The sequence below is a fragment of the Nyctereutes procyonoides genome, unplaced genomic scaffold (assembly GCF_905146905.1).
Source record: "Nyctereutes procyonoides isolate TBG_1078 unplaced genomic scaffold, NYPRO_anot_genome, whole genome shotgun sequence".
NCBI lineage: Eukaryota > Metazoa > Chordata > Mammalia > Carnivora > Canidae > Nyctereutes > Nyctereutes procyonoides.
In genome coordinates this window covers 964712-1026351 of record NW_026575123.1, presented here as the reverse complement: position 1 = coordinate 1026351, position 61640 = coordinate 964712, and the positions used below count along the sequence as shown (strand labels likewise).

Here is a 61640-nt window from a genome sequence, read left to right as displayed (position 1 = left end):
CTGTCACTCCCACCACAAGCCTAGAACATACGTCAAGAGGAGAAAGTGGGGAATGGAGAGGGACAAGGCCGTTTCCTCCTCAATTTCAGAGTGTGGAGCAACTTCCTCAATTTCAGATAGTCCCTACTCAGGGCCTCAGGGACAAGGCTGCCACTCAACTGAGAAACATAGGGCCCTGGGGATTACATTGCTCATCAGTGGGCCCACAGAGCAGGGTGTTCAGCCAAAGAGGATTGATTACTCTTGAGCCCTACTCGTAGTGGGAAATTTCCTATGTTTTGGACTTGCTTGGAGCCTGTCACTACTCTATTCTTTCCAAGTTCTCCCTTTTGGAATAAGAATAAGCCAATCCCACTATTGTATCTTATAAGTACATGTCTTACCTGTTTTCAGTTTCACAACTACAGAGGAATTTTGCCTCAAGATGAATCACACTGGTTAAGACTTGAGGCTACTGGGATGGTGTGAATGTATTTAACATGAAGAAGGATATGTTATTTGAAAGGCCAGAGGATGGAATATGATAGACTAACTTTTGTCTCTCCAGATTCATCTTATTGATGCTCTAACCTTCATTGTACTGTATTTGGAGATAGGGCCTTTCAGGAGATAATTAAGGGTAAATGAGGACATACGGGTTGAGGCTTAATCTGATATGACTGATGTCCTTATAAGAATGGATGAGATACCAGTAAGCACTCTGTCAGTCCATGCCTGCAGAAAATAAGTAATATGAGGAAATGGTGAAAAGATAGCCATCTGCAAGCACGGTTTCACCAGACATCAGTTCTCTGGTACTTTGATCCTGGGCTTCCAGACTCCAAAACTGTGAGAAAATTAATTTCTGTTATTTAAGTCACCCAGCCAGTTATAGTTTGAAATGGAAGTCTGAGAAGACTAATATAAGTCCCTTTAGGATTGGATTGAGTGAATCATTATGATTTATGCTAGCCATGGTATTGAACGGGATCTTCTTTCTGAGGATCTGTCTTTTCCTTTAATAATTGGGCCCTGAGTCAGAAAACCAGCTCAGGAGGAGTAGAATTCTAGGAATAGAATGAAGTAATAGTTTATAACTTTGAGGTTATGGTTTCCCTTAGCCTAGTGATCATCCATTTTTGGTTTATTTATTTCTATTGCAGGTGTTGAGCAAAACCCAGTGGTATGCTTGCAAGGTCTGACTATTAAATTTTCAGGACTTTGTGAGACAATCATTAAATATAGTTATAATTAAAAGTTACATTATCTAAAGCTAAAATTAAATAAACTGTATTAAAAACAAAGATAAATACTTAGCATCACTCATTTCTGGTTATTGAGCTGTGCCATTTGACCTTCTCTACTCCAAGATCCTATCAGTTTCAATGCTATCCATAAATCCAATTCTGTGAAAACATCTCCTATTGCAATCCTTGGTCTAGAGAATAAAGCTGCAGAAAGTTTCTCAGTGATGTGTATGTTCTTCTGCCAGTGTATATCTTATTGCTTTGTTAATAGGGTGCCCATCATACCATCCCATACTACGCTTGGTGGATTTTCAGTCCAGAGTATGTCCATTACGGAATCCCAACTGGTGTAAGGATTTTTGTATGTTTATCTTCTCTTTTACTATCTCCCATAGCTATTCTGGCATTTTACTCTGCTTAGGATGAGCTATTACTTTCTTCATCTTCTTGGAGATAACAGTTTATCAGCCCCATCACATTTTGCCAGTTTATTAAATCTTATTTCTTAAGAGTACTCCATTGTTGATAAAATCTCTCTCATCCAGCTTTGTGTTTCTCTCTTTATCTATAGCCCTTGGAATCCAATCACATTGTGGGTGCTCTAGATTGTCATTGCATATTGGTCAGGTCTTGAATTTCTCCTGAGTATCAAGGCTAACAGTTAATCTGAGTTATTGTCCTTATGATCAGGAGGGGAAGGAAGGGATGATTGTAAGGAGGGTGTGCACTTTCTTTGATGGCATAAGACTCAGTATCGTCTTTAAGCAAGGATAAACTTTAGACTTTAACAACGGAGATTATGCCACTTTCAGGTTTATTAGATTTAGAGAGTTCTAGATTTTTAAGACAAATATAAATCTATATCTTACAACTCATTAAAAAGAAGACAAATCATCCTATAAAAATTGGCAAAATATCTGAGTAGAGAGCTCACAAAAAAAGATATATTAATTGCCCTAAGCAGATGAGAAAATGTTCAGCAGATTATCAGAGATATGCAGCTTAAAACTTAAAACTACATTTGGATACCATCACATACCTCCTGGAATGGTGAAAATTAAAAAGATATATCAGATGTTGCTGTTGATCTGGAAGAAAGAACTGCAACTGTTCTACATTAATGGAGGGAATGGTACAAATCCTTTAGAAGATATTTTGTGTTTACAAAATTAAACACATATTTTTGTTTTTAAAAACAGCTTTACTGAAGTGTAATTAATATGCAAAAAACTGCACATATTTAATGAGTACAATTTGATGAGTTTAGACATATGCAAACACCCATGGTACCATTATCACAATCAAGATAATAGACATATCCATCACCTCTCAGATCACATGTTGAGTATTCTTATCACAAAAAATACATATTTTTTATATGACCTAGCAAATGCACTACTAGGTATTTCCTCAAAAGATTAGAAAAGAAATGTTCACAGAAAGACTAACAGAAATACTGATGCTGGTTTTATTTATGAGAGTCAAAAAGTGCAAACAACCAAATAGAGTCATGGATAAGCAAATTATTATACATTCACACACTTAGATTCTACTCCATAATGTAAAGGAACTGCTGGTCTATGCCACAATCTGGATGAAACTCAAAAACATTTTACTGTGCAAAAGATAACAGACTCACAAGGGTGCATGCATAGCATTCTATTTATATAAAATTCTAAAACCAGCAAAATTCATCTCTGTTAATAGCTTAGTGACTGCCTGGTTTGTGGGATGAACTGTAAAGGTACATTAGGAAACACTTTGAAGTAAGTGATGGAAATGTTTTATATTTTGAGTGAAATTTCATAACTTAATTGCTTTTCCTTAGGAACAAAACTAAATTTCACTCAACCATGATAGTGCAATCCCTATATTCTCCTATATGTGAATTTCTAATAGTCCTCTGGATAGAATATTTTGGTGATGACATAGGTAGAAACGTTTATTCCTCCCTAATTTTGTAGTCTTTTTTTCTGTCTCAAAATTGAAGGAACGATCTTGTTATCTGCATTTTTATCATGAATAATTTTGTTTTGAGTGATGATAGAAGTGACCAGAGCTGTATATTTAAGGCCATCTGGAAGAGTTCAATCCTGTATAAAATGGGATTATTCTTTTCACATTTTTTTTCTTTTCATTTTTTTTGTCTACTCTCCTCTCCATTCTCATTTCCTTTTCCCTTCAGTGTCCCTGTCAGAACAAATGCAGTGTTAATCCTGAAGCAGCTTGTATGACATCACCTGCCTCTCTGTAGATTTTTTTTAATGTATTTATTGAAAGGATATGAAACATTTGAAAATTCTTATGAGGACAGATTGGAAAAGGAACCTATTTCCTGACAACCTAACACTAGCCTGATAGCATTACCATCTTGAATATTGATGGTAATGTTCTGAGTATCTTTTATTTTCCTTTTTCTCTTTCTTTTTTTTTTCCTGTTTGTGTAGAGGTGTGTGGGTGTGCGTGCAGCCATGATTGTGTCTGAGAAAGAGAGAAAATTGTTTTTGTTCTTGCTTCAGCAGCCAGCTTGAAACATAGCTTTCTTCTCTTTGATTTCGTCACCTTTAAGATTGTCTTTCTAAACATATGATTATTGTGTCTGAGCAAATGTCTAAACACAAGTCTTAAATCATGCCTTTTAATTAATTAGTATCCTTATCTCCTATGGCCCTGGAAGTACCCCGGTTATGTACTATTCTTGAAACAATTGAAAAAATAGCCTCTTGAATATATTTTTGTTCAATAAGAATCCTCTGCTGAAAAAAATAGGAAAATATGAGCCTGTTAGTTCTTTACTTTTAAGTAAGTTCCGTCTTTAGTAAATGGTGTTTGTTTTGTGTGTGTGGTTTCCTTTTTTTTTTTTTTTTCATTTTACAGAAGAAATTGTGGTTAGGTAATAGACTCAATCAGACACATTTTTACTTTCATTTTAAGAAATATTGCTTAAAATTGTTTTGCTTTTCTAAAATAGAGTAACTCGAGTTTGGAACTGCTATAAAAAAGACTAATAACATTTTTGCATTAAATTTAAAGCTTTGCAGAGAGGTTTTGGAAAGGATGACAGAAAGCCTGGTAGTTTCCCTCATTGATAACAGCAATCAAGGAACCGATGCAGAGAAGCAAGGTAAGACATTTACAGTTGTTCAGAATGAATGTTATTGACGGAAATTATCACACATAATGCACATGTCAAAAGCTTTCCAAGGTATGGAACAGATTTGGTTATTTTTTTCCATTGAGGACGAAAAATCCTTTTTTGAGTTAATATCTCCATAAAATGAAATTTGTAACAATAAAATTCAGATTTGTAATAGGCTATTTTGTCTTTTTTTTTGGCTATTTTGTCTTATAAATGGAGATTCACTGTATCTTATTTTAACTGGTAGTGGAGAGGGATTAACTACAGCTCAAAACTGTTCAAGATTTAATTTCATTTTTACTAAGTATTTAATAAAACCAATACTGGAGAAAATGTTAAATATGATACACATACTCATTCAAGGCCCAGAATGCAGACACAATATGAAAACTTCGGCCAAGATTTCTAATGTTGTAAAAGATTGTTTATGGATAGTGAGTTGAGTCAAGCTAAACTAGGCTTTAGGGTTTCTTAATAGCAGAAAGATGATCTCCCTATCGGGCTCTTATATAATCACTAGTATTCTGATATCCTTGAAGTTGTCTCTGGCAATCTTAAGAAAGATAAGCAAAGAAAATGCACTTTACAACTAGAAAGGAGAAAACAATTTGGTAGCTTTGGACATACTAACTAGCAAGTTCAGAATATGTACGATCTAAACTCTAAATCTAGCAGAAACAATCTTTCAAAGTTATTTTAACAGCAGTATTTCTAGTCAAAATATGGTGAAGAAGAGAGGTAATAAAGCTAAAATGCATTAAATCAATTTAGAGGCTCTGGTGGGTTCTAAATATTTGCTGTTTAATTTATTTTCAAATACCAGGACATGCAACCATCAAGAGTTACTGTTACTGCAGTTCATATAGGATGTATAAATACTTATTCCTCATTTTTTTGACAATTTAATAATTTTGTTTAAGATTAGATCAAAGAGGGCTGGGGACAATGGGATTAAATATTAGACGATAACATGAAAATATTGGAATCAAAGTTTTGAGAATGCTCTTTAGTCACTCATAAAATCTGTTAGTCTCTATATCAGAGATCAATCAACAATATGAATTTATATATTTCAGGTATAAATAAATGATATATAGTATATAAATATAGTCTGTGGTTTACTAAATAATATTATATATATGTATAATATTATACATAGCATTTATAGATATATAATTTGAACTTAAACACCATTGTAATAGTTAATGATTTTTATAGTAACTTATAATTTATTTTTTAATATTTTATTTTCTTAATATTTTCTTTTATATTTGGTTATATTTCTTTTATATTCTTAATATTTTCTTTTATAATGTTCTTTCTGCTTCTTGGTAACTTATGATTTTTTTTCCATAGCTGTCAGCTAGGAAAAAGTGTATTTTTTTAGTTTTAAATTCATTGGTCACCCTGGAATTTACCTCTTAACCTCTCCTTGGAAACGATCATTGTCAATTTTAGTACATATGCTGCCAAAGCCAGCGCACAGGAGATCAGATTCAGAAATGAAAAGAAATTACTTGAGTCTGATGCTTTTCGATGGGGAAAATAACTGGAATCCTTAGTTGTTTAGATTATGTTTAGATTATGATAGGGATGAGTTTAGAACTATTTTAGTTACATTGTTAATTAAATAGGCTTTTACTGTTATCTATTTTTTACATCCCTTGTTAACACATTATGAGGGTGAGCAACTTGTTTGAAATTCATCTCTCACTACTAAATTCATAGTGGGAAACCAGTACTTTCTGTTCTTCTTGTTTTTTGGATAATTTGTGCAGTGTACAGGTATTGATCACTGAGCCTAAGGGTATAGAGAAGGAGCTTATAAAATAAAAGCTATTTATGCTGAATGTAAAAACGTAGATTTCAGGGCTCCAGAAGTGGACAGATTAAATAGAGAACAAACATGTAGCATGTTTGTTTAAATATGTACCTGCATATTAGGAAGTGCAATAAATGCTCAGTTCATCAGTGTCCTAAATCAAACTAAAGGTCACTCCAAATTGGCACCCCCCCCGAGAGTGTTATATGATATTTTTTAGCTTTTATGTGGCATCAAAGTACCGAGAGAGTCTTCAGTCATTTCTTTTCTCTTATTATTTATGAGAAGATATATGCCAACATCAAATTAGCCTTTTGGTTCTAGTCCCACTGTTTCTGTGCTACACTTATAACAAAGGCCACACTGTTTCTTTGCTACGTCCATGGCATGTGCATCTTATTGAGGCTGGTGTCATCTACATGCAGGATCTAGCATTCTCACCGCACCACAAAATTATAAGATCTGATATCTTGCCAACTTTGCCATGGAAAGGACTCTTACTGTTTTTGTAATGCAAATTAGCATTTCTCATACTAATAGAAAGTGCGTACCCTTCTTTCTTCTTTCTTTTTTTTATAAATTTATTTTTTATTGGTGTTCAATTTGCCAACATATAGAATAACACCCAGTGCTCATCCTGTCAAGTGCCCACCTCAGTGCCCGTCACCCAGTCACCCCCACCCCCCCACCCACCTCCCCTTCCACCACCCCTAGTTCGTTTCCCAGAGTTAGGAGTCTTTCATGTTCTGTTTTCCTTTCTGATATTTCCCACTCATTTTTTCTCCTTTCCCCTTTATTCCCTTTCACTATTTTTTATATTCCCCAAATGAAAGAGACCATATAATATTTGTCCTTCTCTGGTTGACTTATTTCACTCAGCATAATACCCTCCAGTTCTATCCACGTTGAAGCAAATGGTGGGTATTTGTCATTTCTAATGGCTGAGTAATATACAATGGAATATTACCCTTCTTTCTTCTTGTTGGCTTCAGAGGCATTTCTTCTTTTAAAATCCCTCCTTAGTTTTTAGAATCATCCTTTTAATAAGATATATATGAATGTGTGTGTGTGTGTGTGTGTGTGTACAGTTTAAATGAAGGATCGTTGATTGGAGCAGTTTTGGGTTTTCTTTCAGCAATAATTCTGGAGAAAAGTATTCCAAAGAGCCTGACTACCTACTTAAAATAATAAATAAATAAATATATAAATACATTCAAAAAATTCCACCTGATATTACAGTAATCTTCACCTCCCCCCCCCACAGATACACACATACACAGTAATTAAAATATGGAAAATTGGAGAGCTATAACAGAAGAAAAAATAATACAGCTTCCTTTTATGTAATTACTATTATAAGCCAGACCTTCTGAAAACATAGCATATATGTATTCTCTAATTTAAAAAAAGAGAGAGAGAAGGGAAGGGCACCTAGGTGGCCAGTAAAGTGTCTAACTCTACCTCAGGTCATGATCTTGGGGTCCTGGGATGAGCTCTGAGTCAGACTTCACACTCAGCGAGGAGTCAGCTTGAGATTCTCTCCCTCTTGTCCCTCCCCTTGCTTGCATACCCCCTCTTTCTCTCTCTCTCAAAAAAAAATACAAAAAATTAAAAAGAGATAGTATTATTTAATGGATGAAGAGATAATAGGATTATAAGAGGTAAGAAAATAAAGATATACACTCTAAAATTTTAATCAAGATTTTGAACATGTAATATTTATAACAATAATACTCCTTCATCCACTCTGCCAATTCATGGGCAAATAAAATGTCATAAGGACAAACTGACTTGACTCAACATAGAAAAAGGAGAAAGGCACTTGTTTTCTTGATACTTATAGAAAACTAATAGGAATTAGAGAGATTAATAAGGTGACACTTGAAAGGTAATTAAAATCCCATTAGAAAGAGCCTGGACTAAAGTTTGGAACCGAGGCATACAGAGAACCACAGAGGCTGAAAAGACAGGTTGTATGTTTTGTTTCTCCTCTTTTTGACTTTTATGACTTTGGAGGGAGGCTCTTTTCTCTTACCTAGGAATACTCCTTCCATTTGTACTTCAGACTGCAACCCCTGTAGCCTGTGCAGGGATTCTTCTTCTTTTTTTGTGGGGGGGGGGGGATTCTTCTTCTTAATCTAGTTATTCCCTTCCTCTCTCTCTCTTGCCTACACCAACAATCTATCCCTTCCATATTAAATCATCCCTAAATGCACAGAAAAAACATTATGTGTTAAACCCTTTTTTTTAAAAAAACCCTATAATAACCATTCATCTCATTCTAACAACCTCTTTGCTTGTTCTCCTTCACATGACACAGGCTCTCTGAGTTTACTTGCTATTTTCACTTCCTTACTTGCAGCAATCTACCGTTACTCTGTATGACTCTGAAACCATTTTATCAAGGATACCAGTGGTCTCCAAGTGCTCCATTTGATTTTTTTTTTTTTTTTGGTCTCCACTGCTACCACCCTTGTTTAGCTCCCTAAATAGTCTCTCCACTCACTAGGCAGAGAGAACTTAAAAAAAAAAAAGATTTTATTTATTTTTTTTTATTTTATTTATTTTTGAGACACACACACACACACACACACACAGAGAGAGAGAGAGAGAGAGAGAGAGAGAGAGAGAGGCAGAGACACGGGCAGAGGGAGAAGCAGGCTCCATGCAGGGAGTCCTACGGGGAATCAATCCCAGGTCTCCAGGATCACGCTGGGCTGAAGGCGGCACTAAACCGCTGAGCCACCTAGGCTGCCCCAGAGAGCACTTTGAAAAGCACAAATCTGGCAATGCCAAACACCCACCTAAAACAATTCAGTGGCTCCTCATTATACATTGAAGAAAGCCAAGTTACTTTCCCAGGGCCTTCGAAGTTGAGCATCATTTTGCTCCTAACTAGTCACTATTCTGGGCTATTCTGACCCTATCAAAGGTGTTCTGCTTTGCCACATTCTTTTCAATTCTTTCCTGATTCAAGACACTTGCACTTGCTGTTCTTGTCTTGATTTTAATGTCACTTCCACAGAATGTCCACCACTCTTTTCTGCTCATTTTCCCTTTATCAGTCAGAGCACCCTCATAGTGCCTTCCAGAACCTGTTGCAATCTGTAATTTTAAAGTTTTTTTTTTTAAGTTGACTGTGTCTTTTCCACCAATCTGATTGGGAATAGATTATGTCTTTTTTTGTTTAGGGTTAAATTTGTAGAAACTAGCACTGAGTAGGTGATCAGTAAATATTTGTAAAGGATGAACAAACAGGGCAGCCCGGGTGGCTCAGCAGTTTGGCGCTGCCTTCAGCCCAGGGTGTAATCCTGGAGACCTGGGATCGAGTTCCACGTTGGGCTCCCTGCATGGGGCCTGCTTCTCCCTATGCCTGTGTCTCTGACTCTCTCTCTCTCTCTCTCTCAAGAATAAATAAATAAAATCTTTTTTTAAAAAAAAAAGAATGAACAAACAAACACAATGCTGGTTCACAAGTGAAGCATTGCAGTTCATGTTCATTGTGTAGCTTCGAAATTCCAGATGGTCAGAAGAAATGCTCAACTAATGACAGGACTTTTCACAAATTTGATAGAAACACATAGGTCAAACATAGTTCTTAATTCTGTTTCTCACATAGTTGAAATAACAGTTTGGTGGCTAAGAAACAATGCTAGTTTTCTCTTTGTGGCATTCCCTCTCCCTTCTTTTGGTACTTATAAAAATTACTTTATTATGAATTTTTATGAGTATTAATATTTTCATACATTATGCTTGATAGTGTAGATTGTCACCATACTTTTAGAAGAACATCTAATCAATATATGCCAATTTGTTTCTTTTTGAAATTTTTTTCTTAAGAGTAAAATTAGGGAACCATGCAAGATATTTAAACTATACTCATTCTAATTTTAGTTCAAACTAAAATGGCTAGAACAGCCTATAAATAAATAATAAATAATATAATATAATAAATACTCATCAGAAGAGGACTTTTTAAAAATCAGTATAGCTACCTAAAAGTATTATCATTCATTAAAATTGTGTCAAATTATTTTTTACATGATGCATAAGTTCAGTAGTTGCTCTGAATGAACAACCATTCCTAAATTTTAGTGACTTAAAATACCAATGGTTGTATTTTGCTTTTGCTTTGCATTGCTTGTGGTTTTTACAGTATAAGGATAAGGTGAGATTCAGTAGGAATGGCTCATTTCTCCTGAACTGTGTAAGTAGGAATTACAAGGTGTCTTAAGGCTTGGCTATAAAGTTTCAGGGTCACTTCTACCACAGTGTGTTGGTTAAAGCAAGGCATAAGGTGATGTGTATTCAAGTGTTGGGGAATTCAACAATTCATCATATCTCTTGATGGGAGAAATAGCAGGATCATGTGTCAAAGGGTTGGTGGACACAGAGGGGTATGATTCATTGGAGGCCATTCTTAAGAACCACACATGAGAAGAAAAATTGCTGATATCATCAGAATATAAAAGAGTGGGTATCTGATGACTGTACTCATTTAAAATCATGTGTCTTTGTGAGAGAAGGTTAGATGTGTGAAAATAGGATTAGAGAGATAAAGGATGTTGACCCAAATGGTAAGGCTGGTTATGTCCATGTAGTATAAATTTAGATGTGTTTTAAATTTAATGTCTTCTCATACATCCACAAAGGAAAAAATTTCATCCAACAAAAGAATAGCTCTTCACTAGGGAAAAGATAGGAGTGATAAATGCCCTCAATCAGTGTACCATCCATCTTAAAGTAACTGCTGCAACTTTTAAAATTTCATAATATATTACAATAAAGGTGAATACTTTAGAATCATATAAACAATAAGTGTTTTATTTCAAAAATCTTATGAACCATTTTTCCCAAAATAGACACCAATAAAAAAAATTCCTCATCAAAAACTTATTCTATTCTGCCTCAAACATGATCTTTTCTCTTCTTTTCTACTGACTTTGCAGATGAGAAAATACCAGCCCCCACCCCCAAATCTCATTCAAGTTCCCTTTGTTTGTTTGTAGCATAAATCTCAATTCCAAATCTTTGGATAGATTATTCATGAACTTCTAAAAATGCTATACTATCTTTCCTTTGAAGTAAACTTTTCATTAGTTAGAAAGTAGATTTTCTTAGAAATATTCAAGGAGTGTTAGGATGTGCTGATATTGTACCAGAGGAGAAGGATATTAAAGGCCTGGGGGTGGCTCCAGGTCTTAAGAAATTCTATCCTAAAGAATTATACATATTCGATTCCTTGCGCTATGGCAATAAAATCCATGATAACACTTAGATTGAATGTAAGGATGTCCTGAGAAATTTCAAAAAAGCAGGGTTGTTGTTGTTGTTTTTCCATATAACAAACAGAAACAGTATGTTTGTATCATCTCTTGAAATATGAATAAATTTCCTGAATTTTGTTGGTTATGGTTATAAATGTAAACTTAGTCTCTCTTTAACTTGTTTCTAAATGTAAATTTTTTTTCAGATGTTAAGGACAAGAGTAAGATGACAATTTTAATGCGTGTTTTATGTGTAATATTCTTCATTTTAAATATTCTTCTAATTATTGTCCTAGGTGAGTAAATTACATTTATATTTTTTACTTATTGTTTTCTTTTCTGGGACTTCTTATCAAATGATCATTTTCTTTTCTGCCTCAAACATGATCTTTTTCATTATTCACACTCTCTTCTCATTATTTGCACTTTTTTCTCATTCATGGGTATCCATGGGTATTCATTTCTCATTTAATGGGTATCAATGAATGAATAGTTATGAATTACTTGACCTGTATAAAGCATGAGGAGATGCAAAAATGAGTAAGACAAAATCATTCACCCTGATACTCTCACATTCTACCCAACATTCCCATCACTATTTTGATATCTGTTGCATAGGTTAGTTTTGCCCATTTAAAAATTTTTTCAGGGCAGCCCGGGTGGCTCAGCAGTTGAGCGCCGCCTTGGGCCCAGGGTATGGTCCTGGAGACCCGGATCGAGTCCCACGTCAGGCTCCCTGCAGCCTGTGCTCCCCCTGCCTGTGTCCCTGCCTCTCTCTGGGTCTCTCATGAATAAATAAATAAGATCTTAAAAAATAAAAATAAATAAATAAGATCTTAAAAAATAAAAATAAAAAATAAAAATATTTCCATAAATAAGATCATACATTTTTTTTTGTATTCTTTGCATCTTATTTTCTTTTCACATCAGGTTTGTATGATTCTTCCATACATAACATGTAGCAAAAGTTCATTGATTCATTGTTGAAGGGGGTTGAAATAATTTTTATGCAAAGAGAAAGATAGTAAATAAATTTGGCTTTGTTAGCCATACAATCTGTGTTACAATGTTCCATTCTGTATTGTAGTGTAAAACAGCCACATATGATATGTAAACAATTGAGCTTGTCTGCATTTCACTAAAATTAAACATGGAAATTTGAATATTGTATACTTTCCATGGTCACAAAATATTATTCTTCTCATAACTATTTTTGCTTTTCTATTTATTATTGTTTTGATTATTTTAAAATGTGAAAACACTTTTAGCTCTGATTTTGGCCTCAGGTTGTAGTTTTCAGATCTTCGCTATGGAGTATTTCACACTATTTATTAATTTATTAATCATTCTACTTTTGATAGACATTCAGGTAGTGCCACATTTTGACTACTGCAAATTATGGTGCTTTTAACATCCTTATACTTTTAGACTTTTAGTGAGTAGCGGATATTGTTTGGGATATACTTATGAGAAAAAATTTTAAACCATGCAGTATGTACAGGTCAGCATTAGCAAATAAGTCCATAGATTGTAGATAATCCAACCAAAAGTACATGACATACTGGTTGTTTAGCATACTGGTCAACACTTTGTTGTCAGTTTTACCCATTTTTGTCATTCTGATGAGTGTGTGTTAATACTTCATTGTGATTTTAATTGACATTTTCCTGATGACCAATACTGTTAAGTTCCTTGACATATTTATTGCTCAGTTAGTCATAGTATTTTGTGCTGGGTGTATTTTAATACTTGATCTCTATTTTTATTGAGTTAGCTCCTTGTTTTTTGGTTGATTCACAGATGTTCTTTAACATAATAGATAAAAGTATTTTGTATTTCTATTGTAAATATCTACCTTGTAAATTTGTAAGTATTGTAAAAATCTTCTTTATGAAGCTTAAATTTGTTTTCTGTATGATGTCTTTAAGTGAAGGGAAGTTCTTAATTTTTAGGTATTTTTAATTTTAAAAATTTTTCTCTACCATTACTTTTACATCCTCTTTCAGAAATTTACTGTACTCCAAATGCATGAGGATATTACTCTAGAATTTCCATTGTAACATTTATTATATATTTTTTTATTAATTTCACATCCAAAACTATAATGCTTTTAAAATTGATTGTTATTAGTGTTTGGGTATCATGTCAAAATGTATTTTCCTTCATTCATGTAGTCTTCTGATCTGGAGCAATTTATTAAAATCAATAGTTTACAGTTCAGTCCTGATATTGTGAATCCTGAATTAGGAAAATTGTATAATGGCATGTATCCTTCATTATGGTATCCTACAGAGCATCTTCAGTGCCCCCAAATCTTCTTTGCCGCATGTATTCCTCTCTCCTCAAACCACAACCACTGAAAGCACTAACCTTTTTACTGTCTCCATTGTTTGGCCATTTCCAGAATGTTGTACAATTGGAATACAGTATGTAGTATTTTCAGACTGACTTTTTTTCACTCAGTAATATGTACCTAAGGATCCCCTGTGTCTTTTCATGGTTTTGTTTTATTTTTTTGTTTGTTTCAACTGAATAATATTCCATTGTCTGGTGCATCACAGTTTATTGATCTGTTCACTTACCAAAGAGCATCTCGGTTGCTTCCAAGTTTTGGCAATCCTGAATAAAGCTGCATTACCAATGAAATGTATGGTTTTCATGTGAACATAAGTTTTCAACTCCTTAGGATAAATACCAAAAAGTGCAATTGCTGAATTGTATGATAAGAGTTTTTAATTTCATGAAAAATCTCCGAACTGTATTTTAAAATGCCTATACCATTCATTGTGCATTCTCACTGACAATGAATGGAAGTTCCTGTTGCTCCATATCCTCACCAGCACTTGGTGTTGTCAGTGTCCTGGATTTCAGCCATTCTAAGTAAGTAGTATCCCATTGAGGTTTACATTTGCCTTTTCCTCATGGCACATGATGTGGAGCATATTTTCTTCTTTTTATTTGCCATCTATCTATCTTCTTTGCTGAGGTGCCTGTTTAGGCTTTTTGACCATGTTGTTAGGTTGTTTCTTTTCTCATGGTTGAGATTGAAGTGTTCTTTATATATTTGGGTAATAGTCCTTCATCAGACAGGTCTTTTGTAAATATTTTCTCCCAGCCTGTGGTTCTTCTTCTCATTCTCTTGACATTGTTTTTCACAGAGAAAAAGTGGTATTTTAATGATGTCCAAGTCCAGCTTATCCATTATTGATTTCATACACTGTGCCTTTGGTGTTTATCTAAAAAACCATCACCATGTCCATGGTCATTAAGGCTTGCCCCTATGAAATCTTCTAGAAGCTTTTCAGTTTTGTATTTACATTTAGGTCTTTGATATGTTCTGAGTTCATTTTTGTGAAGGATGTAAGGTCTATGTTTAGGTTCATTTTTTTGCATGTGAATGTCCAGTTGTTCCTGCACCTTAGTTGAAAAGACTATCTTAGCTCAATTATATTGCTTTTGCTCCTTAGTCCAAGTTCAGGTGACTACATTTATGTGAGTCTATTTCTGGTCTTTCTACTCTGTTCCACTGACTTGTCTATTCTTTCATCGATACTACACTGTCTTAGGGATTACTGTAGCTTTATAGCAAGTTTCGATGTTGGTAATATCAGTCCTCTCCAATTTTTATCTTCTCCCAAATTGAGTTGGATATTCTGTACGTTTTGCTTTTCAATAAAAACCTTAAATTTAGTTTGTTGGTATTCATAAAATAAGCTGCCTAGCTTTTAATTGGGATTTCATCAAAACTATAGGTCAAGTGGGTAAAGAACTAACATGTTGACAAGATTGCATCTTCCTAATTATTAGCATAGAATGTCTCTCTTAAAACTGTTTAGTTCTTCTTTGATTTTGTTCATCAAAGTTTTGTACTTTTCCTCATATAGATAATATAGTACATATTTTATTAGAAATACTTAAATATTTAATTTTGGAGGGTTCTCATGTAAATAATACTTTGTTTTTAATTTCAAGTTACACTTCTTTATTGCTGGTATGTGGGAAAACAATTGACTTTTGCATGTCAACTTGTATACTCCAACCTTTCCATGATTACTTATTAGTTTTCAGTTTTTAGTTCTTTCAGATTTTCTATAGAATGATCATGTCATCTCTGAACAAAGAAAGTTTATTTTTTCCTTTTCAATGTGTAGGCCTATGATTTTCCTTTTCTTGCGTTATCATATTACACAGAACTTCTAGTATGATTATTGAAAAGTAATGGTGAGAAGGGAAAGCTTATTCCAGTGGGAAAGCCACCAGTTTCTCACCATTAAGTATTACATTAACCGTAGTTTTTTTTTCTTTCTTTTTTTTTTTATAAATAGTCTTTATTGAGTTGAGGAAGTTCCCTTCTATTCCTAGATTACTGGGAGTTTGTGTCATAAGTGTTATATTTTTGTCATATATTTTATTCATATGTGATAGATTTTATTCATTTGATCATGAATCATGTGATTTTTCCTTCTGAGCTGTTGATATGATGGATTACACTAATTGTTTTTCAAATGCTCAACCAGCCTTGCAGATCTGAGATAAATCCCATTTTGTATAAAATTATTTTAAAATATTTTTGGATTCTAAATAAATAAATAAGTAAATAAATGAATAAATAAATATTGTTGGATTCAATTTGCTAATATTCTGTGAGGATTTTTGCATCTACGTTCATGAGTGATATTGGTCTGTAGTTTCCTTTTCTTGTAATATCTTTGGTTTTGATATTAGGGCAATGCTTGCCTCATAGATTGAGTTGAGAAGTATCTCATCTGCTTTTATCCTCTGAAAGAGATTGTACAGAATTTGTATAATTTCTTCTTTAATTGTTTGGTAGCATTCACCAGTGAAATCATCTGGGCCTAGTCCTTTCTGTTTGAGGACATTACTAATTAGTCATTCAATTTCTTTAATAGATACAGGACTATTCAGATTGCCTGTTTTTTCTCATTTGAGTTTTGGAAGATTGTGTTATTCGAGAAATTGGTTCATTTTGTCTAGGTTATCAAATTTTGGGTCATTGAGTTATTCATAGTATTCTTTTATTATCCTTCAAATTTCCATAAGACCTGTAGTGATGTCCCCTCTTTCATTTTTCATAGTTAGCCTGGGTAGAAGCTGGCAGGTCCTATTGTTCTTTGCAAAAAACAAGCTTGTGATTTTGTTGATTTTTCTCTGTTAATTTCCTTTCAATTTCATTGATTTTTACTATAATTATTATTTCTTCCCCTGTTTACTTCTTCTGTTTACTGTTCTCTTTTTATTATTTTTTTAAGATGAAAAGTTAGATGATTGATTTTAGATACTTCTTTTTTAAAGTATGCTTTCAATGCTATGTATTTTCCTTTAAGCATTGCCTTTGCTGCTTCCCAGAAGTTTTGATAAGTTGTGTTTTTATTTTTCTTTAGTTCAAAACATTTTGAAATTTCTCTTGAGATTTCTTCTTTGGTCCATGTGCCATTTAGAGTAGTGTTCTTTCATCTACATGTTTTGGGGAATTTTTCAGCTTTCTGTTATTGACTTCTAGTCTAATTCCATTGTGATCTGAAGGCAGATATCATGTGATTTCCTTCCTTCTAAATTTGTTAATGTGTGTTTTATGCTTAATTATTAATTTAAGCAACTTATCTTAATCTTCATTTGGAAGTTTATGTAAGCATTCAGATTATTTGCAAATAGAAATGCTTTTATTTAATATGTTGAAATCTTTATACCTTTTAGTATATTGCCTTGTTTTATTGGCTTGAAATTCCAGTACAAGGTTAACGAGAAGTAGTTAGGGTTGCATCCTTATCTCATTCTTAATTCCATGAGAAAGTTTTTAAAATATTTCTCCATTAAGAATGGTTACTTGTAGAGGCACTTGGGTGGCTCAGTCAGTTGAACAGCCAAATCTTCGTTTCAACTCAGGCTGTAATCTCAGGTCTTGAGATGGAGCCCCACTAATGGGGCTCCACACTCAGCATGGAGTCTGCTTCTTTTTCTTCCTCCTCCCCACCCCTCCCTCAGCTGAGGAACACACACATTCTCTGTCTCAAATAAATAAATAAATAAAATATTTTTTTAAAAAAAGGTTACTTGTAGATATTTTTATTCAAATTAAAGGAGTTCCCTTTAACTCTTAGCTATCAAAGAGGTTTTACTCTGAAAGAGTATGAAATGTTATCAAATATTTTATTTCCATCTTCTATGGTACTTAGTTTATCTCTTTTTTTCTGTTACTGTGTTGCATTATATAGAATTTTTTAAGTGTTAAACTTACTACATTTTAGGAATAAATTCAATCTGATCATAAGATAATAACCTTTTAACACTCTTGAATTAAACTGGCTAATATTTTGGGATGCCTGGATGGCTCAGTGCTTGAGCATCTGCCTTCGGCTCAGGGTATGATCCTGGGTCTGGGGATTGAGTCCCACATCTGGCTCCCAGCAAGGAGCCTGCTTCTCCCTCTGCCTATCTCTCTGCCTCTCTCTGTGTCTCTCATGAATAAATAAAAATCTTTTTAAAAATTGGCTAATATTTTTGTTTATATATGTACATGTGTTCATGAAAGACTGAATTGTAATTTCCCTTTCCTATAATACTGTTGTTAGATGTTCAAATTAAAATAATGCTGGCTTCTAAAAATTGAGTTGAATAGTATTTCTTCCTATTACGTCTTCTGAAAGAGGTTGTGCAATATTGTTGTTATATCTTCCCAAATGATCAGACATGTTCATAACTGAAGCCATCTGGACTGGGAGATTTCTTTCTGTAGAATTTTTTGTATAATTTTTAAACTTAAATATTTAATTTTTACTAGAGAGTTTTCATAATTGTTACTTTTCCTTGGTCAGTTGTGCTAAGTTGTATTTTTTTAAAAATTCTCTAATTCCTGGTTTTACTAACATGTTTCTTTATGCCTCTCTTTTAATTTTTTTTTACCAGTTTATCTTGTGTTCCATCCTCTTTCAGATTATTTAAGAAGCCAAATTATGAGTTTGTTGACTTTTTAAATTTTACATTAATTTTCTATCCAATTGATTTATGCTCTAATTTTTTAATATGTGTCTTTCTTTCTGCTTTGTTTTTAATTCACCACTCCCTTTGATTCATGCACTATTTAGCATGATAGTATAGTATCCAATAGGTAGTATCCAATCAATAGGTAGTATCCAAAATATATAAAGAACTTATAAATCTCAATACCTAATAAAGCAAATCATTCAATTAAAAATTAGCGGAAGACATGAACAGATATTTCTTCAAAAAAAGACATACAGATGGCCAACACACATATGAAAAGATGCTCATTATCACTTATTAAGGAAATACAAATCAAAACTACAATGAGTTATTCCCTCACACCTTTCAGAATGGCTAAAATCCACAACACAAGAAACAATAGGTGTTGGTGAGGATGTGGAGAAAAAGGAATATTCATGCACTTTGGGTTTGGAAAACAATATAGAGTTTCCTCAAAAAGTTAAAAATAGAGCTACCTTGTGCTCCAGCAATCACAATCCTGGGTATTTACCCAAAGAATACAAGAACATTAATTCAAAGGAATACACTTACCCGCATGTTTATAGAAGCATTATTTGCAGTAGCCAAGGTAAAGAAGCAGCCCATGTGTCCATCAATAGCTGAATGGATAAAGGAGATGTGATATATGCACACAATGGAATATAATTCTGCCATGAAAAAGAATGAAGTCTTGCCATTTGCAATGACATGGATGGAGCTAGAGAGTATAACGCTAAGTGAAATAAATTAGTCAGAGAAGAAAGATACCATATGATTTCACTTATATGTGGAATTTAAGAAACAAAACAAAGAAGCAAAGGGGGAAAAAATAAGAGAGAGGGACAACCAAGAAACAAATTATTGGGGCTCCTGGGTAGCTCAGTTGGTTAAGTGTCTGCCTTCAGCTTAGGCTCAGGTCATGATCCTGGGGTACTGGGCTTGGGCCTCTTGGTGGGCTCTCTGCTTGATGGGGAGCTTTCTTCTCCCTCTCCCTCTGCAGCTCCCCCTGCTTGTGCTCTCTCACTTGCTCTTATAATCAATCCCTTGCTCAAATAAATAAATAAAATCTTTTTTTTAAAAAAGAAAAAACCTCTTAATTATACAGAACAAGCTGATAATTATCAGAAGGGAGGCAGGTAGGGGATGGTTGAAATAGGGATGAGGATTAAGGTGTACACTTGTGATGAACACAGGGAGATGTATGGAAGTGTTGAATCACTATATTGTACATTTGTATATCGTAACATAACACTGTATGTTAACTAACTGGAATTTAAAAAAGAAAAAGGTGTAAAAGTTTTACATTCTATAGGTACTTGGCATCATGTGACTATAGGTGATAATTTAACTGTTTTACCTTCGCATACTATAGATCACCAGCATCCCATTTATGGTTGGTGTTTGAATCAATGCCTTCAAAGTGAATCACGTGGACAACCAATACCATAGCTCATCATTAAGGTTTTGTGCCTTTATATTTTTTAAAGATTTTATTTCTTTATTCATGAGAGACAGAGAGAGAGAGAAAGATTGAGAGAGACAGGCAGAGGGAGAAGCAGGCTCCATGCGGGGAGCCCAATGTGGGATTTGATCCAGTGTCTCCAGGATCACACCGTGGGCTGAAGGTGGCGCCAAACCGCTGAGCCACCGGGCTGCCGGTTTTGTGCGCTTAGATTCACTTTTGGTACCCAAAATAAAATAGACACTGAAAAAGTTACAAAAATAAGACTTTAATATGGGAATTAGGAATAGCATGACTCTGGAAGGAGTTGAGGAGCAACGGTCTGGAAAGCTGTGTAGCTGGAGGAGAAATAGTCACTAGTGATTTTGGCTGAAAGCACTAGTGAGTTTGGAGAACCTAGAGATTAGAGGAAGATGAATACATCTAGATGCTGAGACTACTAAAGGCAAATTCCTTAAAAGGCCTGCGAAGTTCATTTTACCTAATTCCCCAAGGATAAAGGTTCTGTTTTACCTCCACCTTCAAAATCTCATCTGGGTTATTTTCAGTGGTTAGCTCAGAGCCATACAGTGATGGTCCTTCTAGTGAACAATAAGCAATCAAACACACATATTGTTAATTACATATTCTATTTTATTATTTTCATTGCTTTCTTATACATTAAAACATATGACAGTCTAACATAAATTAGTGATTAGTATTTTTATTACCCCTAGATAATGCTAGGATTTCATTATATTTCACTTACCCAAAAGTGGTAAAGGTGATTTAACACAAGTAAAATCCCATGAAATGGATGTTGTATCACCGGGGTTGGAGTTGAAAGGAATATCAGTGTCCTGTCAAATCCTGAACTGTTGTCATTTAATCTAACATGAAATTTGTCTTTAAACTTGTTACATGATATGCAATTCTGGTCATGATCATAATTTTTTACAACATAATCTCGTCTTTCCCCATTGATCTCAAAATACTGTAGCACATTATTTCATCTGGCCCTTAATATATGTGTTTGTCTCATCTCATTTCTAGTTTTAAAACATAAGAGTACTCAGTATTCCTGCCCAGATGATTGGATTGGTTTCCAGAACAAATGCTATTATTTTTCTAAAGAAGAAGGGGATTGGACTTCAAGTAGACACAACTGTGTAACTCAACAGGCTGACCTAACTATGATTGATACCATGGAAGAAATGGTAATTAAAACACAATTCTTACATTTCTTAAATAGGGGCTTTGGAAATATTCAAATGGTATTATGATTTCTAAAATTTTTCACACATGCCTGTCTATGCAGAAGATTTTTAGAACATGCCATGTGAGATACAACTGAAAAACCTGATGATGTTTGGTTTGAATAGTGTAAGACTTGTATCAAGTAGTGCACTGGATAGCTATCTTTGTATTTTAAGGAGTATAAAAAGAAGAACTTGAAAATATTTGGAATCCTTTTTAAAGGACTTTTAAAAGTCAGTACGCCAGTCCAGGGACTTTTAAAAGTCAGTACGCCACAAAGACAGAATTGTTTCGGGAAGGATGGGATTCTTAAGTCTACACCCTTTGAGGAAAGTACCTCTGACTTCTCAGTCTTCCTTTGCTTTCTCCAAGGTCCCATATCAACTTCCATCAGAGCACTAACTACCAGTAATAGAATAGATATGTAACTGAAAGTCTTTTTAGACTGAAGTATGAGCTTCATACTTCACTAAAAGGCCTGTGAACACACTATGTTTTATTTGAAATTGCCGCATTTCTATACCATAAAGGCAGGTACAAATTAAAAGCTTAATGGACATTTTTAAAATAAATGTTGATTACATGCAAAAATTCTATGAGTAAAGGAAATCTAGAAATTTAACAAAGGTTTGTGAAGCTAAATACTTCTGGACTTGGACTAAAAATACTAATAAATACTTCCTTGAGTCATTTATGTGCTAAGCATATGTTTTTACTCTTGGTTAGTCTTTTTAAAAGTTAAAGTCAAAATATAATTTCACTCATGTGTGGGATCTAATAAAAAACAAATGAATAAATAAACAAATTCTTGAATTGTCCTTTACAGTTCCTCTTGGGAGAAAATGCCTAAACTAGCAGCAAGATGGAAAAATGATGAGTACTAATAACATTTTTGAGAGATAAAGAAATAACAAGGCAAAATAGTTTTAAAATCTTCATTTATAGGAATCTTGTCAGCAAAGGCTAACAAAAATAGTGCATATCATGGAACACAAAGATATAAGCACACCAAAATAATCAGTTTTGAATTTGAGACATCATTAAATATATCAGTTAATAATGACTATACCCTTGGGATCAAGAAAAGAGACTTTGATCCTACAATTTTCTAATATAGCTTGAAGATCATCTACCTATATGTACTACTACATAACTTGGGCCAAATTTAAGTGAATGACAAAATGATGTAAAGCTATCTGTAAAGGAGTGATAAAAATAATATATAGAAGAATTTTAAAGGACTGTTTATTTAAAACCTCTTAATTAAATGTTATATATGTTTACTTAGATTACAAAATGTTTTACTTAGTTAAAATGAGATATAGCTTCTGTCATGAAATATTTTTCATATATATTTCCCCTTACATAAAGTTATCTTATATATTTAACAAGAAGCCACATGAGTGTTTTTTTAGTGAGCAAATAATAGTTAATATTTTTCAAAGAACAGGCTTTAGGAAGCTCACCTCCTGGTTCCCTGATACTAAGACCACAACTACTTAAACTAATCCAATTTTCCCAATTATCCAATAACATATAGAGTGCTGATGGTCAATACATTTATCCTTTCTCACATTTTTTTTTCTGTCTTCAAGCAAGCTCTTTCCAAAGCCTAAAATTTGAATTGACCTCTTATTCCTTCTTCTTTGTCCTCTGTATTTATCATGGAATATTCTACTCTTCCTTTCCAGATATACCTCTTGGAGCACATCCAATAAGCAAGTGCCCTATAAAGATTCAGATATTTCTTTCTTGTAAACTAAAATTTCACTTTGTATTTATTTCATTCATAATCTTCTACTCGTCCAGAAGGATATTTTCTAACTCTATGTTTACATAAATTTCTTCACTATAAATGAAGCCCTGTAAATCCAGGGAAAGTGTTTGATTAATGTGTTCTTTTATAAACTCAAAACTTAGTTCAATAAGTTAAATATTTTTTTCAAATACATTTATAAAATGATGGAGAAAATAGTATATTAAAATGCCAAAGGTTATTAGTGTCACTGTTAATAAAAATGGACCATAGTGTTGTGAACTGTATCCCTTATATCTATCATAAAATTGAAACATGGAGTGGTACAATGTCAAACTTGTGGTTTACCAGGTATTTAGTGGCATAATAGACTCAGTGACTTTCTGTGTCTAATTCTATGGCTAAAAAGACTCCAAGGCAACAAGAAATTTCCACGTTGAATGAAAAGTGTGAACTATGAGGATAAAATCATATTTTTCTCCTGAATGATCTCTTTAGAAATAGAAATTTTGGGAAGAAAAACAAAATTTGAGAATTAAATTCTAAAGGAATTGGACAGATGAAGGGTGTCTGTGTGCATGTGGGCGCATCAATGCACCTCCATGTGCACAAGCAATCTTACTGGGAGAGTATCTGAAGTAAAACATAATATTAAAAATCAATATACTAGTATTTACTGGGAAGTGAGAAAGCATTATAGTACATATCTGATGATTAGAAAGGCTGTGCAAGAAGTCAATTGCAAACTCTGGCTTTCCAGGAGTTTACAGTGTTAAGATCCTGAAGGAATAGATTTCCATATTGAAGATTTATCAATTTGGAATCAAAAAGTATCTTAAGGAAAATTTATCTCACATATTTGCTTACAAGTAGGAAAGCTAAGGGTCAGAGGATAAAATATTTTTTCAAAATCCTATAGCTATTTTCTGGTGAAGCAGCAGTTGAACATTTGTTGCCTTGCTTTTCACAACCTCCAAAGCAAGGGAGACACAAAAGGTTGTAGCAAAAGCTAAAAAAATAAAACAAAATTTATTTTGTCCCTAAAGAATTTTCTTGTGCGATACAAATGCACTTCTGATCACTGGATTGGACTGGAAATGACAGAAAATAAATCAGGACAATGGGTAAATGGAACCATATTTAACAAATGGTGAGTTTCTTTCTTTTGGAGATTATTAAAATTTGGATAACATAACCTTCTCCAGAACCTTTGGGTGTATGTTGGAAAAAGTGAGGGAGGGAAAACTGTATTATGTATTGAGATTAGTTCCAAGAAATCAACCAGGGACTTTGGAAATCAGGAGATAAGAGGGAGATCTTAGTTCAGTATTTTGAAAATAAAGATCTGAGATTTATAAACACAGACCAAAAAAAAAAAAATCCAAAAAAACATTTGCCTGATTTTAACCTGTCTTCTCAAATTTATATCTATTCTTCAAAGTTCATGCTGCATTTTTGCTGACATCTTTAACAGTTCAAGTTAAACTTAACTGTTGATTTTAACCTGATTTTATTTGAGCTTCATATCTTCCATTTTATACTTCCATTATATCTTCCACATATGATCTCAGCATAACTACCCCAATGGTGACTGCCAGCCACTTACTATTTAGTTTATATTAGAATTCCTCAACAGCAACACTACTGACATTTTGGACTGAATAATTCTTTGTTGTGGAGAAGGGGTGCTGTTTCATGCATTTTTGGATGTTAGCAACATCTCTGTTTTTTTCTATTAGGCAATCCCTCTACCTGCTTTGTGACAACCCAAAATGTCTCCAGATGTTGCCAATTGTGACTTGTGTATGTGTGTGTTGGGAAGCGAAGTGGAGAGCAGAAAGCAAAATCGCCTTGTGCTAAGAATTATTGGTTTATATAAATTGGTAGTTCCACTGATTACACATCACTATCTTAACATCAGTTTAACAGTTATAAAAATTCTTGGATGAGAGACTCTTTCGGTCTAATTTGGTACAGATATATTCCTCTTTGCAAGAGAGGACTGTGCCACAGCACACTTTTTCAGGACTCTGTACAGATTCTTTAAAAAATTGGGTCACTGGGCAAGTGAGAAATCAGAGCATTTTTTTTAGTACGTGATGTTTAATCCCTTGTAGGTTTCTTGTGAGAGGAAATGAAAAATGTGCTTACCTCGATGATGATGGTGTAGCAACAGCTAGGTGCTATGCAGAAAGAAAATGGATCTGCAGGAAGAAAATGCACTAATGTGTCAATAGTGGAATTACAACATGGGTACCCATGATTTTTGTAATATTTTTTCTTTCTCTCTACATAAGTTAATTTTTCACTGCTTTAATGTTCTAACCTGGTAATACATCTTAATAATTATTCATATAATTTCCTTCAACTTACTTTATTTTTCAGATGACCTGGATCTTTACTTTTTTACATCAATTTTAGAAGACTCCCGTAATTACATAGGCTCTATAGACCAATTTAAGAAGTGTTGTATTGGGACATCTGGGTGGCTCAGTGGTTGAGCATCTGCCTTCAGCTCAGAGCATGAACCCAAGTCCAGGAATCAAATCTCTCATTGGTTTCCCTGTGAGGAGCCTGCTTCTCCCTCTGCCTGTGTCTCTGTCTCTCTCTGTGTCTCTCATGAATAAATAAATAAAATACTTTAAGAAAAAGTGTTATATTTATATTATTTCTTTACTTATTTGTAATATGTAACTGACATTGGTGTTTTTCTTCTTATATGATTTATAGTTTTTCTAGCCAATCATTGCATGTTATTTATTATGTGTGTCCTCATCAAATGTATCTGGCTTTTACAATTATGCAATTTTATTATTTTTTAAAATAGTTACTTTTTTGTGGAAATGTAACTGCATTATTCTTCTCCTGTTTAACATACTTTCTGAAAACTCATAATTTCTAATAATTTGTGGATTCTTTTAAAATGATAAAAATAGCATCTAATAATACGTTTTATTTTTTCTTATAACTATTACTTAATTCTTGTCTAATTAAAATTTGTAGAACTGCCAAGATAATTTGGGCTGTGAATATCTTGGAGTTGTCTCACATTTTAAAGAAAATGTTTCTAACATTTCAACATTATCAGCATTTTATTTAATTTTTTATGCACCTTTTTTAGGTTAAGGCAGTTCTTTTCTATTCCTATTTCCTAAAAAGATTTTTTTAATAGAAAGGGACTTTGAATTTTTTTTTAATTTTCTTATATGTTTTTGTTTTCTTTATCTGTTTTGATGTTCTTTCTTAATCTTTCAATGTTAATGACACATGTTTTCTAATGTTAAATAACCACTTTGAATTCCCAGATAAAATTCAACTTGGTCAGGATGTCATATCATATTTATTCTCAATTGATTTACTCTGTTATTTATTTTTTAATATTCCTGTGCCTAAATTTATGAATGTGCTTGCCCTGAAATTTTCTCTGGAGAGATTATTGGGATTATTGTTTCAATAATTCAATGAAGATATGATGAGAAGATGTGTTGTGTCACATTGATGAAATTGTGAATGGTAAATTTAAAGTCTAAAAATTTTAATTATTGTTCATATTTTGTGCATATTTTAGATGAGATTTACATTTGTGATTATCAATGCATTCTAGCCTCAACCTTTGAGTCACAGGAAAATAATATTTATGAAAAGTATGATATAATGTAATCAGAATGAAGTAAATGATACTAAGCAAGTGCAGACTCAAGGAGATCCATGTTGTTTCAACAAAAACAAATTTCTAAGAGCCATGATAGTGTGAGTAATAACAGCATTGCTACCTTTTTCTTTTTAATTTATATTTTTTGTTTTGTTTGGTTTTTGGGTTTTTTTTATTGAAGCTTAGTTAGAATGCAATATTATAACAGTTTAAATGTACAACATAGTTATGTAACATGTATATACATTGACAAAGTGATCCCATGATAAATCAGGCTACCTTCTGTCACCCTATAGTTGTTACTTATTAATAAGTATATTCCTCATTGTATCCTCATCTCTTATTTATTTTATACCTGGAAATTTTTCCCTTTATAACTAGAAGACTACTCTTGTTATGCTTTTTTTAAAGATGTTATTTATTTATTCATAAGAATACACAGAGAGGAGAGAGAGAGAGGCAGAGACACAGGCAGAGGGAAAGGCAGGCTCCATGCAGGGAGCGGGACGTGGGACTCGATCCTGGGTCTCCAGGATCACACCCTGGGCCAAAGGTGGCGCTAAACCGCTGCACCCCCACCGCTGTTTTTAAGATACTTTTTTTCCATTGTTACCTTTTACTCAGGAGAAATGAAACTAGTCAGGAAAGACACTCTTACCAGGAAAGAAGCAGGAGATGGTCCTTGGACCTGAGCAGGAAGAAGCAATGTGTGAACATTATGAAAAACCTGCTTACACACTCACTGGACAATAAGGAAATGCATAATCGATCTCCTCTATCCACTATCCTGAATATTTATAGATAAATCATAACACCTCTCATGAGCTCATGAATTTTGTAATGCATTTTAATTAAATTGTTTCTTTAAACAGAAGTTCTGCCAAAAAAAAAAAAAAAAACCAGATTTCCAGGATCTGTCAGACCTAGTAGCAAGTCTTTACAAGACCGAATATTTATCAGTCAGTAATTACACAGGTTCATTTCGGTTGAAGATAACAATTGTGTTCATTTATTTAATAGCTATTTATGCATATTTAATATGAAAAACAATAAATGCTACTCTGTATGGTAGTAGTAATATTTATAAGTTTTAGTCATGTGTAGATTTAATAAATTCCTCTTCTCTTTTATGAGTTTCATTATGTCCCCAGGTTGAAGTCCTAACCCTCAGCCTTCAGAATGTGACCTCATTTAGAAATAGACTCATAGAAAATGTAATAGGTAAAATGAAATCATTAGGATGGGTTGAAATCTCACTAATCTATAAGACTGGTGTCCTTATAAATAAGGAAAATTTGAATTTAATGACTAATACAAAGAAAGACTATGTGAAGACACAGAGAAAAGGTGGCCATGTGACTAAAGTGATGTATCTAGAAGCCAAGGAATGCCAAGGATTACCATCTATCATGAGAGACCAGAGGGGCAAGAGAGGATTCTCCCCTGGAGCAGTCTGAGAGAGCACGGCACAACAGACACTTTGATCTTGGATTTCTAGTCTCCAGAACTGTGAGAAAATAAAATTCTGTTGTTTTAAGCCACTCAGTTTTTGGTACTTTGCTATGGTGGCCCTAGCAATCTGATACATTGTATTAGCAAGATCAGCTTGCTTCCATTTTTCTGTTCCATCTTTCTCTGATACAAGCCTGAGCTGGAATGTCCCTTCCTTGTTTCAGTCTTTCTTTAAATGAAGGAAAATGTGTCCTCCGAGCATCTCAGTCTAGTCACATCTTGTTTTATCTACCACTCCGCAAAATGCACACAAGCAGCTCTCACCAAGTAATGCCAATGCCTACCCAGTGAACGAGCTTCAGTTAATGTTTCACATGTTGTCTCAAGCAGAATTTAAAATTATGTTTCTATTTCTTCTTCTTTAAATACTATCTTCTAAGTATTCTGTGATCCCCTATTCCCCTGGGATTCCTCCTTGCTCCTGACCTCTCCTCATTTCAATTTCTTTTTTTTTTTAAGATTTTATTTATTTATTCATGAGAGGCACCTAGAGAGAGGCAGAGACATAGCCAGAGGGAGAAACAGGCTCCCTCTGGGGAGCTTGATGTGGGACTTGACCCCAGGATCACAACCTAGGCCGAAGACAGATGCTCAACCCCTGAGCCACCCAAGCATCCCTCCTCTTTTCAATTTCAGTACACACTCTCTGTTCCTGTCATATTATTCTGTCTTCCTGCAGCTTTAGGCCTTTCTCTTCTCTCTTCTCACTCCTTCTTAGGGAATTGCCTTCATACATTTAGGATCAACATCTACTCTGAGAGATCCTATACTGACATATTCAACATCAATACCTTCTCTAAATTCCAGATTATCTAACTACCTATTCCATGTCAACATCTCAATATATCCTTTCTTTCTTCCAAATTTTTACTTAAACTCTAGTTAGTCAACCTATAGTGTAATATGGGTTTCAGGAGTAGGATTTGGTGATTCATCACTTACATACAACACCTAGTGCTCATGACAAGTGCTCTCCTTAATCCCATCCCCCATTGAGCTCATCCCCCTGCCCACATCCTTCCATCAACCCTCAGTTTGTTCTCTGTAGTTAGGAGTTTCTTACGGTTTGCCTCTAAATATATCTACAGTTTATAATCTTTCCCTTAAAATATGGCCCTTCTCAGCACACCATCCAACTGAGTGCATAAAAACAGAAACCTGAGGGTGCCTGGGTGGCTCAGTTAGTTAAGCGGCTGCATTAAACTCAGGTGGTGATCTTGGGGTCCTAAGATTAAGTCCCCCATTCGGCTCCCTCTTCAACGGGGAGCCTGCTTCTTGCTTTCCCTCGGCCTGCTGCTCCTCCATGGTTGTGCACTCTCTCTCTCTGTGTCAAATAAATAAATAAAATATTTAAAAATAAAAAACAACCCAGAAACCTGGTTTGGCCTTAAGATTGGTTTTGTTCCTCATCTATCATTTTTAGTCCATTTAGTAGGAATAAACAGAAAAACTCAGCAGGTAACTGGCCAGCAGAACTCTATGCTGCGTGTATATTGCAGTCAATGTATTGTGCTTAGGGATCTAGAGAGCAAGGAAAAGTGTGAACCTAAGAGATGAAAAATCTTGGAATAAAGAGATAGTTGAAGAAGTAAAAGGAAGAAGTACATTCTCAAAACCGAAGCACTAATTAAAATAGTACACCCTTATTTTAAGAAAGTCTGATTGTTACTATTCATGATAAACCCCATTCACGTGTTTATTTCAATACACTTCCTTCCTGAAGCTTGAGTACTAGTCTATCATCTGTTGCCTTGCCCGTTCCTAAATTAGCTCACGACTCAAATACTTCCTTTTCCTTTTCCTCTTCCCATACTGTAGCCAAGGGTAATGGCTCCAAAACTCAAAATTTACCAGGTTACTCTGGGAACTCTAGCATTTTATATTGGCTTTCAACTGCTGTTGAAATTTAAAGTGGAAATGCTTCCATGACGTTTAAGACATCTTATTTTCCAGCCTATTTTATACCCAGTTTATCCTTCCTTGGCCTCCAGTAACACTGTCTTCACATGTTTTAAAAACATCGCATGCTCACAAATCCAAAAGGTTTTCCCCCTTACCTAGCATTTTATCTAGGACTTCCTGGAAGGTTCCTCTTTCTCATGAATTCCACTTACTTTACATCTCAATTCCTGTGCCTTATGTTTAAAGATGCATTAGCTAAATTAAGGAACAACATCGGATCCCCTCTACTTTATTGCATTATAAGTAACATACAACTCTCCACAGTCGTTTGTCAAATTTTGTCCAGTCGATATTTATTGAGCATCTATTATGTATCAGACATTGCTTTAAATAATAGGAATACAATAAGAATCCAAACAAGGAAAAACCCTTGTGCATGGAACTTCAATTAAAGATGAGGAGACAGAAAACAAAATATAACATTTTATTTTTTTTAAATTTTTTTTTAATTTTTATTTTATTTATGATAGTCACACAGAGAGAGAGAGAGGCAGAGACACAGGCAGAGGGAGAAGCAGGCTCCATGCACCGGGAGCCCGACGTGGGATTCGATCCTGGGTGTCCAGGATCGCGCCCTGGGCCAAAGGCAGGCGCCAAACCGCTGCGCCACCCAGGGATCCCAAAATATAACATTTTAAAAGATACAAAGAAAAGCAAATCATTTGGATCAAGGAAAAAATGTTTTTTATATTTGTTGGTTAATTATTTTATTAGTATTTATGAATCTCACTAGAACATAAAGGCCAGTTCAAATACTGGCAAAAATGGTTACTGGCATTCAGCTGAGGTATTACCATAAAACAAGCAAACAACACTACAAACTAGCAAAGGATCATGGAGATCAAGGATACAAATGTCACCTCAAAGGCAACTTTTACTACTAGGTCTGGAACAATTTGACCATCAAAGTAGAGTATACAAATCGAACAAAATGTGAAAATGAGAGTCTACAAAGATACAAATGCAAAAATGAATAAGTTGAAATTCTGATGTAGATGGGCTATTTATAAAATCTAAAAATACCTTCTGTCAAGCAAAAATCACAGCAAAAAACTATTACACAGGTAAAGGCTTTATTCAAGGTTATGGCAATGAGGGACATAAGCCAGAACTCACTCTGAACCAAAATCTTCTGAAACAGGGCCGTAGGGTTTTTGCAGAGCTGGAGTGAGAGGGAGATCATACACCATCTGTCTATTCAACAACTGTACCCAGAGGGAAATTAAACCTTTTCAGGTCCTCATGCTAGGAGAATTTTACAACTTGGAGCTAGGTGCCTACTGAAGTTAGCCTCCTACCTTTTCATAAAAACTGAAAAACAGAGGTGCTACCTTTCTTGATGATTGCATTTCAAAGGAATAACTCTCTGGTCCTTAGGAGAAACACTTCTGGGTTGTAAAGACTCCGCAGTTTGAATCTCAAAGGAGCAGAGACAGAATTTCCAGTTACAAGTTTCCTGAAGGAAATGTCTAAAAATGAGGAGGTCAGGGGCTCATCAATAGGAAGAACAAAACTTGTCTAAAATTTGGACAGGCAGAAGGGAATGTTAAAGCCATCCTGGTCCCTGTTCACAAAATACTAATTTTATGAACAAAAAATCTTTACAGTGAAGTCTGATAGATGTCACATTAAGTAGTGAACAAAGTCAATAGCATCAACAATGGAATAAAAAAATAAATGTATGTGCTGTCTGAAAGGAGGCAGTGAAAAGAACTTCTCACTCTTTCTGCCAAGGAGCAGTTGAATATAATCATGAGAAATAATCAGACAGATTCAGACGAGATTGGGCGCATTCAGGGTGGTATGGCCGTAGGCGATCAGACAGATTCAAACTGAAGAATATTTTGCAGAATAACTCACTTGTAGCATTCAGAAGTGTCAAGGCTGTGAGTAACAAGGAAGGCTAAAGAACTCTTCTAGATGGAGGGACCTTAAAAAGACATAAAAACGAAATGTAGAAGATGATTCTGAGCTAGATATTTTACTCTAGAGAATTTATATATATAATATATAATATAATAATAATTTATAATATTAATAATATTAATATTAATATATTATATAATAATATATAATATAATAATATAATATTATTATATTTTTTATGTTATATTATATATTACATATTATAATATAATATAATTATATTATATTATTATATTATATAATATGATAATAATATATAATAATATATTATATAATAATATTAATAATAATATATATAATAAAAGCTAGATCTTTTACTGTAGAGAATTTATATATATATAAAATATATATAAAATATATATATAATATATAATATATAAAATATATAAAATATTTATATATATATATAAAGAATATATATATATTTATATATATATAACTGGCAAATCCTAAAAGGAGTCTGAGAATTAAATGGTAGCACTGTGTCAATGCTAGTGTGTTAATTTTGATTATTTAATTGTTATTCAGTAGGTGATTTTTTTAAAAAAATATTTTATTTACTTATTCATGAGATACACAGAGAAAGGCAGAGACATAGACAGAAGGAGAAGTAGGCTCCTCCCAGGGAGCCCCATGCAGGACTCGATCCCAGGACTGTGATCACACCCTGAGCCAACTGAGCTACCCAGGCATCCCCAGTAGGGGATTTTTTTTGTAGAAAATATACACAAAAGTATCTACTAATACTTGAAATTTTATAATAAAATGTATCAATCTGGCAAGTAATTCTCAGAAGATTCAGGAGAAAGGAAAGTGCTTTTCCTCTATACCTGTAATCTTAGAAGTTTGTGATAGTTTCTAAATTTAGATTAAAATCGTATAAAATCTAAAGCAAACCACATATTTAATGCTTTTTAGTCATAATCTCCAGTTTTAAGGTTTATTTTTTTTTAGTTTTAAGGTTTATATCAAAGAAATAAAAGGTGCTACTTTTTAAAAAGATATTCAGAATGTTTATTGCAGCATAGTTTATAGTAGGAAAACCTGAGAACAAAGTTAATGCTCATCAACAAAGCAGTAAAAAGATGTATAAATCCACACTATAATGCAATTCAGAATTATACAAAATTTGCATAGAATATTGTTACAAATTAAACAAGCACAGTACAGAAAAGTAGATATATTTGATCACATTTGTTGTAAAATAAAAATGAATAAAAATCCTGAGTGCAAATGTATGGACTCACACTGAATTATATTACCTCATAAAACTTTGGAAGGGTGTATTTTAGATTGTTTGGATGGGGTACTCTAAGGTTAGGACCAATGTAGATAATGGAGGGAAAATGGAGAAGATATTTGCTGTTTAATTGCAGTTCTATTTTTTTTGGTAGTTTTAAATTCTTATTAAGATTAATATTAGAACCTAATAGGCAAAAACTTTGATCATTGTTTATTGATTGATTGACAAATCCATTTGAAAACACTGCTGCAGGTTTCAGAATAAATTTTGTTTTCGTTGGTGGCAGCACAGCTATCTTCTTTAGCTGGCCCCTTTATGATGAATCTGTAGAAGAAAGGGTAAATATATTATTAATCATTGTTGCTGAAGACATCCATTTGTATTTTTAGCTAATACCCTCCATTAAAAGGCCATTCAGATTTCAGGGCATTTTCAAATCCCTTGATTCATTAAACATTAGAATATCTCTGTAACTTAGTATTACTTAGTATTACTGCCTGTCATTGGCATAGAATTCCAAAAGATCCTATTTAGAAATGAAAGAGCTAAGAGTAAATCTGTGTCCATACCCCATTCTAGTCTTCTTTCCATTGTTCTATATGGTATAGTTTTTAAACAACAAATGCACAATTATTATTGTTTTCAAGTCTTTTTTGCTTTGAAAACAAGACCAAAATATTCATCATTACTCCAGTAAACATTAAAATTAATTTTCATCCTTTCACATTCTTTAGTTTCAAGAACTATTTCAGAGTTGATTTTGGTGAACTTAGAGGGAGGTGCTTTATGAAGATAAGTTCTACAATAGACAATAAATCAGACTGCTTTTGGAAAGACTCACATATTTGAATCTAATGAAGAACCATCCACCCAGGTCCATGTCCTCTCCAGGGATGTAAAGTTAAGTCCAATCCACACATAGTTTGATTGTTTTAGGTTTTTCTGTATAAAAGCCTAAAAAGTGAGTAATAAGCAACTAAGTGAAGATAATATTTTAATCATTCAGACATACTAAGTAAGATTTAGAATTTTTTGACAACTAGCATCCTACATGAACATTTTTAACTAATCAATTCATAACTTATTTATGTACACTATATATTTATTATATACATACACATACATATATACCACTTATAAAATGAATACAAGTATTCAGCCAAGGACTAACTAGCATGAGACAAGCAAGGCACTGACATTGAACATAAAATGCAGGAAGGTGCCAAAAACTCAGTAATCAAGATAAATGATAATTTAATTGAAATGTGGGAAGAAATTTGAGGAAAGCCATTTTTTTAAAGAATTTATTTATTTATTTATTTATTTATTTGAGAGCGAGAGAGAGAGAGAGGAGGGGCAGAAGGAGAAGGAAAGAGGGTACCCCAGGTAGACTCTGTGCTAAGTGCAAACTTGATGAGGGCTTGATGTCAGGAGATCATAACCTGAGCTGAAATCAAGAATCGGATGATTAACTGACTGAGCCACCTAGGTGCCCCTTGAGGAAAGCCATTTTTTAAAAAATTCATTTAGCATAATGTTTTTTTTTAAATTCAATTAATTAACATATAGTGTATTATTAGTTTCAAAGGTATAGTTTTTTCATTCATCAATCGTATATAATCCCCAGTGCTCATTACATCAAGTGCCCTCCTTAATTCTCATCACCCAGTTACCCCATCCCTCCACCCACCGACCCTCCAGCAACCCTCAGTTTGTTTCCAATAGTTAAGAGTCTCATAGTTTGTCTCCCTCTCTGATTTCATCTTATTTTATTTTTCCCTCCCATCTATGATCCTCTGTTTTGTTTCTTAAATTCCACATATGAGTGAAGTCATATGATAATCGTCTTCAGGAAAACTATTTTCAACTGCACAAAGACTAATGTCATAACCCTGACACTAAACCACATACCATTTCAAGTTGGTCCTGAATGATTGGTAAATGAGATTTTCTTTCCAAACAATAGCCATAACTGTCACTCCAACTTTTCATCTCATTAGAGAACCAATAACACTTTTCTTGATATTTGAGCCATTCCGATGGGCAGAACCCTGGGAAATGGAGGGAGGAAACAAAGAAAATTAAGTTACATATGTATTTCTGAAAATTGAATACTTCTGTGTTGTATAAATAAAGGTAGAGCAGTACAATAAAAATCACTCACAACAAAGTGTTTTTGCTGTGATTTACAAGATGCCCAAATTACAAATGATAGCTCATGAGAACTAAGAAATTAATTTAGTAAGATGAAGCAAAATTTAGACAAAAGGAGATTTGTTTTCCATGCCCAGATTTAATATAATTACTAAAATAACATGAACCATTTAAGCTGTATATTACATTAAGGTTACCTGTGAGATTAAATATTATTTATACCATTCTCTTAGAATTTAACCTATAAAGGTTTTGAATTTCTCTCTATTTTATGTGCATAAATCTTTCCTTTATAACTCCCTTTTGATGTTAAATAATATTGAGAATAATAGTTTTTCAGTGTCTATATAATTTCAAGTTCAAGTTATTTGATTTTCTTAAATTAAACTGGGCTCTTCAATTGAAAATATCTGAGACTTTGGCATAATAGTGAGTGAAAATTAATTGTATGTATAAATATGAATTCAGGTCAGTATAATTATTCATGTACAGCCATTAAAATATCTTTTTTATTGAAGTAAAATTCATGTAACATAAATTCACCATTTTAACTACTTTAAAGTGCAAATGCCATGAATTTTTAGTACATCCACAGTGTGCAAACACAACTACTATCTAATTCCAAAATATTTTCATCACTCCAAAATTATTCATTCTCTCCATCCCATTAAGTTTTGACAAAAATGTGAGTCTTCCAAATTTTTTCTTCTTTGTCAAAATTGTTTTTGCTATTCAGGATTTCTTTCAATTTCACATGAATTTTAGGATTGCCTTGTCCATTTCTGCAAAAAAAAGGCCATTGAAATTTTGATAGGAATTGCTTTGAATCTGCAGATCACTTTGATTAGTATTGCCACCTTAAACAAATCATGGTTGCATACAAACAGGAATGCTATTCAGTCATAAAAAGGGAATAAAATGCTGATGTATAATACAACATGGATGAACCTTGAAAATATTATGCTAAGTGAAAGAAACAAGACACAGAAAGTGAAATATTGGGAATCCCTGGGTGGCTCAGCAGTTTAGCGCCTAGCCTTTGGCCCAAGGTGTGATCCTGGAGTCCCGGGATGAAGTCCCGCATCAGGTTCCCCGCATGGAGCCTGCTTCTCCCTCTCCCCGTGTCACTGCCTCTCTCTCTGTGTCTCTCATGAATAAATAAATAAAATCTTAAAAATCTTAAAAAGTGAAATATTGTATGCGTCTGTCATATGAAAATCCAAAATAGGTAAATCCATGCAGACGGAAAGATTAGTTGCTGCTAAAAACTGGAGGAGAGGGAATGAGGAATTGCTTATTGAGAATAAGATTTCTTTTTGGATAATGAAAATGTTTTGGAACTAGATAGATATAGTGGTTGCATATTCAAATGTCATGATGCCATTGAATTGTTTTATTTTAAGTGTTAACTTCATGCTCAATATATCCTCAATTTAAAAAGAAGGAAAAAAGCAACAGGAAATCAATATCTTACAATTTGGCATACAGTATTTAGATTCACTTTCATAAACGTTTAATGGTGTCTATATGATTCCATGTTTACATATCAAAGCTTTCTTGCCTCTGAAAAAGTTCTATTGTAATATCCAACATACTGATGAACTTGCCAGAGTCTAAAATATGCATTAAAATTACAGTATTTCAATTAGCTTGGGACCTGCACATGTAAAGCACATACATAATCCAAAAGAAAAGAGTATCAGTAAGTAAACCATAATACATATGATATTTTCATACGTGATAAAAAGGACAACACAAATTAGTGGATGGGAGAAAATCCTTTTTTCAAAGAATTTATTTATTTATTTATTTATTTGTTTGTTTGTTTATTATTTTTTATAGCGGGGGGGTAGGGAGGAACAAAGAGAGAGGGAGAGAGAATCTCCAGCAGAATCCCTCCTGAATGTGGAGCCCTACTCGGGGCTTGATCCCAGGACCCCAAGATCATGACCTAAGCTGAAATCCAGAGTCCTAGACCTAACTAACTGAGCCACCCAGGAGAAAATTCTTTAATAAATAATTATATAATACTCTGCACATTTCTCACATATACTATAAAACAAATGTTGAAAGCTCAACAAGTTAGGTGCTTTAAAGTTAAAGTAAAACAAAATTAGAAGTAGAAGGGATAGTTTCCGAAATTTTGTATAATTGGAAGTTCTGAGCTTAAAATCACCATGGATAGGTTGTTATGTATAATTATCTTTATTCATTTGGTATTTCAAAACGATAAATAAGGGACAAAAAATAGTTGTTATACATTGCCTTATAATCACAACTAACTTCCCATATTTATGTGTTTCAATTTGATGTTAAATTCCTGAAAGGAAGAGCCTATTTGTTATGTTCTTTTTCATACCTCTCTTCCCACTGCAAATAATAATAATAATAATAAATTATATATATATGAAATGTTGAATGAAAAGTAGATTTACATCAAATCTTTATTTGCTGATGTAATCTATTGCATACCTGTTAAGCAAGATTTCTCAAACTTAGAAAGCCAAAACTATTAAAACTAGTATAGGGCCAAAGTCTAGAGATACCTGTATGGTCTGTAGCTTTTGAACCACAAAGGCTTGTGTCCTTATTATTTATATTTCCCCTTGTGCCACTATTTGTTTCCAGGTTTCCAATATCATCATGTTGGGTGATATTTGAATTCTTTCCTTCTTGGCATTTTAGCAATACTCCCTGAGAAACTTAAAAAACAGAATTATTTTAGCATTGAGTAAATATCTTCTCTCTGTGCAGGGCTCTAGACACAAATTCTTCACAAAGATTCTGATGATTGGAACAAGAAACAACTGAAGGGACAACTAGAAAGTTTCTTTCTTATTTTCATGTTTATTTAATGAAAAATAATTTCAAATATTACACAATTAATTCATTTATAGAATATGTATTTGTTGAGGATCTGTTCTATGCCAGGCATTGGGCTAAGAACTGGTGACACAGTAGTAAATAAAGCAAAATCCCCCCTCTAAGGAAAGTATACATGCTCTTTCCATGCTTTCTTAATGTGTTTTGCTGAAACCTATGACACTGTGCTTAGCCTGTTCTACCATAATTATTTATTTAATATCTATTTTTTTTCATTAGAGATTTCTCACCATGATTATTCTTTTTTTATTGTTTTTTTTTATTTTAAGAGGTTTTTTCTTGGTTGGGAAATTTATAGTAATGTTGGGGTATAGTAGTATATATATATAGTATAAACTAAATATAAACTTAAAGCATAAAAATTTTTAAAAAATGATGGAATTCTATCTATTCACAGGTTTCTAAGAAATCCAAAAATAGGGTTTCCCAATACACATCGCACAGACATACACATAGGCACACACATTTTCTTCCTGTTAGACTGCATGCCATTTGAGAACAAGATACTTACCTGATTTGACTACATATTAAATACATTAATACAGAATATAATATACAGCTTTATATTAGTAGCTTCCTATTAAGCCTTTGTTAACAAAACAAATAATAAATAAATATGAAAAGACATAAGAAAATAGTAAATATTTTCTAAATTTTTTTTAAGATCTTTTAACTTACCCAGTAAGGACAGGGAGATCAAAGTCAAGAGCAGAATGCCATTTACTGTTCCAGATATTCCCAATAAGACTTTATACCAGTGCAACATCACAGAACAATCTGCGAGATTAATCACATGACTTCTCTTAGAAAAGTACATTTTCAAGAAGTGAAAGCTACTGTGATAATAGGATTGCATATATTATTAGTTTTGAATTTCAAAGGCTATTAGGCAATCAAAAGCTTAAAATCTAAATCAATAGAAAAATGCTTATCTATTTTATTTAGTAATGGTAACTGCGTGATTAGAGCTATGATGCATGTTATATTGAATCTTAAGAAATTGCTAACATTTGACATAATTGACTAGTCAGATAAAGAATTTTAATGTATACATCTAATAACTCCCCAAGCATGCATACACACACACACACAGGCTCATGTGTCCATGTGCACTTACAGATACACACATATATATTCACACAAATATATATTTTCTAATTAATAATTCGCTTTAATGTAATATTCACAAGTCATTCAACCCATTTCATTTACTAAGGGTGTAATACAAATCAGAACTAAATATTACTCCTGTAATACAAATCAGAACTAAATATGACACCTGCTATTTTAACCTAAAAAAAATCCTAAAATTTTTTCTAACCCATGTAATAGTGATGCTGCAGCTTCTCTTTATATGGTAAACTCTTTAAGAGTGACTACTGTTTTATTTTTCATATGCCTACACTGCTCCATTTGAGTAAAAGCTCTGTATATAATGACAGGGTTTAAATTGTCAATTAGATTCAAATGTATGTCATACCTGAAGCTTTACCAAATATTAGCAAAAACATTACTATTAGTGAAGGAAACTATTGGTAAAGGATGAATATTAGTATATGCCACTTAAATAGCTAGGAGTTGCACATTTATGATTTGTAGCTTCCTGAGCTCCTTTCCTGAACCAAAACACATTTTGGCTTCAGAGTGCCATCTACAATCTGAGTGTGAAAAAAAGTTTACACAGAAAAGCCATTACATTTTGTGGTCTTTCAGGTTAATAGCTCTACTTCCCAAAACAAAATTTTCCACCTGGTAAAAAACATATTTTAAAGTTTTTGACACGGTGAATTAAAAACTAGTACTAAAGATGCTATTTTTATGAATGATACAGAGGTGGACAACTGGCACCAAGTATTCATTTCAATTTTGTTAATTATAACTGTGTATTTTTCCTGAGAATGTCCTTAGGAAATTATGTGATACAAAATGTTACTTCAAAGCAAATAATTGTTAGCCTTCGCCTTGATAAACGAGAGACAGACAGAGAGCCAGAGAGACAGAAAGACAGGACAGAGGCAGAGAAAGAGAAAAGCACCAAAAAATAAAATAGTCCAAGAACAGTAAAGAGGAGAATGTTGGTAATCACTGTCCACATTCATATTAATATTAACCCATATTAAATCCATACTCATATTAATTCACATTAATTGAAAAAAACCCTGAATTCCATACCTTTATGTTTAAGTTGGAATATTTGGCTAGAACTCCTTTTCTTCAATTGTAAATTCAATGTCATATATCTTTCTTCGTCTTGCATCTTCAATGAATATATATGTGTATATGTGTATGTTCCTTTTTTTAAGTATAATATGTTATAAGAAAAATAATAAATCTGATGCTGATCAGATCTAGTCCCCAAATTGTTCACTCAGGGTACAAACAAGTGTGTAGTTTCATCTACTGTGAAAACCTCAGAGGAAATGTTTTCTTTCTCTTTTTTAAAGTTTGTTTCTCATGACCTAGATAACACATAATTTTCTCAACTGTCCACCACATATTGAATTTAATATCAGATGTGGTTCTTTAAAAAAAAATACTGATTACCCCATAAAGTCAGGGTAATGGAAATTGTGCCCGTTTTAGAGTTGAGTTACATGATACATACATCCCTTTTGGTTTAGCCAAACTATGTGAGTTTTCAATTACACTTCCTAATACAGTGATATTTGATTTAATATAATAGCTTACAATTGCCTAACAGTTAAATTTCTTGATCCTAAAACAACATTGATTACAAATCATGCCAATAATTTAATAATACAATTTGACTAAAGACACTTTAAATACAAAAAAAAAATTGGTTTGGGGGATGAGAATTTAGGAAAGAAACCATAGGGATGCCTGGGTGACTCAGTTGGTTAAGGGTTGGCCTTCAGCTCAGGTCATGATCTCAGGGTCTTGGGATGGAGCCTGACATCAGGCTCCCTGCCTAGTGGGGAGCCTGTTTCTCCCTCTTCCTCTGCCCCTCCCCCACCACTCATGTGCTCTTTCTCTTTCTCAAATGAATAAATAAAATCTTTAAAAAAAAGGAAAGAAATTCTTTTTTTCAATGACCTTTACTGGCATTTGAAGAAAATGCCCAATATTTACAAAAGAGGACAGAAATTTCAGATTTTTTTTTTTCTCAGCTTTGGTGAGGTCTACTTTACACACCATAAAATTTACTCATTAAAAGTAAATGATTGGGGGATCCCTGGGTGGCGCAGCGGTTTAGCGCCTGCCTTTGGCCCAGGGTGCGATCCTGGAGACCCGGGATCGAGTCCCACGTTGGGCTCCCGGTGCATGGAGCCTGTTTCTCCCTCTGCCTGTGTCTCTGCCTCTCTCTCTCTCTCTCTCTGTGTGTGTGTGTGTGTGTGTGTGTGTGTGTGTGACTATCATAAATAAATAAAAATTAAAAAAAATAAAAGTAAATGATTGGAAGATTTTTAGCAAATATACAGATGTGGATGATTTTTAGCAAATATACAGATGTGTACAAACATCACCCAAATCCAGTTTGGGAACTTTCTTATCACTCTAAAAAGTTCCCTTATGCCCACTCTAAAAAGAGTAATACAATTTTGGAAATATCAATTTCAAAAGTTGAGATAAAGTTGAAAATTTTGACACATAAATCCCACATCTTTGGTAATGGTAGCAAATTGAGAACAGAAACCAAAGCTTTCTACTGGGAGACTTCCCTAGTGAGGCAGAAGATTGAGGAAAGAGCTGAGTAGAGTATGTACCTCTGACTGGAGCATGGCCAGTCCTGCTCTCATATAGGGGCCCGGGACCATTAGCTCTGACTCCTGTCTCATTCCTCTGCTTTTCTGCCCCAAATCAGTAAGTGGAAGCCATCCATTAGGGCAAGGTTGTCTCCACAGGTCAATCTTCCAAGGCAAAGAATGAGATGTAAAAGTGGACAGCAGAGCTGGAAGGGCAAAATCAGCCTTTTGAATTTAGTAGTGACTTAATGTTAACTATATTTGATATTTTCAGTTACACTAGCACTTTTTTGGCTAAAAATTCCTGTTATGCTACTGCTATACATTTTTCACCAAGAGTCTTTGACCTTTGGTGTATTTATCAATACAAAGTGACCTATCCTGTGAATGTCAGTCCGTTTCTTTCATCAGACACCCTGGAACTTATTACTTATCAAATGGGCACCTGTAAAATGATCCAGGACAACAAGGATGGAAGCTATATGTACTCAAATAAGGCCCTCCCCCATCGTGGATGATTTTCCTAAAACCTCCGTGGAATGCCCAACCTGTCAAAGGCAGAGACCAAAGCAGAGCACAGTTTCTGAGGGAAACCAGCCAACCACTTGATGGCAGATCTATTGCTTAAGCTTCTTCCATCATGTCCTGATAGTGTTTTGTGTTCATAAGAATAATCACGTATTTTAGGAGCAAATTTGACTTCTTTACTTGCAGTGCTTCTGCTAGCATCACCATTCACAAAATTATGGAATGTCTTCTTTGTTATCATGATTTTCCACACAACCCTGTGTTTGACATTTTGCAGAAAAGAAAGTTTAGTAATCAGTTCATGCCTAAATAATTTACTTATCCAAAAGTAACTTGCTGGGCAGAATGATGAAATGATCTTGTGAAGGCACACTAGTGACAACTGCTGGAGCCATAGACAGAATGTACAGGTCTGTGAATCAAAGCATGGAGCTAGGACTCAAATTCAGTGTCCCCTCCCATTGTTACACTTAATAATCCACATGAAGAAATTGTTGCCTTTCCCCAAGATTAGGGGAGAGGGGCTTACATTTTTTTCAAGTTTTTATTTTGATTCCTGCTAGTGAACATACAGTGTAATAGTTTTAGGAGTACAATACAGTGATTCAACACTTCCATATAATATCCAGTGCTCATCACAAGTACATTCCTTAATCCCCATCACCTATTTTACCCAAGATCTTGTTTTTGTTGGGTTTAAGAGCTTCTGATACCTAAAGGAAGACTGTTCTAATAAGCAACATGATCAAGTTCCTGATGAACTGTAAGCTAAGACTTCCTTTTGTGCATTTTTGGCTTCTCAATCATTGGAACAAGAGGCAGAGAACAGAATCACTGCAGTTGGGTTACTGGTACACAAGGTGGTTTAGGAGAACCATGCCTCAAACTCAGGAGACTTACAGAAGGAAGTTTTATTACCATTTCCCCTGACAGTTCTGGTAAATACAATGCTGGGCTAACACAATAAAGACATCACCAAGAACTTAGATCCTACAATAATGATAATCTGGGTCATTATATGAGCCAAATATGTTGTACAATTAAGATGAGAGATCAAAGGAAAAGAAACATGAAATGGATGTCAATCTATACCTTGTCTCCAGCGCCTGGAATGGTGGATGTCTGTTGATCGAGAAAAAGACCTCAAAAACATAAAAGGGCCAGAGAATTCCATTGTGGCTTAAATAAAACATCCTGAGTGTCCAAAGTTCTGTTGTCAAATCTTCTCTCAGAATTAGTGGAGTGACAATAAAATAAGTCAAATCCATAGCATGTTGAGAAATTTCTGTTACTTCCACAAATGCATTTTGTATTTATTTTAATAACTGGGTTTCTAAATTTAAATTAGAATCTAGTATATTAGAAAATTTGTAGGATTTGCCTTGCCAAGCTCACTTGAATGTACAATTTCTGTAATTCCTGTTATTTATAGTCAAAGTTTATAATGAAAATGTGTTTTTTCAGTATTCTAGAAATATGTAAAAGCATCTGAATTGCCACATTCTAAGTTTATAATTATATTTATTAAAAATGTTGCAAAGATCTTAGAAATAATTGGTAAATTAGAATTCATTAAAAGTAAAAATGGCTCTACTAAAGACACTGTCAAGAGAACAGAAGGCAAGCAACAGAGTAGAACATATTTGCAAGTCACATCTGAGAAAGCACTATTATCCAAAATATACAAAGAACTCTTAAAACTCAACAATGAAAAACAAAAACCTTGATTAAGAGATGAGCTAAAGACCTTAACAGACACTTCACTAAAGATAATATACAAATGGTTAGCAAGCATATGTAAAGCTCCACATCATATGTCATCAGAACAATGCAAATTTAAACAATGAGATGCCACTACAAACCTATTTGAATGGCCAAAATCCAGAACACTGAAAACACCAAATGCTGACCACATTAGAAACTTTCCTAGTGGCTATTAGGATTGCAAAATGGTACTTTGGGAAGCAGTTTGAAAATTCCTTGCGAAACAAAATATATTCTTACCATTTAATCTAGCAGTTTGGTCCCCTGATATTTACTCAAAGGAACTGAAAAATGTGTATCTACACAAAAGCCTGCATGCAGATGGTTATAGCAGCTCTATTTTTAATTGTCAAAACTTGGAAGCAACCAAGATGCCTTTTAGTAGATGAATGGATAAATAAACTGTGGTACATGAAGACTATGGAATATTTCAGTACAAAAAATAAATGAGTACCAAACCATGAAAGACAGAGAAACTCTAAACTCAAATTACTATAAAACAGAAGCCAATCTGAAAAGACTACATACTGTATGATTCCACTATGACATTCTGGACAAGGCAAAATTATTGAGACACTATAAAGATCAGTAATTGCAGGAGTAGAAGGAAGGATTAATAGGCAGAGTACAAGAGGATTTTTACTCTGTATGATACTGTAATGCTGCGTACAGGTCATATACATTTATCCAAACACACAGAATGTACGGAAATAAGAGTGAACCCTAATGTAATCACATCTTGGGTAATAATGATATGTCAGTGTATGTTCATCAATTTTAACAAATGTATCACTCTGGGCAGGCATTGATAATGGGAGATGCTTGCATGCATAGGGGAGATATAGGAAATATGTGTAACTTTCTCTTGATTTTGCTGTGAACCTGAAACAGCTCTAAAAATATTGTCTTTAACAATTTTTAATCTAGCTTTTTTTAAAAGATTATTTATTTATTTATTTATTTATTTATTCATAGAGACACAGAGAGAGAGAGGCAGAGACACAGGCAGAGGAAGAAGCAGGCTCCATGCAGAGAGCCTGAGAGTGGGACTCGATCCCGGGTCTCCAGGATCACGCCCTGGGCTGCAGGCAGTGCTAAACCACTGTGCCACTGGGGCTGCCCTAATCTAGCTTTTTAAAATTAATTTTGAATCCAAGTAACCACAAATAGTTCCAACAACAATAGAAATCCCTCCTAGTGTACTACAAAACACTCACTGATTTAACCAAGGTAAACTAGGGTATTTTACCTATTATATCTACTAATTAGATACTTTAAATCTAGTTAAATACCCATAAATGGATGTACCATCAGGTTTTGAAAGGCTCCCAATACTAAGAAAGTCATCTGTTGCTGAAGCAAACTTCTTTCAAGCATCTGTATCAATTTCGCCTTTTGGGCCAGTGAATCAATTGTAATGTCCTTTTAGCATGATACTTATTTGAACAATTGAAAACAACACATTTCTTCCCAGTCACCCCTTTCCTGATTCTCGCCACATAGTCTCAGTTATGGAGATTTGCATTGATGTTACCTAAGATTTCTTCATTACATTAGCACAATCTTATATTGAACTTGGTCACTGAATTCCCCAAGTGCTTTTTCTGGCCTCGATAAATTAAGGTAATTCTTCCCACCCTGTAACTTTTTCAGTTTAGATTTTAATATAAACTTAAAAGATTCATCTTGTCAGAGTCTTCATTTTCTCTGTATTGCAGGCTGTTTGGAGTGCATAACCCTGTTGTTCAGTGTGCTAGCTATCCATGTTGCGTGCCATCTACAAATTTAAGTTAATTGAAGCATTATTAAAATGTGGGGCAAAATAAGATCAAAGAGAATACACCTGGCATATAGTAAGTGATCTCTCTCCTAACAAATAATGCCTAATCTGAGTAAAACTTATTTCATGCAGATTGGTAGTATGGCAGATTTTGTCAAATATCATGACTATTTTTCAAACACATTAGGGTTCAAACTACCAAGAATATGAGGTTATCTGGTATGACTTGTCTACTTTTTCGTATTATACACATGACTGTTTACTAAGACTTAGAGGGCTACATTTTTAACAATTCACTCTGACCATTGTTGCCCAAAGATCTTAGCTCCAAAACTATCTGATCCATTTTGTCTCATCTCCTGTAGAGAACTTGTTTAAAATCTATATATTGTGAATTTTCCAGCTCTCCTTCTGCTCTTGGTTTGTAATTTCATTCCTTTGCAGTCAGAAAAGACACTTAGTATGATTTCAGTCTTAACTGTAAGATTTGTTTTGTGACCTAACATGTAATCTGCCCTGGAGAATGTCCCATTTGTGCTTTGGAAGAATGTGTGCTCTGCTGCTGAGGGGAGTGCTTTCTGTATGTCTGTTAGGTCCATTTGTTCTACAATATGTTCGAGGCTATGGTCTTCCTTATTGATATTCTGTCTCATGTTCCATCTGTTGCTGAAAGTGGGGTAGTGAAATCTCCTACTATTGTTGTGTTGCTGTTCTAGTTCTGCTTTCTATTTGTCAATGTTTATTTTATATATTTTTAAATATATATATAAATATACATATATGTTTTATATATCTGGTGTTGGGTGCATATATATAACTGTTACATGTTCTCAATTAATTGATCCTTTTATTACTATATAATGTCCTTCTTTGTCTCTTGTGACAGTTTTTGTCTTAAAGTCTATTTTATCTGATATAAATATAGCCACCTCTGCTCTCTGTTATTTACCATTTGCATGAAATAGCTTTTTCTAACTTTTTACTTTCAGCTTTTGTGTCCTTATATCTAGAGTGAATTTATTCTAGAAAGCATACAGCTGGGTCTTGTGCTTTGTTTGTCTGTTTGTTCATCCATTCAAACACTCAATGTCTTTTTCATTCTGGAGTTTAATTATTTAAATTTAAAATAATTATTGATAGAGAAGGATTTACTATTGCTTTTCTTTCTTTTGTGTTAGTCTTATTCTTTTATCTGTATCTTTCTCTCTTGGATGTCTGCCTTTCTGTTTGGCTGGTTTTTTGCATTGGTATGCTTTGAATTCTTTCTCTTTGTATGTGTGTTTGTAACTTCTATACATATTTTTTGTTGTCACTTGAGGTTAATGTAAAACAAGTTATAGTTATAATAGTCTATTTTTTATACCAGATACTAAAATTTACTGGAGAACTACATAAATTAAAGCATTATAGTATTGTGTAAGGATGATAGACCAATAGAAGAGAAAAAGGTCCCAGAAACAGGTGCACAGATATACAGACAATTATGACAAAAGTGACTCTGCAGATCAGAAAAGGAAAGGCTGACTTTTCAACAAATGATGTTTGCACATTTGGTTATTCATATGTGAAGAAATGAGGGGAGGCAGATGCGGTAATTGGTGGAATAGATAAGAGGGACTAAGAGTGCATTTATTTTGATGAGCGCTGAAATGTATATAGAATTGTTGAATCATTATATTGTACACTTGAAACTAATATACACTTATGTTAATTATACTTGAATAAAAACATCTATACAAATGCATAATATCAAACTACTTTATCTTTTTAAAGATTTTATTTATTCATGAGAGACAGAGAGAGAGAGAGAGAGGCAGAGACACAGGCAGAGGGAGAAGCAGGCTCCATGCAGGAGCCCAATGTGGGACTCGATCCCAGGACTCCAAGATCATGCCCTGGCCAAAGGCAGGTGCTAAACCACTGAGCCACCCAGGGATCTTATCAAACTACTTTAAATCGAACTATTTTATTAAATATTCAAGAGAATCTATAAAATAACATTTCGAGTCATAAAGCTCTTTAAATTATTTGATACTGTATTTCACAGCTAAAAAATGCAGCTAAAAAAAAGCTACTTCCTGATTTCCTGTAGCTTTTATTTATTTACTTTTGAAACCTTAGTGGAATTTCACTTACGGAACTGATTCATGCAAAGAACCACATTATGTCTTGAAGTTTTCATACTGATCTTTTCAGATACAGGAATTGAATCAGGGATTTTGTTATGATTGAACTCAAATACATTCGTTAACCATACTGTAAATGTCCATGTATCTATTGATGGATATATAAATATATAGTCTATGTATCTATTTGACTTATATTAGAAATATAAGCAATATGCCTCAAGATGTCTCTTCAAGCGTCATTTCCTCAAGATCTTCCTTGACAATGCAACCTAGAGTCACTCTGTTATTGTTACTTTCTTGATAGAATTTATATAAATACATTTATAGCAAAAGTCTCTTAAAATACAAGACTGTAGACTATCACAGAACTATCTTTTAAAAAAAGTATGGGGGGCATCCCTGGTGGCTCAGTGGTTTGGCTCTTGCCTTCAGCCCAGGTCATGATCCTGGGGCCCCAGGATTGAGTCCCACATCGGGCTCCCTGCGTGAAGCCTGCTTCTCCCTCTGCATCTCTGTCTCTCTCTGTCTCTGTCTTTCATGAATAAATAAATAAAATCTTTTAAAAAATAAAAATAAAAAAGTATGGGAACTTTTGCTGTAGATTTTATCATCTGTTTTTGTTTACATATCCTCAATGAATATATACCCTGCATCTCTTTATTCGTGGTCTAATTATTTAAAAGAATAGTAAGCAAATATTTTTTATTAGGTAATCGTGATAGGTATTGCTAGGTACTGGGGAGTGAAGATATTGATTAAAGCTGGAACTGCCTCAAAGTATTCCCTATTTACAATACTGGCTAAGTTTAAGACTAGTGGAAAGGCATATAACTGAAAGTCTTGGAAGGCTATAGAAGTACATCTGATTTTACATGGGAGTACAAAAGATTGAATCAGTCTGAGGATTAAGAAAGTTTTCCTGAGTATTGTCCACAATAGTAGTAATTCAAATACGAAGTGATTTTTAAATGTGTTCCCCATGTACGATGCCATTAGAACTTATGATCACACTTTTGTGTCAGCTTAGGTTCATTTATTATTTTAGATTGTTATCTCATTTTAAAACTGAAGAAAAGGAACATACGAGAGATTAAGTTATTTTCCCAAGATAACCCAGGGAGGGTGAAAAATCCGAGGCTAGAACTCAGAGGCCTCAGGTTTGGTCTTTTCCCCTACTCTTGCTTTCCCTTCAGTAACAAGTAATGCAATTGATACTACATTCTCTTAAACCCTACATCATAGTTCTCCAAGGCCACAAATGCACTGGTCTACAAATCAAACAACTGCCTAAATTCTACATAAGCAATGACCTCCAAAATGAAGAAATTTGTACCTAATATTTGTACCTGTCTGGTATTACATAATAAAGGGCAATAGATGATATTATCTTTGAGAATCTTTGAAAAACTTCACATAATACAAAACTGAAAATCATATATGATAATGTAGTAAAACCATATGGTTGAGCACTCACATAAAGTAGGAAAAAATGTATTTCAGAAAAGAAAGCATGAAGTTCTCTCTTCCTTGTTTCACTAGTATATCCAAGCTTTTTCTCTGTCAATAAACTCTGCATAGACTGTTTTCCCTGAAACAGCTTCTACTCTGCATGCATTCATTCGTTCAGTGTTAATTTAATAGCTAGAATGTTACAGATCTTAACAGTACAATAACTTAAGAATAATGACTAATAAAGAAATACTAAACAAAAAAAAAGAAATACTAAAGATCAGTGATAGAGTTTCTACTGAGCTAATCTCTACTTTTTTTTTCAGACCATAATAATTTATAAAACACATGAATTCAGAAAGAGTCCATGACTTTTACATTTGTATTTCCAGCATCCACAAGTCACTGTCCTACTAGCTTGTGTCTAATAAGTGTCTGGCTACTGACTGGATAGGAAGGTAGGATTTGGGGATGGTACTCAGTTTGGGTATGGAAGCTGTTTGTAAGAAGAGCTGCACAAGAGGCCTGCACTTATTCTCCACAGAGATTTTCTTCTGATCAGATGTAGCAGGTCTTATTTAAAGCCTCACACAGCCACTAGAGAGCACCAGTTGCCTAGCAGAACTGAAGGTCTGCCAGTGAGAATCCTTGCTAGAATACTGAAAAAGATAGCCTGATGGCAGCCTTTCATAAGCAGTCTGCAGATCTCAAGCCTAGACAGTCATTTGGAACACAAACTCATTACGTGGTGTGGTCTCACTCACTGACTCATGCTTTCTTTTAATAAATCTATTTTTAAAGCATACAAAAACAATCAAGTAACATTTGCTTAATATTTAATAATTATCTATATTGCTCTGGTTGGTCATAGCACTCTGTACTGCCACATGCTATTTATTAAGATCTGCTTTCATTCACTTTGGCTGTTAGACCGGCATAATGAATTATTCTTTTAAAATTTAGTTATTAGGATTAACTTTCCACCAAAAAATTAAAATTCTGAAAATTAAAGAAATTTAGATTTAGGATTTTTCTGTATTAAAATTGAATACTTCATGAGATATCTGAATACACATTTCAAGTTTATGAAAATAGTAACATCTAAAAATAGTAAACATCTATGCTATTGATTCATAATTCCATTAAAGTCAACTACTCTAAAACCAGTAATGAAATTATAGGGTTTTTTTAAATTTTATTATACGAGAAATATGTACACCACAAATAAACAAATTTTATTGGCTTATAAACATATTTACTTTCACAAATGTTAAGTAATAATAACTTAGAAAATTTCAAGTTGAAATACTCTCGGTGCCAACCTGCTTTGGACACCTTATACCAAATACCCTCCAACAGGCCTTACGACTCAAACAGTCCTATAAAATTAATTTTCTTTCTTTCTTTAAGCATTAAAAATTGGAATTAAGGAATTATATGTGAAGAATTTTGCCAAAGTCAGTCACACTAAAATCTGTGTAAACCTTGGTTAAGATGTCACATTTCAAGGGCGCCAAAGTGGCTCAGGTGGTTAAGGGGCTGACTTTTGGTTTCAGCTCAGGTCACGATCTCAGAGTCTGGAGATCAAGCTTCTCATCTAGTTCCATGTTCAGTGCAGAGTCAGCTAGACAGATTCCCTCTCTATCTCTCTCTCCTCCTCTACTCCTCCCCCTTTGCAACTCCCCCACTCATGCTCACATGCTCTCTCTCTCTCTCTAAAAAATAAATAAAATCTTTTCTGAAAAGTTCCATTTCAAAAATTCAGACAAATAAAAACATGTAATTTTTTTTAACTTTCTGAGAAGTCACTGTCCTAAATGATGTTGACTTCCTGTTTTATCGTCTACTGAGAAAACAAAGTGGAACATGCACTTTTAACATAGCTCAAGTTAACTAATGAAATTAATCTTATGGCTCATCTCATTACACCCAATTCCTTTTGCTCATGACATAATAGTCAAAAGACTGATGACCTGCCACCCACCTCCTCCATTCCCTGCCTTTGGAAACAGTGGCCTAATTGTAAACAGAAGCATTTAGGTCCACTAACCCAAACGGTGTGATGGGAAATATTACCAAAGAAGGAAGAAAGAGAAGTTATTAGCAGAGGTCTGAAACCAGCCAACTCAGATAATATTTAAATATTTTATATTGTTTTGAACTGAGATCAAAGGAGTAGTGAAAAAATAAACCTATGTTTAGTTCTAATTTATTCAGTATCCTGGAATTAGTCTACATTTTGTTTATTTATTGAAAAGGAAAAAGAAATTAGGACTATCCCAGGGAATGGAGACACATTTTGGCAATGGACTAATCACATATATGGAAGTACTTATTGGGGGAAATTAACGAAAGAAATATCACCAGCAAGTGAAATTTCAGTGCAGGCTTGTGAAAATAAGTCTCCATAAATCCTTAATTGCCAAATCAGATCACTTAGGAAACTACTTATTATAGCTACAAATATGACTAAAAGAAAACCACCCAAGAAAGTCAATGTGAAACAAAGAACTTTTACACAAATTTCACATGGGAAGATTAACAGTGGTAGAATCAGGGGAAGTTCTATATGTAGTGAAGGTAGTGATTTTGATATTAATGATATTACTACTATTAGTTCTCTAGCAGACAAAGGAAAAAATGAGTATTGAATATAGAATATAGCAATAGATTAATAATAATGACTTTGACAGAAGTTCCTGTGTGGTCCAGTCAGTTAAGCACCTGCCTTGGGCTCAAGTCTTGATCTCAAGGTCCTGGGATCGAGCCCTGCATTGGGATTCTTACTCAGGGAGGAATCTGCTTCTCTCTCTCCCTCTGCTCCTTCCCCATGCTTCTCTCTCTCTCTCTCTCTCTTTTTCTCTCTCTCTCCCTTCCTTCCTCTCACAAATAAGAAATCTTTGAAAAAAATAACAACCTTGGGAACATCAGAAAAATGATTTTAGATTTATCGAGAAGAATACAGCAGAAGAGCCAAGATATCTTTCCCCCAAAGAAGCAATACTGTGGTGTGTTCAATTATTGGAATTAAATAATAAAAACAATAGCAACAATGATAAAAAAAAAACACCATCTGGGTTTCAGCTGAATTTTAAATTTTGGAATAATCTGACTGGATGTGAAGACAACATTGTCAGGTAGATCTACCTAAAACCCATATAAAAGGCAGTGTATTCATCCTCACAGTATCTCAGCAGTCTACATACCACTGCCGCTTGAATTTTGCAAACTTAAATCATGATCAATGTTTGGCAGTTAACTGACACAAGACGAATCAATTTAATACAAACTGTATGAAAAATTTTGATTGCTGAGACTAGACTCCCTCTCAAGCTACTATCAATTTCATCTGCCCAGGAAAAAGGAGGGAAGGGGAGAGCAGAATATTTTTCAGCAAGTTCAATCTGGGCATATAATGAACCACTGAAAATGCGGTTTTTGAGAGCCACCAAGTCATGGTACCTTTCAAAGCAGAGTACAACTCAAAAGAATACATGGTGCCCAGGAGTTATAAGGCATCTGCATTTTATTTCTTGGAGCTGGTATCTGCCCACCAGCTCTGCAGTACCCGATTCTTTCCTGGGCACTTCTTTAGGTACAAATGCAAAGCCTAGAAGAAATCTGAACTATTCAGGGAAGTCCTTTCTGAATACTTTTTCTAGTATGACCATCTTCAATCTACTCACTTGTTCACTCACTATCATACACATACACCAATTTGTTCATTAATTCAACAAATAATGATTGAACGCCAATTATCTGCCTGTCAATGTTCTAGGCACTGGAAATACAGCAGTAAGCACAAGAAAACTGATACTGTCATGCCTCTTGTATTCAAATAGATGGATGGTAATAAACACAATGAAACAAAACAAGTATATAACAATTTAGCAAGGTGTGTAAGTGTCCTGAAGAAAAATAGAGCAAGATCCAGGGCACCTGGGTGGTGCAGTCAGTTAAGTGAAACTCTTGGTTTCAGCTCAGGTCATGATCTCAGAGTCATGAAATTGAGCCCTGTGTCAGGCTCGATGCTCAGAAGGGACTCTGCTTGAGATTCTCTCTATCCCTCTCCCTTAGCCCCTTCTCCCACTCATTCTCTCTCTCTCACTCTCTCTCTCTCTCTCTCTCCTCTCTCTCAAATAAGTAAATAAATTGTTAAAAGAAAAATAGAGCAAGATCCAATTATAAAAATAAAGGATTGCTTTTCAATTTCTGCAAGGGCAGAAGCAGAAAGATCCCAATTAATACCTTATTATAATAGCAGACAAGAGTTTGTGTGAGTTTGAAACAGTGATAGCAGTGAAAGTGGATTCTGTATGTATGAGGGAAGAACCCAAGGACTTATGGATAGGTTCAATGTAGAGCTCAAGAAAAAAGAAAAGAGACAGAGATAACTCAGTAGTTTTAGGTTCAGTTACTGGGATGAAAATACCACTAAATGAGATATGAAAAAAACTGGAGAATAATTTGGTATGAAGATTAGTTTTGAACATTTTAAGTTCATGGTACCTATTTGACATTGAAGTAGAGAGGATGAATAAACAGTTGATAGACAAGGATGGAATGTGGCAAAGAGATCATGGCTAAAAAACATAGGTTATAAGACTATGGATAGCATTAATGCCAACGGGTTAGATGGGGTCACCTAAGAAGTTGATGTAGATAGAGTATGTGAGAAAACAAAAGGGGATAAAAAAGGTTCTGCAGAAGAGACAGAAGGGATGTTCAGTGACCTGGAGGAGAGTTTCATGCAAGCCAAAAGAGAAAATGAGGGAGAGGAAGAGAGAGCATAGGGTGTGGGGAGGGAAGGGAGTCTACGGAGGGAGGGGATAGGGAGGAAGGGAGAGGAAAAGAAATCTACAAGGTCATAACCTGTTGATAGGTTAAGTGGATGAGAACAGAGAGAATCAGTCATTGGTTTTACAAAGTAAGGGTCAGTAGTGATCATAAAAGAGACAGTTTAAGGCAAAATACTATCAAAGCCTGTTTAAAGTTGTATATACCTTTACAATGAGACTTTTCAAAATGGCTTTATGTTATTCCCTAGCTACATAGATCTATTCAGGTGCTATACATGTATAATACAAACAGAAAAGTGTATTTAATTGCATAGGGATAGCCAAATGGGGCACCTGGGTGGCTCAGTGGTTGAACATCTGCCTTTGGCTCTGGTCATGGTCCTGGGGTCCTGGGATCAAGTCCTGCATTGGGCTCCCTGTGGGGAGCCTGCTTCTCACTCTGCCTATGTCTCTGCCTCTCTCTCTGTGTGTCTCTCATGAATAAATAAATAAAATATTTTTAAAAAATGAATGACCAAATGATATTAGTCAAGTCACAGAGCTGTGGCAGGGGACATCAATTTCACTAAGTCATGATGCATAGGAGATCCTGCTGTCACTAAAAGAATTTTACAATCCCAGTTCACTTGATGTTCTTATAGACACAAACATTTCAAGAAAAATAATTTTTTTGCTTCACTGGATTTCTTAAGGTACATTGGGTTCTATATTTATACTCTGTTAATATTCTCATTTTATCTTCTTTAAAATTAATTCTTTGACATATATTTTGTGTTAGGGTTTTCTTATACTAATAAGAGTTGCAAATGATAACCTCAGTTGAGCAGTTCTTTTTCTTGAACTTTTAATAAAATTATGAACTTCCAGTACCCCTAAAAAATACCCCTGAAATTTGTAACTTCTTGTTTCTAAGTAAGGAAGCTAAATTGACTTCCTATAAATTACGTAGCTTTTGTGGTGAAATAAAAGAAACATGTAAAGGAAACAGATGTGTAGGCGTTACATCCTTACTTAGTTGCAAATCAATTATGAGACTTTAATGAAAGTGAAAGGTGACTTTTCCTAAAACCTGGCCATTTGAAAAATTGTTTGAACATTGAAAGGAAGATTCTTAAACATATTATCTACAACTAGTTTCTCATTCAGCCCCTTTGCAAGGTTTATAATTAAATCTCTCCTTTTTACCATCTTATGTAATCATATCATTTTACAGTTGTATTTTTACAGGAAAAATGATTTACGTATGAGGCTTATATTTAAAATTAGAATGTAGACATCCAGGGCAAGAATCATGACAGTCACCTTTTTCACTTATGGTTCTTACTTTTCTGTTCTTTATTGAGAAGCATGGAACACTAGAGCTTCACAGTTGAAAGTCTGGATAAAGATATCTCCTATTTTATTCATTAATTTAATATTGGATATGCTCTGTTGTACTTCTGGACACTAGGTACTCATTGATTTTGCCATTCAATCATTCAATTCAGTATACCTACGATTTAAGCCAATCAGTCATTTGGTCAAAGAAAAAAATCATACATTTAAATAGGTATACAGCCTCAGCTATGATAGTCATAGATTTTGCCTTCTCAACATCTCCCTCCCTATTCCTTTGGAAAAATCATTTGCTCACATAATATGGTCTTGGGAGATTGTCAGCCAGAGTATACCATTCCTGTGGTTAAAATGATTATTTAAAAATAGACAAATGAAGCTGCAGTGAGATAAAATATGAATCTACACACTATGATCTCAGTAAATAGAACCATTTTTGCTTTTCTTTGGTATGAGTCATTTTTATATTTCTACAAATATGATAGGTTTCCTGCAAAATATTCATGTCCATGTATTTACTGAAGAGTCAAAGTATTCATTATAATCATCCCTCAAAAATGTCTGATTCAAGGAGGAGTTGGAAAAGCAGCTATTGTCAAGATATAGGTTGCAGAGAAATTCTGCATTTGCTCATTCCTTTGTAGTACTGCTCCTAGGGAGTAAAGGTTGTGTGTATCATTCAAAAAATAAACAGATCAAGGATGGAACTCTACTTTTTTGCTAAGATATATTCCTGATATTTCTTCATATTGTATTGAAGGTCCAGTTCCTCAAGAAACAGACCCTCAGATGGAGGTTTGCATACAAGATGTTAATTTGGAAGGTATTTCAAAATCAAAATCTGAGAAAGAGATACTTGTGCTGGGCAAAGGAAAACTTTGAACTGTGACTCAGTCCCAACAAAAGCTTTAGCAGATCCCATAGGGAAATCTGGAGCTGAGTGATTCCTTTAAATTTGCCCCCATAAGGGAGGAAGTCCAGGTTCTGTAGTCTCACATGAACCAGTCATTTGACTCAGTCAATTCCAACAGAGAGTGTGAACTTGAGAAGGTGGTACTCTTTGGCTGAAAGCTATACCATAGAGAATCAGCTAAAGCCTTCAGATGCTAACTCTTGGGCAGCTGAAGGAATGGGTGCTTCAGTCCAGAGTAGGGATACACCGCTGCATCCGCTGCAAATGGAAAGTCACTTTCTAAATCAAAAGGTAGGGAAGATGGGCCTTTTTCTTGACCAGACTCCTGTGTGGTATCTGGCTAGAACCATATAACCAAATGTCTATTAAAATACCTAGTTGAATATTTATTCTCCACCCTATTTAAGGCATACTGCACAATGTTGTCTGAATCAAAACATGAGGACTACCCCTGACTGTCTCCCTCTCTTACCTCCTCTCCTTAAATTCTCTCATCCAGTCAATCAGATGATTTTTACTAATCGTGTCTTTAATTCCATGACTTTCCTTCATCTCTACTACCACCATACTATTCTTGATCACAATCACCTCTCTCTGGCAGTGGTTACTACAGCCACCCTCTACTAGTCAGCCTGAATGATCCTTCTAAAAGTGAATATCTAATCTCAGGTAGTCCTCAGTTCATAATACTTTAGAGACTTCCCACTATGGTTAGAATAACTCTAGATTATTTAATTGCATTTATCTGGTTCTTTGTTTTTTCCTTCACTCTCAAGTCCCACTTTATTCCAGACTCCTGAATTTCTGTTAGTTCCTCTACTGGACTATCCTTCCTCTTATTTCTGAGACTTGCACTATTTGCTCCTATTTAAAAGCTTTTCTTCTGCCCTATTCACCTGGAAAATTTCTGCTCATTTCAACTCTTCATAGTAATGTTACTTTTTACATAAAACTACCCTGGCACTAAAGCACATTCCCCAATATCTTCCTCTTTAGCTCTTTTATGTTTTCTATCAAAATACAAAGCATATGTCATCATAATTACATGTTTAATGGTCTGGCCAGACATCAGCAGGTGGAGTTAAGACCTACAGAAAGCTACTCTTCAGGCAGCCCCAGTGGCTCAGTGGTTTAGCGCCGCCTTCAGCCCAGGGCATGATCCTAGAGACCTGGATGGAGCCCCGTGTAGGGATCCCTGCATGGAGTCTGCTTCTCCCTCTGCCTGTGTCTCTGTCTTTCTCTCCATGTGTCTCTCATGAATAAATAAATAAAAATATTTTAAAAATAAAAAAAGAAAGCTACCTGTCACAAAATCAACACGAACATTAAGAAAAATTGTCAATAGCAACTTTCACAAGGTGCTGGAAATTAACCAAAGAGTTGCAAAAATCTAAAATAATGTATTCAAGAAATCGATGAATCTGAAAAAGAAGAGTGATGTTTGCAGCATTTTGATTTGCTCTTTTCCCATCCCCTTCTTCTCAGTTTCACACTAATCTTGAAAACCAAGAGTCTCACAACCACAGTAGCTGTGGAAAACAGTAGCTTAACAGTAACAGAAGGGGCAGAAAGAATTTGGAAGTTCTCAAACAAAAACTCTCAAAGTAGTCATTTGTTGAACTATCTGGCATCTTTCAGGAAATTTTTGCTTATAGGGTATGTCTTTATTTGACCTGAAATCATCAAACAGAGCTTGCTCAGTGCAAATAGATATTCTCCAAGGCAGAATTTATCAAAATTTGTCAAAAACCATTGACCCCCGTTGCTGAACATTGTTGCTGCCCAAAGTGGCAGTAACAGTGGGGAAAGGAAAGATTGACAAAAATTATGAGGAAAATTTGGGGGATGAAGGGCTTTGAAGAGATCTAACATATTGCTAGGAATACAGAATGCTCTACACTTGTGCAGGGTAGTGTACATACCCAAGAAAGACCTAAGTAAGCCCTAAATTCTCATCTGACTGAGCCTAAGTCTTTGCAAAAGCAGAGACTAAAGGCAAACATTTTAGACTAGCTGTTTCAACTACTTTCAAAGGACTAAAGCAAACATACTTAAAGATCTAAAAGGTATAGGAGGATGATGATTAGCTGGTTTCTTATTAGAAAACATGTAGGCAAGAGGACAATGGGTGACGTATTCATAATCCAAAGTACTAAAAGAAATGTCACTCAAGAATTCTATATTCATAAAAGGTATCTTTCTAAAATAAAAGAGAAAGACATTTCCAGATAAATAGAAATTAGGAGAATTTATTGCAATCAGACCTTCCCTACAAGAATGCTGAAGAGAGTCTTTCAGGTTGGAATGAAAAACACTAGAAAGTAATTTGGATTCACATGAAAAAAATAAGACAATTGGTAAAGATAACTATATGAGTAAATATAAAAGGCAGCATAAATATATTTTTGGATCATGGACTAATTTTCTCCTGTCTTATTTTAAAGACAATTGCATAAGACAATAATAAAAGTTTGTGCTGTTGTATAATTTGTGCAGATGTTTAATGTACACAGATGTAACCTATATGATAACAATAGCACAAAGGGAAGGAGAGGGGACAGAGCTATAGAAAGGCAAAGTTTTTGGATACTACTGAAAGTAAATTTGTATTAACTGGAACTGGATTGTTATAAATTAGAATGTTAATCATAATCTTCAGGGCAACCATTAAGAAAATAACTGAAAGGCAGCCCAGGTGGCTCAGCGGTTTGGTGCTGCCTTCGGCCCAGGGTGTGATCCTGGAGACCCAGGATCGAGTCCCACGTTGGGCTTCCTGCATGGAGCCTGTTTCTCCCTCTGCCTGGGTTTCTGCCTGTGTGTGTGTGTGTGTGTGTGTGTATGTGTGTCTCATGAATAAATAAATAAAATTAAAAAAAGAAAATAACTGAAAAAATATATAGCAAAGTGAAACAAAATGAAATTGCACACTAGAATATATTTATGTGAAACAAAAGACAAGAATGGAACAATAAAGGCACAATAAGACATATAAAAAACAAATAGCAAAATGGCAGACTGAAACCCTAATAAACCAGTTATTATATTAAATGTAACTAAATTTGGGATACCTGGGTGGCTCAGTGGTTGGGTGTCTGCCTTTGCCTCGGGGCGTGATCCCACAGTCTCGGGATCGAGTCCCACATCAGACTCCCTACATGGAGACTGCTTCTCCCTCTGCCTCTGTCTCTACCTCTCTATCTCTGTGTCTCTCATGAATAAATAAATAAAATAATAAAATATAATAAATAAATAAATAAATACATGTAACTAAATTAATTAATAACACTATGTTGTATATTTTAAAGTTGCTAAGAAAGCGGACCTTAAAAGTTCTCATCACAAGGAAAAATTGTAACTGTGTGGTGATAGAAGTTAACTCTATTTACAAGTGATGATCATTTAGCAATATATAAGTACATTAAGTATGGAATGATGTTATACATTGGAAATTAATATAACATCATATTTAAATTATATTTTAATAAAAATATCAATCCAGTAATAATAACTGGAGATTTCAGTACTTCAATTTCTGTAATAAATAAAACTAAACAGAAGAGCAATGAGACAATGGAAGATCTAAACAAAACTATAAGTCAACTAGACTTAATAAACATCCATAGTATATTTCACTTAACAACAAGAATTCTTTTCAAGTGGACATAATATCTCTATTGGCCATATGTTCAGACAAAAAGACATTAAAACCAGTCTTAATCAATTTAAAATGACTAGAATAATATATGGTATGTCTGTGACCACAATGGGATGAAATTAGCAATTAATAACAAGAAATTTGGAAAATTCATAAATATGTATAAACACCCATAAATAACAATGGGTCAAAGATGAAATCACATGAAGAATTAGCAAATACTGTGGTATGTACAAAAATAAACATATAATGTACCATAAAAAACCTTATAGAATGCAATGAGAACAGTTCTTAGAGCAAAATGTATTGCCATAAACGCCTATATTTTAAAAAGGAGCTCAAAATCAATAATGTAGCCTTCTACTTTAACAAACTAGAAATAGGAAAGCAAACTAAACCAAAAGCAAGAAGATGCAAGGGAATAATAAAATTTGAGAGAAAATAAAGAATAGAAAGCAATATGGAAGAAGAGTGATACCACAATATTTGAATGTTTGTTTTTTTTTAATCAACAAAATGTTAAAACTTTAGTAGAATGACCAAGAGAAAAGAAAGAAGACTGAATTACTAAATGTCTGCCCTATTTGCTAGAATACACTCTCCTTAAAAGCACAAATATCATGATTGTTTCATCAGTTCTGTGTCTCCAGTACCTAGTTCAGTGTTTGGCATAAAGTAGCTGTCTGTTAAATATTTGTTAAATAAGCAAATGAATAAATGAATGAGTGCAACTCAGTGGAACAGAGCAGCCTTGCTAAGCTTACACATTACTAGCAGTCAATCTTCAAATTGCATCCAATTATGATTTCCAACCCAGGATTCTAACACTTGCATCACAAGATGTGTAAGCCTCTCTATTTCAAACTTTTACTAAGACAGATCTATTTTGTTTCCTTTTTATCTGATCTTGCTACTTCCCATCCTCTTCTTTAAATTCTATATCATATAAAACCTTTATGGTGTTGGACAATAGCAGTTTAATTTTTTTCAAGTTACCTGATGTGGTTTTGAATTTCCTGTTAGGAGACTAAGATAAATGTAAGCCAGGAACATAAAGTTCCAGAGCTTGAATACAAAGATCAGTAACAAAGATTTCTTTTCAGCAAATCTTTTCAGTAATCATCGCAGGTTGTTATGATTTTCTACCCAGTAGCTAATTTCCCTCTGCTTCTCTTCTAATACAAATTAAGAATCTATTCAGACATTCACTCTTCCATGTGATCATGGTATTTCAAGGGGCAATAAATACAGTCATTTAATTCAGAAGATGAGTTCCAATTGGTTCAATAATCATGATGATATGAATTCTTTGCCAGTACTTGGCCTATGAAAGACTAGTGAG

At 34.1% G+C, this 61640-nt stretch overlaps 2 protein-coding genes across 3 annotated transcripts; one reads left to right on the top strand and one right to left on the bottom strand.

Annotated features, from left to right (window-relative positions):
• Nucleotides 1–1523: 1523 nt before the first annotated feature.
• CLEC2B (C-type lectin domain family 2 member B) lies at nt 1524–25341 on the top strand. The gene is made up of 7 exons (XM_055336811.1): nt 1524–1575; nt 4260–4350; nt 11661–11750; nt 20951–21114; nt 23957–24060; nt 25028–25163; nt 25296–25341. Exons 2-6 carry the CDS (start codon nt 4284–4286, stop codon nt 25134–25136), a joined length of 534 nt encoding a protein of 177 aa, XP_055192786.1. The 5' UTR covers nt 1524–1575; nt 4260–4283; the 3' UTR covers nt 25137–25163; nt 25296–25341.
• A 7796-nt stretch (nt 25342–33137) lies between these two features.
• Nucleotides 33138–40529, bottom strand: KLRF1 (killer cell lectin like receptor F1). Of its 2 annotated transcripts, XM_055336804.1 has the most exons (6): nt 40415–40529; nt 38921–39019; nt 37906–38061; nt 35117–35256; nt 34047–34159; nt 33138–33529 (listed from the first exon to the last, which is right to left on the bottom strand). In XM_055336804.1, the coding sequence occupies exons 1-6, from the start codon at nt 40497–40499 to the stop codon at nt 33409–33411; spliced, it is 714 nt and encodes a 237-aa protein (XP_055192779.1). In that variant the 5' UTR covers nt 40500–40529; the 3' UTR covers nt 33138–33408. The 2 variants fall into 2 exon arrangements, with proteins under 2 accessions (XP_055192779.1, XP_055192780.1); XM_055336805.1 differs by lacking the exon at nt 37906–38061.
• Between the last annotated feature and the right edge of the window lie 21111 nt (nt 40530–61640).

Excerpts from the sequence above, each read along its gene's own strand:
- KLRF1 (XM_055336804.1), bottom strand. The coding sequence starts at position 40,499 with ATGCAAGACGAAGAAAGATATATGACATTGAATTTACAATTGAAGAAA. Across the intron at positions 35,257-37,905 it reads AAAAGCTACAGACCATACAG|GGTTCTGCCCATCGGAATGG; the intron begins GTATCTCTAGAC and ends TCCATTTCCCAG. Across the intron at positions 33,530-34,046 it reads TCTTCATTAGATTCAAATAT|ATTCATCATAAAGGGGCCAG; the intron begins GTGAGTCTTTCC and ends TTTCTTCTACAG.
- CLEC2B (XM_055336811.1), top strand. The coding sequence starts at position 4,284 with ATGACAGAAAGCCTGGTAGTTTCCCTCATTGATAACAGCAATCAAGGA. Across the intron at positions 4,351-11,660 it reads AACCGATGCAGAGAAGCAAG|ATGTTAAGGACAAGAGTAAG; the intron begins GTAAGACATTTA and ends ATTTTTTTTCAG. Across the intron at positions 24,061-25,027 it reads GGAACCATATTTAACAAATG|GTTTCTTGTGAGAGGAAATG; the intron begins GTGAGTTTCTTT and ends AATCCCTTGTAG.